Source organism: Cebus imitator, unplaced genomic scaffold (genome assembly GCF_001604975.1).
Source record: "Cebus imitator isolate Cc_AM_T3 unplaced genomic scaffold, Cebus_imitator-1.0 Scaffold312, whole genome shotgun sequence".
In the NCBI taxonomy this organism is placed as follows: Eukaryota; Metazoa; Chordata; class Mammalia; order Primates; family Cebidae; genus Cebus; species Cebus imitator.
In genome coordinates this window covers 1,232,430-1,289,204 of record NW_016107627.1, presented here as the reverse complement: position 1 = coordinate 1,289,204, position 56,775 = coordinate 1,232,430, and the positions used below count along the sequence as shown (strand labels likewise).

General features: G+C 50.0%; 2 protein-coding genes across 3 annotated transcripts; one reads left to right on the top strand and one right to left on the bottom strand.

Moving 5' to 3' along the window:
- Window positions 1–16,131: 16,131 nt before the first annotated feature.
- Window positions 16,132–21,105, bottom strand: ZIC2 (Zic family member 2). 2 transcript variants are annotated; one of them, XM_017503567.2, is made up of 3 exons: window positions 19,719–21,105; window positions 17,777–17,940; window positions 16,132–17,573 (listed from the first exon to the last, which is right to left on the bottom strand). In XM_017503567.2, the coding sequence occupies exons 1-3, from the start codon at window positions 20,791–20,793 to the stop codon at window positions 17,220–17,222; spliced, it is 1,593 nt and encodes a 530-aa protein (XP_017359056.1). In that variant the 5' UTR covers window positions 20,794–21,105; the 3' UTR covers window positions 16,132–17,219. The 2 variants fall into 2 exon arrangements, with proteins under 2 accessions (XP_017359056.1, XP_017359057.1); XM_017503568.2 differs by having other exon boundaries at window positions 17,480–17,610.
- A 9,907-nt stretch (window positions 21,106–31,012) lies between these two features.
- Window positions 31,013–37,866, top strand: ZIC5 (Zic family member 5). Its single transcript, XM_017503566.2, has 2 exons — window positions 31,013–32,786; window positions 37,082–37,866. Exons 1-2 carry the CDS (start codon window positions 31,256–31,258, stop codon window positions 37,522–37,524), a joined length of 1,974 nt encoding a protein of 657 aa, XP_017359055.1. The 5' UTR covers window positions 31,013–31,255; the 3' UTR covers window positions 37,525–37,866.
- Window positions 37,867–56,775: the final 18,909 nt, after the last annotated feature.

Sequence of the window (56,775 nt, the reverse complement as noted above, 5' to 3'; positions counted from 1 at the left end):
GACATTTTCCTCCTATACATCCTATACCTCTTGTAATAATTATTAAAGGTCTGTAAGTGGTAAAGTCCTACTTTTGAAATCTGTAAAAGTGGGAATTTACCACTGTAAAATCTGTAATAATTATCAAAATTCTGTAAGTGGTAAATTCCCACTTTCTGAAATCTGGTTTTTGTTTAGCTGTCATTTTTGAATAATAGTTTAGCTGGGTATGGTATCTCGGTTACAGTTATTCTTTTCTTAGCCCTTTCAAAAGAGCTTTGTCTTCAGACCTGTCTTGTTAATGTTGAGAAGTATGCTGCCAGCCTAAATGTTGCTTCTTTGTATGATGATATTGCTGTAGTTTCTGATGTTATCTTGTCTGCCTTTGATTATCCAATAAAAATTTATTGACATTTCTTCTTTCTTTCTCTTTTGAGATAAAGTCTCACTCTCACTCTGTCATCTAGGCTTGAGTGCAATGGCATGATCACAGCTCACTGCAGCCATGGCTTCCTGGGCTTAAGCACCTCTGAGTCGCTGGGACTAGACGTGCAGGCCACCCCACCATGCCTAGCTAAGTTTTTGATTTTTTGTAGAGATGAGGTCTCGTCACATTGCCCAAACTGGTCTCAAACTCCTGGGCTTAAGCAATCCTCCTACTTCAGTCTCTTAAAGTGTTGAGATTACATGCATGAGCTACTGTGCCTGGCCTGATATTTCTTTAAGGCACTTACTATATTTTGTATTAGCCACTTTCCATCCTTTAACATTATTTACCTTGTATTATTTAGTTGTTTTCCATACTTGCCTTAACCCCACCAGTAGAGAACAAGCTACCTGACACTATACGAAGTATTATACATCTTTTCCTATAAAGAGGCACCATATTCTTTCATGGACTGGGGAGTGGTACGTAAAGAAGAAAGACCAAAATGCTGAATGTGAGTTTAGCAACAGTCTCGTCTCAAAGACTGCCTAGATATGGCTAATGTTTAAGAAAAAATAAATAAGTGATGTACGCATTGACTCTTCTGTTCACAAATTATTGTTTGGCTTTCAGCAGATGGCTAGCATTCTTAGAAACTGTTTACATATCAAAAAGGTATTTGTTAAGCTCAGCAAAGTTTTCATCTGCCAATTTAGGAATTTATCAATGTGTACACACATCTGTGTCTTCGTGAGTGTCCTGGGAAGAGAAATAGTCCCAACTACTCCCCAACTATAAAATCTAAGTTGTTTTCTTTGCTAGCGTTCATATATATCTCAGCAATTCTGAAAGCATGGGAAGAAAATCACCTAAAATGTACTCGTGTGAGAGACTGAAAAGCCTCCTGGGTGTAAACGTATCTTAAAGAGAAGATCAAGTTGCTTGATTTAAAACAAAGTTTTGGTGCTTAGAGGAGTAATTTTGAAAGTACCATAGTGCCTGATACTGGAAATTACCTCTACCACAACTACTTTGGATTCAAATTTGGGTTATAAGGAAAGAAAGGGCTGTAGATAAAAATGAAAATATCTGTTTATATTAAAACCAGTAACAGAATACATTGAAAACCATTTTGGAACCCACTGAGATGCTACAGCACAGATAACCAACAATGCCTCAGAGCTCTGGCATCTCTATATCACCCATACAGTCAACACCAGCTATATCCAGAAAAAGCAGCAACAATGCACACAGAAGAGATGCCTGACAAGAGGGGAAACATCCAGCAGACCTATCATCAGTGCATGCAGGCCGTGAACAGTGGCTTACACCTGTAATCCTAGCACTTTGGGAGACCGAAGCGAGTAGATCACCTGAGGTCAGGAGTTCGAGACCAGCCTGGCCAACATGGTAAAACCTCATCTCTACTAAAATACAAAAATTAGCCAGGTGTTGTAATCCCCGCTACTAGGGACGCTAAGGCAGGAGAATTGCTTGAGCCTGGGAGTCAAGAGGGCAGTAAGCCAAGTCACACCACTGCACTCCAACCTGGGTGACTGAGTGAAACTCCATCTCCAAAAAGAAAAAAACAGTGCATGCAAACACCAGCGTGGCAAAATCACCAGAAGAAGGCAAATAGTTGAAGATGAGGTTTAGGGTTTTTTGTTTTTGTATTTTTTTTGAGATGGAGTTTCACTCTTGTTGACCAGGCTGGAGTGCAATGGCGCCATCTTAGCTCATTGCAACCTCTGCCTCAGGTTCAAATGATTCTCCTGCCTCAGCCTACTAAGTAGCTGAGATCACAGGCATGTGCCACCATGCCCAGCTAATTTTGTATTTTTAGTAGAGATGGGTTTTACCATGTTGGTCAAGCTGGTCTCAAACTTCTGACATCAGGAGATCCACCTGCCTCTGCCTCCCAAAGTGCTGGGATTACAGGTATGAGCCACCGTGCCTAGGCCAAGAAGAGATTTAAAGTGCAATATATTATATACTACTAAGTCTGGTAGTCTAACAGACTTGTTACTGAAAATACCTAAAATGGCCAGGCTCAGTGGTTCACGTCTGTAATTCCAGCACTTTGGGTGGCTGAGGCAAGTGGATCACTTGAGGCCAGGAGTTTGAGTCCAGACTGGCCAACATGGTGAAACCCTGTCTCTACGAAAAATACAAAAATTAGCTGGAAATTGCATGAACCCAGGAAGTGGAGGTTACAGTGACCCGAGATCATGCCACTGCACTCTAGCCTGGGCAAGAGAGGTAGACTCCAGCTCAAAAAAGAAAAAAAAATACCTAAGACATCTCTTCCATCCTAGAAATCTCCAGATGGAGTTTCACTAAAGTCTGGGGTATCGTTTTAAAAAATAGGGCACGAGCATTGCTAATGCATACAGCAAAACAATCAGGCTTAATTTAACAGTTGGTCAATGTGCGGCCGTGTGTGGTGGCTCACGCCTCTAATCCCAGTACTTTGGGAGGCCAAGGCAGGTAGATCACGAAGTCAGGAGATCGAGGCCATCCTGGTCAACATGGTGAAATCCCGTCTCTACTAAAAATATAAAACTTAACTGGGCATAGTAGCTCATGCCTGTAATCTCAGCTACTTGGGAGGGAAGGCAGGAGAATCACTTGAATCACAGAGTCAGAGGTTGCAGTGAACTGAGATTGCGTCACTGCACTCCAGCCTGGCAACAGAGCGAGACTCCATTAAAAAAAAAAAAATGTTGGGGGAATACTATTAGGAAGTGAATTTGTAACCTGCTCCTCAAATGCACAATGCAGTCAATTTTTGTTAGTATATTGAAGATAATTACACTCACTATGAGTATGATGTTTTAAAATCAAGATAGCGCTGACTTTATAAAAGCATTTGGTTATTTTAATAATTGAAAACTCCTACGTTTCTCTCTAGTTTAGACATTTTTAAACAACTAGAAACAAAATAGCCAGAGAAATCTTTTGCATAATGACAACCAGTATGAAAAATATCATCCAAGGAACTAAAGCAGAGAGTACTGCTGAAATCTAATTTCCACACAGTATATGCCATTTTTCTAGTAAATAATACTTTGTACTTACCGTCCTCAGAAGAAAACCTCCTCATTAGTATTATTTTAGCTCTCTAGGTATGAGAATGAATACAAACGGTTTCGTGGCCCAGATCTCAAATTAAAGCCCAGACCTCAACCCTCTTACTGTCTTTTTTTGCCAGAAGCAGTACTAACCCTCATTCTAACAAGGAGGGAGGATGTCATAGCAATGTCACAGCAGCAGACACTTTGAGGGAGAAAGACCAGAAAGGAAAAGTGGAGAAAGGATAGGTGGCTGAGATGAAAAGACAGAAAAGCAACTCCAGGGCTGGGCAGGGTGGCTCATGCCTGTAATCCCAGCATTTTGGGAGGCCGAAGTGGGTGAATCACCTGAGGTCAGGAGTTCGAGACCAGCTTGGCCAACATGTTGAAACCCCGTCTCTACTGCAAAGTTAGCCAGGTGTAGTGTTGGGTGCCTGTAGTTCCATCTACTCAGGAGGCTGAGGCAGGAGAATCGCTTGAATCCGGGAGACAGAGGTTGCACTGAGCCCAGATGGCACCACTGCACTCCAGCCTGGGTGACAGAGCAAGACTCCATCTCAAAAAATAAAAATAAAAAATAAAGAAAAGAAAAGCAACTCCAAAATACCGAGTTGAGTATTGAGGCTCTCATATAGAAGCTGCAGGCACTGGACCGTCTCTCATTCATTGGCCAAAGGCTCTTCCTGGGCTTTCCTAGACAGGGGTGGGGACAGTCAGGGGCCACAAGGCTAGGCGCTGTCAGCGCGGTTTCCCGACCACCTGTCCCCGGCCCACAACCTCACAGCAAATGTGGCCATTCCAAGTCCTTCAGGTATCAGTTAAATTTCCTCCTCATCGATCGAGAGCATCCTGGTCAACATGGTGAAACCCCGTCTCTACTTCAAATACAAAAAATTAGCTGCGCATGGTGGTGCGTGCCTGTAATCCCAGCTACTCAGGAGGCTGAGGCAGGAGAATTGCCTGAACCCAGGAGGCGGAGGTTGCGGTGAGCCGAGATCGTGCCATTGCACTCTAGCCTGGGTAACAAGAGTGAAACTCCGTCTAAAAAAAAAAAAAAATTTCCTCCTCGTCTTTATGAATTTGTATTATTTATAAGACACTTGACACACGTTTAAACACTTACATAGCTCCTGCGACTCAGGAAATAGGGCTTGTTCAGCTGAGGGAAAAAAAGCATGTAATGAGGGAGTTAACAAGGGCTGATATTTTTTTACAACATTCTTTAAAAACTGAAAAACCTCTTTAAACACCAGGAACAGCTTAAATAATTCACCGTGGGCTTGAGGGGGCCGTGTGGACGTTTCCCTCGCGGGTCCCTTTCTGGCCTCGGCCTCCCCTGGTGCCATCGCCACTGTGGGCGGAGGGCCACGGGCTCCAGGCCTCGGTCCCAGCGGTTCCGGGCTTCCAGGGCCCACAAGGGCCCGGGGCAGGGCGGGGACCGGCCGGACCTGGGGAGCCTGGACCCCGGAAGTTGGTCGAGGCGGGCCGCGCCCTTTGAACCCGGGGTGCGCTGGACGTCGGAAGCAGGCGGAAGTGCGGCCCTCGAGGCGGTGGCGGCCTGTCAGGGCTTGGAGCGAGTGGCTCAAAGGCCTCAGCCTCAGCCTGGGCCTGGGCCGCAGCCCTGGGAGGCGGACGATGCCTGAGGCGCTCTGTCCTCGGCCCACCCTGGGGACTTGTTTGGCCGCAGGAAAGGATCAGGGGAGGCGGCTGCCCTTCTCCTACCGGCCCTAGGCTCCCGCGGCAGGCCGATGTGGGGAAGAGCAAGGGGCCCGTGCCGAGGCTCCAGGGGCGGCTCCTAGGCCGGGTCCTCGGTCTTCAGGCCCTCCTGGCGGTGGTTTTGCGGGAGCGAGTTGAGGGAGCTGCGTTCCACATGCCCGAGGGCCCGGGAATCGTGAAGCAGGACCTGCGGGCGCGGTGGGAGGAAGGAGTGCGAAGCGCGGCCGCCGTGCTCGCTGGGCGCCGGGTTAGGACTGGCGGTGGGGATGGCGCCGGCGGAGGTCGCCGCGGCGGAGGGAAGCACCTGCCCCCGCCCACCTTGACCCAGGGGCCGCCGCCCTCCTGCCCCGCGCGGAGTCCCCGCACCCCTCCTGGGCCATCCACGCGGGGGTCTCAGGATGGCGAAACCCGGGACCTCGCGGCCCTCGAGTGCTCCCCTGCCAGGAGGCGACCTAGGTACCCTTTATCGAGCCCCACCGCCCAGGGCAGAGAGAGTTCGACGTTCCCGAGGAGGGAGTCTCCATGGAGGAATTCGTCCTGCTTCACTTCCAGAGTTGAAAGCCCGGAGGCCGTCGGTTCTGCAAAGAGGAGCAGTCGGGCGCGGGCTAGCAAGCAGCTGATGAAAATAATTGTCCTCGAACACACAGCCTTGCGCCCAGGGGCGCGTGCACACACACACACGCACAACTTGCCTTCTCTAGCCGCTCAACCTTAGTATTCCGGGCATGCAGTTTTCAACAACTTGCTTGACACAATAACAAAGACATTTAAATGCCAGGACGCAGACTTCACTTTTTAACCTGCTGTGAGGAGCTACTTTCAAAGCTTCCCCACCGCGAATAAACTGACAAAAAATATGGGGTGCACTTATAAATTAAACACCTTACCCTCAAAGCAACATGCGTTAATCAGGTTTCTAAGGCAATAGCCATCTCTGTCTTTTCCTATTCACCCAAATAATGCCCTAAGAAGGAACCCCTTTACACAAGAGAGAGCTGGGGAAAAAAAATGAATTATACCCATTGCTAATAAAAAATCATCTTAAATCAATAGAGCACCACTTGAACTTGAGTTTCTATTGTTTCACTGAATCATCAATGTTTTTAATTAAACAGAGCTACCCTTTCTGTTAAAACATTACATAAAAGGGTTAGGTTTCTACTTTTGTTGAGGCAGCTGGCGTTTGTTGGCTGTTGTGTTTGAGCAACAGACTGTTCAATAGAAGCGAGAAATAGCTCAACGCGCTCTTAATAGACCTGTTTCAACAATGTACCTTGAAAAGGAATACATTGTGTTATTGTGTTAGTTTGCTACAAACCTATTAAAAGAAAAATAGCATCCATCAGGTCTAACAAAACGCATTTGTATTATACGTACTTATCTGCTTCAAATACACTTCTTGGCACAATGTCTAGAATTCAACTAGATCATCAAGAGCTGGACAGAAGAACACGTACCAGTTAGGTAATGATACACGGGCTAAAAATAATAATAAAGGAAGGTCTAAGCAGACGGTAATTGCTACTTTTTTATTTGTGTATCATGAGAAATGCAGGCAATCCTACTTCAATTAGAAATATATTGCAAAAGTGTGGACTCCTACGACAAAAACAATTTTTAAAATATTTGTAGCATGGGAATATTGATCCAAATCCCATATTTGAAACGAATCTGATACACGTTCGATAGGAATTTGTTTCAGAGAAAGATTCAGGGCAGAAGCGACGCATTTTTAAAGCAAAATTAAACGGCGCAAAGAGCCCAGCTCTTTAGGGAAATGCGTGAAACAAACAAATCGAAAGCAAGCGTTCCAGCCAAGAGGTTGGGGAGCAGCGTTGTCTGGCAGTAGGAAAGGAAGTGCTTCTTGAAAGTGCTTACTTAAAAATGATTTTCTAAACTTATTTTGTTGCATTTTAAACACAAAGTGAAACTTGAAGCAAAGAAATAGGAGACATTCCCGCTACCCAGCAGAACCTATGGTCCATTGCAGAAAGGACTGCCACTTGGACCACAGACCTTTAGAAAAAGCAGAGAGGCAAATGATTAGGCTAATTTAACGCTGAGATCTGCTTAGCAGGAAAGACACCCAAAGTAGCATCTGTCAGAAGAAAACATCTTTTGCTTCCACACAAGGCACTCGATTTGGTTTCCAACCTTGAGTTCCCAACGTTCAACTTTCAAGTGCAAGAATGTTGGGGGCACAAGAGAATAGTAGATTGTCTACAAGTGAACACAATTGTACAAAAAAGAGACAACATAAGTTACAATGACACTCTATGTGAGATAATCTACTTTAACAAATAAGTAGAACAATATTTTGCCCAATAAAGTCAATCATTTGTTACGTTTTTAAATAAGTAAATTATCATATGAAGTTTAGAAAAATGTTACCCTGAAACTTTAAACGATAGTAGCTATATTCCAAAATAGCTATTTTAAACTTTTGTAGAAGGCATTTGAAGTCAAATGGCTACAACTGTTCTCCTTAGCTGAAACATTTTTTTTTCTTCTCCAGAAGGATGTGTGTGAATGATGTGTGTGCATTTTGGAAGGTAGTTGAGATGCATTTGATTAATACTTAAGACTTTTCACTAAGGTCTCCCCCTAGTCCAAATTTACTTTTCAAATTAATTCACTTGGATTTAAAGAGTAGAAATGAGATAATAAACCCCAAATTACAGATTATAAAATTAGTTTCTCAAATTTATAAGTTTTTTGGAAAAAGTCTACATTTTCAAGGTGAGATTTTTTGATGTACCTGATAATCTACCAAATATGAGAGGAATGTCACAATAAAATTGGTTTTGCCATGATATGAAATGTTGTTATTGAAGCTTTACAAAGTCTTTCATTTCCATTTAGAACTTTTAGAAAAATCTGTGTGTCTGAAGTTGAACAATCTAGACAGAAATATTCTATGCATTTTAATTTCAGGAGATTCTTCAAATAAACAAAGGTTCACCAAAGATATCATTTGAAAACCCAGCAAATGAAGAAGTGTGTTTTAGAAGAAGACTGTAATCTGATTCTTTGTTTTGTTTTTGGTCTTGAAAATCCTTGATTCTCTACTTTTGCAAAGAATTTTCAATAGTATATTGAAGCCAAATATTTTTATTTATTTCTCTAAAGTTAAAAAAATAGTACACGTAGTATGTACTATAATTTGTCTCGCTTTAAACAATAGGAAGAAGAGTATTAGATTATTAGATTACTTTCTCTATTCCTCCCAAATTTTTCCTAGAAAGAAACTCCTGATCTGTTAATTTATCTTCACTAATATCTAGAAAAGTCTTAACCAATCAATTCATAAAAATGTTTTTACTACTAACGATCTTAAGCAGCATCTAATTTGAAAGATTTTACAGAGTACATTTTCAAAGCATCAAGCATCTTTACAGTTTGTTGGTCTGCCTTTAGTAGGTAAATGAGTATCATTTCAGATTTCCTTTCAGCTTCTTTTGCCTTTTAACTCACAAGTATGAGAAATTAGAGAGGTTAATGTTTTTAAACATTTCTGCCACACGCGATTATTTCAGTGGCATTCTCTGGTGTTGTGTCTGAAAAAACGGGTGGCCAAGCCTGCTGCCCGCAGCGCCAGACATTCAGCCGGATCCACCCCTGGGCACAGTCATCAGAGGGAAGAGATTCAGCTTCCAAACTTGATTAAAAACAGCCCAACAATTTCTGCCCCGTTAAAGAACTGTGTGATTGGAGAAGCTGAGTAAATTGCCTCAGAGAGGAGGTGGCTGAGGTCTATGTCTCTTTCAAGTGGGAGCACGGAGAAGCTGAAATAGGCAGTTAGACAGTGTGCTGCGGAAGGGCAGCTTGTCCACCAAAATCTGCAGTTAAAGTCCACTTTACAAGATTTAGGCGCTGAGAAGGAGTGATTCTTCCTTATAAATTTTCACCTTAATTTGATAGGAGAAAGAAAACACATACACATGCCAAATACCTACAGAGATGCTTAGGAATTGTAAACTTATTTATGAGTTACTGAGACCTTTTGTTTTCTATTTAGAAAATATTTCAAAATATGCTTCTCCTCTGAAAGTTACAATCTGAAAGATATAATTTTAAGAAAAACACTAAGAGGGGAAAAATGAAGTAGGAATGAAGAGTGTGTAGGTTGGTGAATAAAATAGATATCTGTCAACATCTTTTTAATAATACATTGTTGTTCTTGTTGTTTGGTTTGTCATATTTTTATAGTAAAAACAAGCCATCAAAACAGGAATCCAAATATAAATGAAAGTGGGAGGTTTTCTGGTGTATTTCAATGCTAAAATGAACACTATGTCTGTATGTGCCTGTGTGTTCTCCTTCAATTCAAATTTTTATTCCAGAAAGTGGTGCAATTTGTTACTTTTTTTTTTGTGGGCACAGGAGGAGGAAAATATGATACATTTGGGGATTTTTCAGTAGAGCTGTGTTTAGTTTTAATTTTCCTGTATTTTAAAATAAACACTTTGACCAAAGCATGTTTGATCTTTGCAAGAAGGAAGTATACATTGTGAAGGAATGTGCAGCGGTTGGGTATGAAAATGGGGTTGTGACTCACAGCTGCAGGCAGAAAAAAAAGGCGTCGTGGTGTCAGCCAGAGGTGTTCAGTCTAATAATTCAAGCTGTAAACTGTATCCCCTAAAATTACCTACATAATAAATCATTGTGCAAAGAAAAAAAAAGTTTGGACTGAAAAGTGTAAGTGAAACAGAATCCTCAGGAGACTTCAGTACTGGGACCTATTGGCAATGAAGTGAAATACAGGCTTATTTTGTCCAAAACTTTAAGGATCAGAATAATATTGGAAATTATTCTAGCACAGCTGATTTTTTTTTTTTCTGGCTTGGGTTTCAACACATTTCTACATTGTCACAAAAATAGGTTTATATTTTTTTTCTCTCCTGATCACACAGTTGAAACTACTTTATAGGATTTACAGTCGACTTATGCAGTTTCAAGAAAAAAGTCAATTCAGGAATGGGTTTATTTTAATAAAAATGATTATAGGTAAGTTATCAAATGCATATCAAGAATGGAGGCAGAAATCTTTCTGACAATTCTTTTAGATTGCTGTCTCATATTACTCTGCTGCTTATAGGTACCAGAGAAACCACAAAATTTATGTTACGTGGTAAATTAGCTTGCCTAAGAATTCACTGCTAGGTCGAAATACTTAGACACTGTGGTTGGCAAAGCCAGTGCCAAGTCCTGGAGACTGAGAAACGTGAACGTCTGGGGACAGAGTGCACGGTTTGGAGTAGAAAGCCTCCGTGGCGGGAGAAAAGATGCAATTGTCAAGAGGAAGTTTAAAGGCCAAGGACACACGAAGTCTTTGAAACAATAAGGGTGAAGAAGTCAAGAAGCAGACTCGCCAAAGCCACACTGAAACAATTTATTTTATAGGAGCCCTATATTTCCCTAATTAGTAAACAGAGCCACACTGGAAACACGGGCTGTGGGCTCTCGAGCTCACACGGGCATCTCGAGGAGGACAAAGTCAAGTTGACACAGGTCTCTTTCGCCTGGGCATTTCACAGGAAAATATGAGGAGGAGGAGGCTGGAGAAAGCTGACTCCAGCGAAGTTTGCAATAAGGATTAACTGGAAAAAGGAAGTCCACAGCAATTAAAACCCCTATCCTGGCTCATTAGTATTCATGACTGAATGTCCAGCTTTTCTGTTTATCTTTCTCCCAGGATCAATATCCGAGCAGCATGGGCCTGGGAGGAGCCCAAGTTGGGCCCGGCGTGCGCCTGACCTTTCGCGCCCTCCCTCCAGGTCAGCGCATCTTCAGAACCGCCGGCCAACGCCGCATAGGCGCTCATTAAATCCACCATTTACCGGCGGGCGGGCAGAGGCCGGGAGACAGGCCCGGGGGTGGAGACCCGGCCAGGGGCACGCAGACCCAGCAGACGCCAGAGAGTGTCGGGAAACCACACTCGGCCACCCTGACCACTGTGGGCCCGGTGGGCCAAGAGAAAGAAAAGAACAAGAAGCAGCCTGGCTGCAGCGGGAGGCTCCGGCGGGGCTCCTGGCAGGCCCTTGCTGGCTCGGCCTGGTTCCAGACCCGAAGTTTAGGGGGCTTTGGCGAGGGGCGGGGGCAACATAAGAGTCCCCGTGAACAGGGGACCCCAAGCCCACCTCCAGCTCTGCCAGTCAGGAGCCTCTGTAGGTCTCCGCCGGCCTCCGCCGAGCAGCCCAGTCGCTGAACTTTAACTGCGATGGTTATCTCTGACATTATTAACATTATTATTATTTCTACCCCCCACCTTCTCTAGCAGCTCTGAGCTCCTTTCTGCTCCCCGGGGCCACTGGCTTGGCCTCTAGGACAGACAGAAACCTGGCTCCGGGAGGTTGGGAAAGGCAGAGGTTGAGACCAGGTTTTGGGGACGCGGGGGCCAGGCAGCTCTTCCCTCACTCCAGATTTCCTGGGAGGTGAGGGGGCGCCCCACTCCCTACACCCGAAGGCCTGCAGGGCACGCGGGCAGGTGGGGCCGCCTGGCCTCTCGAAGCCCCTGGGAGTGGGCCTGGGAGACTTGACTGCTGGGAGCCCGGCTCAGCCCAGTCCCACACCAGTGGCTCCGGTGCGGGCCTGGGGAGTGCCGCCCGGGCGGAGGACCCTCCAAGGCCGAACTGGGTTGAGAGCGCAGGGCAGGTCCTGCCGCCTCCAAGGCAACGCTAGAAAGGGCTGGGGGAGGTAGGAATGGGTGGGCGGAGAGATGCGGGGAGCGTCTCCTGCTGCCCACATTCACCCCCATTTCTGCAGCCTCAGGTCCTTCCCACTCACGCGAGCCCGTGGCTAGGAGGTGCGGAAGCCGTAGGAGGTGAGGATGTGTGAGCATATGGTGTGAGTGTGTCGGTGTGTGTGTGCGCGCGCGCACACACGCAAACAGGGGAACCCCCGCCCCCGTCACTCTGGCAGACAGCTGTGCTGAGCCTCGTCTCGCTTCGTGGGGCAGGAGGGATGCCGGACGAGGGCAGGGCCTAGAGCAGGAGAAGGCGAAGCAAGGTGTCACCTTTTCAAAAGCTCGTTGGTCCCTGGGAACAAAAGAGAAACTTGGGAGAGCGACGAGGTGGCCCCAGGACCAAGAATTCTCGGACCGTTGGGGCGGGGCAGGAGTGGGAGGACCCTGGTCTCGAGTTCCCCGCCGGGGATCTTGGCTGTGGCAGCTCGGGGGAGGGGCGAGGCCTGGACTCGCTGGACCTAGTCAACCACAGCCTTGACCGTGAACTCAGACCCTCTGGCTGCACTGGTCATGGCTTACAGAGTTCTCATTTGCAACACCCGATTCAAATGGCCATAGAGGCCTTTTCGTGCTCAGGCACCCCACCAGACTAGCCTGTTGGTTTTTGCCCAACCACTGTATCCAGTCTGGAAAGACCTTCGTTTTTTTTCCCCCTAAAATAAAAGCCCAGCAATGATCTGGGGTCCGGAAGGGGGAAGTGGAGGGGAACTTCTTCCTGCCCTGTTCTCAGTTGCCAGTTAAAAATAGAAACGGTTCATTTCGGTCTGCTGGGGGTGACAGTGGGCCAAGGAGCTCCAAGTTTTTGTGGAACCAGAGTGATATCAGACTATAACCATCAATCCACAAATCATTATTGAACCCTTGCTTTGGGTTTCAAGGACCTCTTTCCGGGACACGTGCCTGCTAAAGTGAAAAAAACCTACCCAAAGGTCCAACCAAGTCTTGACGGAGTGTGATTTTGAGGCCTTGATCGCTCAGCCGTTGGAAGCAGGCCTAGTGCGCCCTTCCGATCAGTTCGGTGGAGTAGTGTGGGAGAGGGTAGGACCCGAGTGTCCCTGGTGGGCGCCTGGTGGGTTTCCATGGGTCCCTGATGCCACGGGTGAGCTCACCAGGGACCTACCAGGACACACATACCCCCAACCCCCCCAGTCCCCCACCCCCAGCCTGCGGACCTGGAGACCCGTCACCTCTCCGGCCCAGGCCTTCCTTCCCAGCCAACCCTGGGATGCAGAATAGCACGGAGTCCAGGGAAACCCGAGCCTCCGGTACAGTCTGTGATCTGCCCTTGATCTCAGGGTTTTGTGCGGAAAATAAAACCACTTGAGACTGAAAACATCCGTCTGAAAAAGAGACAAAGGGGCTAGGGGGTTGGGAAGAGGAAGAGCGAAGGTGCCGGCCTAGGGAAGAGCGCCAGGCAGCTTGGGATGGGCCTGTGGGGCCTAGAATGAGTTTCTTCCCCCGCGTGCAGCCCGGCCTTGGCCCCAGCAGCCTCCCCTTGCCTACGCCCCGAGGAAAATCGACGCGGCCTCTGATCCTGAAGTAACTGTCTCCCCGCCCCGAATTTCGTGGGATATCACTGAACCAGGGAAAGCTGATACCGATGCTAGTTATCATCGTGGGCATTAATAATGCAGTGAGGATCACGATAATTAATAATAATAATGACGGACCTCCCGAGGGGCCTCCAGCTGCCTCCAGATAAAGCGACCCTCGCGCTGAGGAGAGTTCTTAGGTGGTGGATGGAGCGGAGGGCAAAGGAAGCCGCTCTGAGCGCACTGAAGTTCAAGTTGAAGGCGGCGGCTGGCAGAAACCGTGCTGCGGCCACTGCAAGTTGGGCCTCCCTGCGGGCAGCGACCCGCAGCGCAGCGCAGTGCAGTGCAGGGTCCCAGCGAGCAGAGAGGGCTGGCTTCAGTTTTGTGTCTCTGGAGTCAAGGCAAGAGCAGGTTAGCGTTCAGGTCCGGGGTGGGGTTGGGGGAGGACGCCCGTCCCCCCCACCCCCACCCCCACCCCCAGGCCCAGGCCCAGGCCCAGGCGCCTGAATGCAGTGCAGGCTGTGGGGCCGCGAGCCCTGCGTGCGTTCTCAGTTGAGCAATTTTCACATCTTGACACTTCTACACTACTGCCATCTCCCCTCCCCTTCATCCAGTCCTTGGGATTAGAAGGGCAGAAGAGAAAGGCGAAAGGGAGAGAGACTGGACCACCTTGTTGGATCCGTGACTTGTTTGGACAAAGCCTTGTGAAGCGAGGGACCGGGAACTGGGAGCCCTTTCGAGGGAAGGCGGCTCCCGCCTGCTCCGCAAGTCCTAGGGTGGACTCGGAGACCACTCCCGGGCTGGGATCTGCCTGCTTCATATTTTACTTTTCTGCTGAAAACTAGGATCAGCGCCCCCGGACCCGAAGGGGCCTCGGGCGGCTCTCGGACTTTGAGTTGAGGGAAGCAATCGAACCAACTAAATGCTGTGAGCTCGGCCACGTCTTTCTTGCCGTTTTCCTTCTTCCCCAGATGGGAAGAAAAGCCTCAAGCCCCGTGGTAAAGTTGCCCTCCTCACTCCCATCTTGTCCTTCTCCTTAGATTTGGGACTTCTCTCAAAACGAATTTCCACCAAAAAAAAAAAAAAAAAAAAAAATTAAAGTTGAAACATTTCCAATAGGCCTTTTTATTATTGCACAAGTTATGACAAATATTTCATTTGACTCCTTCATCCTCCTATGGGGGAGAGGGGGCTTTGGAAAACCCTAAACGATTTTCATCACAGCTTATAATGTGCTCAATGAACTCTCCCAAGGATCAGTAACATATGCCAATTATTTTAATAATTTCGCCTAATATATTAGGGGTTATAAATTTGATTTTAATAGGGGTCTGATTGCTTCAGGAGATGGCGCTTGGGCAGTTCGAAGAGCCACTGGGGAAGGCAAGCCCGGCATCTGTCACCCTCTGGTGGCACCCCCACCCCACCCCCAGGCTGGCCGCCTTTCCTCCTCATTGAACAGGTAGTGTGACCTCTAGGAGGTCAGGGCTGCCCGCTCTCCCCAAGCGCCCCTCAGGCCTGGCCAGCCTGGCCCGGAGGCTCATTCCAGGCAGGAGGGAAAGGAGAGCCGGGCAGCCGCAGCGGCAGCCACCGCAGCCACCCGCGCTCTCCGTCTCTGTGGCGGTGCTGGGCGACCCTCTGGAGGTGTCGCTGCTGCCACCCAAGTCTTTTCCCCGCTGGTGGGGGGGGGCTGGAGGGGGGAGCTCCACCACTGCCCAAGGCCTCTTGGAGCTACTGGGAGATGGAGGTATTTTGATGGCTTAGAAATTTAAAAATAATCTTCCCCATCCCTACTCTTTGGTTATTAAAATTATTTTTGCCTTCTTCCTTTGAGTATCTTGTTTGAAAACTCTTAACAGCTCCTGCGGGGGAGGTAGCAAGGCTATAAACCTAGGAGAAAAGCTGGTGGCTGGGGCTCTGGCTCCCTCACTTCCACCTAGCAATTTTATGTTGATACCTTATTCTATTTTATTTTTACTGAATTCTTCAAGAGGTTCTCTTTTTTGGGGGGGCTAATGGTTTGTTCCTTTGCTATCTATTCTCCTCCCCCAAGAAGATCAAAATGTGGCCTATTTATCACCTTGCCTGGACCATCCTGCTTGTTGGCACACAGCCGCTTTGCTTCAGCAGGATTTCTCTGCTTAAAATTTCAAGCAACTTTTGGTACACACGGGCTCTTAAACTATAATCATTAGGCCAAGTTCAAAAAGAAAGTACTCTGCTCAGTTTTAAATGTGTAATTAAAAATAACTGTACCTCAGCTTTTCAGAGGGAGGGAGAGGAAAGGGGGCAGGAAAGGGGGCAAACAAAGAATAAGGAAATGTTTAGTGCTCTTAAATCCAGCCCAAATAGCTGAAAGAAAGAAAGGCATTCCCTCAGATAATGGAGCCATTAGAAGCTCTGAAGGTTCCTGCCGCCATTCCTCACAGGGGCTTTCCAAAAATTTAATTCACTCTCAGCTATTAAACAAAGGACAAAGAAAATAATTTTGAGACCTTCTGCCAAAGGGGCGCTTTGGCTTGTTTTCTATGCAGAAACACACCTTCCTCCCCAGAATGCATGTGCCACCCGCCCATTCAGGCTCGCTACTGCTACCCAAGTCAATCCTCAGCTGCCTCTTTCCCCATTTTCTTTAATAACTTTGCTAGAAAAAATAGTATGTTCATGCAGTTTCAACACATTTTATTATATTTCTGTATGCATTACTCTCAAAACATCACAAGAAATGATCAAACCACTTAAAACCTTCAAATAAAAAATCTTGAAACAGTTTATGCCCACAATTGTACATATTTATAGTTAAGAAACATTCTTTATAAATATTGTTTCCTCTGTAGCAAGTTAATACCATAATTTAATTACAAATGGATAAATATGGTAACGGGTATTTACAGAAGGAAGGGTGTTATTACGGAAAAAGCTAACGGCACGACGTTTATTTCCCCCCCACAATCTTTCATACAAGAACTAACAAATTGAACTTGCAAAAGCACTACAACATCACATGTAAACCCAGCTAACAGAAAAATACATTCACAAGCGTTGGTGGTGGTGGTGGTGTGTATGTGTGTGCTATGGGTCAGTGTGTTGAAGAAACAGAAGGGCGACTTTGGCACGGCTCGGTTTTTTTCCAGTCTATAGTTACATGAAGTTTACAATCAGGTTGCCTCATAAAAAGGAACACAATATTCAATACCACAATACAAAATAAACCATTTTCTTCCACATTACTTAAAAAGAAACCGGGTAAACTAAAAAAGAGAAGAGAAAGCCCATCACTTTGGGGAAGGGAAGGGGAGGAAGGCGGGGAGGAAGGCAATCCGGAGTTTTACAAATGGACAAACTTCTATACACCAAAAAGCCATTAAAACCACCTCGGAGAAGAAAGGAGGAGTCCGCTATGTACACAGTTTGTCAGAAGACTGGGAACAGGGTGGGAAAGAACGTGGGCATGGAGGTTAGCAGGGAGGTTTGGGTCAATATTTTTGTGGGTTTTTATTTTTTTATTTTTTATTTGTTTTATATTTTCAGCTTCAAAGACTCCGGAAGGGATATTTTTGCTCTTCATGCCTAGATTATTATTTTTTTAAAAAAAAGTTTTAAAAATCCTTCTGCTGGTAAAATTTTCATCATCATAAAAATCAGATTCGTAATTTTAACAACATGATCACAAGGTGCCCTCGCTGCTAGCTGCGGGGAGGGTCGCTGCGCTGGGGTGGGAACAGGGAGTGGGAGAGAGGCCCGATCCCTCACACGTACCATTCATTGAAGTTGGAGGAGAGGCCGCTGTGGCCCCCAGCTGTCCCGCTGCCCCCGCCAGAGCTGCCGCCGCCCCCACCGCCTGCCCCGCCGCCGCCCCCGCCGCTGCCGCCACCCGAGCCGCCTCCCGTGCCGCCACTGCCCGAACCTCCGCCCCGGTGTACCGCGGACACCGCGGCTGCCGCCGCTGCAGCCGCCGCCGCTGCTGCTGCCGCCGCTGGGGACAGATTGGAGCTGCTCTGGGGCTCGGAGCTGGGGGACACCAGCCCCGGGGGCGTCGACGACTCGTAGCCAGAGCTGGCAGCCGGGGAGGATTCAGAGCCCTGCGGGGAGGACTCATGGACCTGCAAGACAAAAGCCGGGAGGGGGGACCAGAGGGGACTGGGTGTGAGTGCAGCTGCTGTGGGGCCGGGCCCCTGGGGGAAAGCACCCCCACAAAGGTCCTCATCGCCGCCCCGACCCCTGGGGACCCTCCCAGGCCCGCTGAGGTGGTCCAGACCAGTGCTGCCCCGGTGCCTCGCCCTCCTCCCGGCCGCCGCGGTGGTACCTTCATGTGCTTCCGCAGCGAGCTAGGGTGCGTGTAGGACTTGTCACACATCTTGCAAAGATAGGGCTTATCGGAGGTGTGGACGTGCATGTGCTTCTTCCTGTCGCTGCTGTTGGCGAAGCGCCGGTCGCAGCCCTCAAACTCACACTGGAACGGCTTCTCTCCTGTGGAAGGCAAACACCGGCGCTGGCTGCAGACACCCAGAGCCTGCTGAGCCCTGGGCCGCGGGCGGCTGGGCCGCGGCGAGGGAGAAGGGCCTGAGGGGGCTGAGTCCCTTAAACCAATCCAATCCCCTCTGTGGCAGAACCGAGATCAAATTAACCGCCTTCTCGCCCGACAGCCCTGCTCATTTATTTAATATTTTACTTTCTCCCAGGCTGACGCCCATCTCCTCAAATTTCTCAGGAATGTGGGTAGTTCCTGGCCCTGCCTGCCTTTCTAGAGGGCTTCTTGGATTTGCGGCTTCTAACAAGTTGGTCTCGCCACAGAGAAGCTGTTATTATGACAAAATATTTGGGGCATTATCAAAATCACACAGGCTGCTGGGCTGCTGTCGGTTTCGCGCCAGGGCCAGTAAGCAATTACATTTGGAGTTGCTACGTGTTGTTTAGGGGCCGGGCTGTGGAGAGTGACTGAGCCAGTATTTTCCATCCAAAATTCTGCAGATGGAATTAACCACAATTCTAGTCTCACCTCCAGTCTTTAAAGAATAAGTTGAATGAAAGGTAAATACTAGAGATAAGGCAGCATCTAGTGATTGCGGAGAGGCACAAGCTGGTAAGTGAGGGTTGGGGAAGTCAGAAAAGCCTTTCAAAACCTCCTCGTTTAATTTTCTGGCGGTCCCTGCATCCGGTTGCCAGAATTCCAAATGCTTGGAGTCATTTAGAGGTGTGAGAACTCAAACCTCGTTCCACTTGGAAAGGGGATCATTTAACGTTAAATTCCATTAGCACCTAAATTGTTTCTTAAAGACATCCGCTCAGACACAGGACTCAAAAGCAAGCATTTCATGCAAATAAATTTCTCAAATTTTAAACCTTGTTAAAAGCTTGTCTAGCACCTCTGCTCCCTCCCTCCCCGGAAGAGAACAATAGGCCGCTGGCGCATCCCCACTTCGGAGTAAATATTGACGAGGGAAGTTGCTAAAACATTTGGCTTTCTTTTAGGAAATCGTCTGGCACGATTTTGGCTGAGACCTGGTCATAGATGAATAATCTATGAGGCAGGAGGCGCGTTCTTTTTCAGCTCTCTTCTCACGCGATCCCCCTGCGGGGCCGCGCTGCCTGGGGCTCTAGCTGACCTGGGTCCAAGTTGGGAATCGCAAACCCTCTGGTGCCCATTAGAGAATTTCACAAATTGCTGCGAAACCACCGTAAAGTCCCTGCGACCCACCCGGAACGGGCTTTAAAAACACTTTAAAAATGAGAAATGCATTACAGCTTCGGCTCACACCAGTCTCATTTAATGGGAAACAGTCCCGGGAAGGGCGTTTGGACCACGAGTGAAAGAAGTGGGAAAACACACAAACCACTCAAACAGACAGCACTCTGAGCAGAAAAGCACATTCAGACAAGCTGGCAAAATCCTCTCTAGGCTCGCTTCCCGGGCACCGAATTAGAGAGCAGTTTTATTTTGTGCTTTCTACTTAGAACGGAAATTATTAACCGGGGCTGAGCAAACCAAGCAACTGCATGACCGAAGCATACATTTGATGTGAGGCTGATCATTTAAAACTCGATTTCCGCACATGGAAAAATCCAGCCTGATAATATTCTGTCATCCTCCAACAAAAACAAGCGGCTGGCTCTCTCGTAGATGCAAAAAAAACACCTCCCATCCCAGGGCCCCCGCTGGCGGTCTGCACCCAACGTCGGCACCCACAGCCCCTCTGCCTGTGCGTGTCTCCCCTCCGCACCTGGTCCCTGTCCCAGACCGCGGTTACCTGTGTGGGTCCTTTTGTGGATCTTGAGGTTCTCGGAGCGCGCGAAGACCTTGCCGCAGCCGGGGAAGGGGCAGGGGAAGGGTTTCTCGCCTGTGTGCACGCGGATGTGGTTGACCAGTTTGTATTTGGCCTTGAAGGGCTTGCCCTCTCGCGGACACTCCTCCCAGAAGCAGACGTGGTTGCTCTGCTCCGGGCCGCCGACGTGCTCCACGGAGACGTGGGTCACCAGCTCGTGCATGGTGCTGAAAGTTTTGTTGCAGCTCTTCTTGGGGTTGCTCAGCTGCTCGGGGTCGATCCATTTGCAGATGAGCTCCTGCTTGATGCACTGCTGCCGCATGTAGCGGAAAAAGGCACCGGGGTGGTGGTGATGATGGTGGTGGTGGTGGGCCGCCGCTGCTGCCATGTTCATACCCATGTTCATATTCATGGGGCCGTACTGGTTGTGGAGTTGCGCCGCCGAGTAGGGGTCGGTCCGCGGGCTGGCCACCTGGCGGTATTGCTCCGAGCGCCCGAACACCTCTCCAGGCAGCCCGAGGCGCATCTGCCCGTTGAGCACATTCTGCGAGCTGTGCGGCCCGTGCTGCTCTGGCAGGCCGGGGAAGAGGAGGTGGCCCTGCGCGTCCGAGTGCGCATGGTGTAGGCCGCCCGCGCCCGGTCCGAACAGCCCATGCTGCCCGCCACCTGGCGCCGAGTCCCCGAAGCCGCGGCTGCGGAACAGGAAATCCCGGGTGGAGTTGAAGGGCGGCCCAGAGTAGGAGCCAACGTGCGCAGCGTGGGGCCCGAGCGCTGCGGCCGCAGCAGCAGCTGCAGCGGAGCCGGGGTAGGCGCCGGGGCCCTGCGACGTGAACGCCGAGCTCTGGCCCGGGGACAGCTCGTGCGCGCCCGGGTTGAGCTTGAAGGCTCCCATGTGAGCAGCGGCCGAGTCAACGAAGCCGTTCTGTGCCGCCGCCAGGCTCAGTTCACGATCCTGCATCTCGGCGGCCGCCGCCGCCGCCGCGGCGGCGGAGTGGTGATGGTGGCGCGCGAAGCTGCCCACCCCGATGGCCGGGAACTGGGGACCCGCGTCCAGGAGCATGGCCAGAGCGCCCGCCCGCCCAGGCGAGCCCCGCGCCTCCGCGCTGCCTAGACTCCCGCTCCCGATCCGCGCGGTGCGTCCGGCGGCCACCGGGCTCCAGGCGCAGGCGGCGGTGGTGGCGGCTGCTTCAGTCCTGGGAGCAGCTCTCCGGCGCCCGCCGCCTCCGCCGCCGCCTGGATCTGCCTCGGGCGGCCGGGAGCCGAGCGAAGGCGCAGAGAGGAAGAGGAGGAGGCGGCGGCGGCGGAGGAGGCGCGGGAGGAGGAGGAGGAGGTGGAGGAGGAGAAGAGTCCAAAGCCAGGAGGAGAACCAAAGTGTATTAAAGGAGCTGCGGCGGGGGCGGGTGAGCAGGGCAGGGGAGGGCGGGCGGGAGGAGGGAGCCGGAGGGAGGTGTGGGGAGCCGAGAGGAGAGGGGGGCTACCGGGGGCGAGCACCGCGCAGCGGCCCCCACCCCTGCGCGCACCCGTGCGCGCACGCACACACTCACTCACTCGCACGCCCCACGGACCCGGAGTCCGGCCGCGCCGAGCAGCGCCGGCAGAATGCAGTCACAGCCGCGGCGGGACCACGGTGCCTTAGCGCCGCGGCCGTGGGCACACCAGGCAGGCGGGCGAGGAGAGGACCGAGGCGAACTCCGCGCTTGGCGCCCGGAGCCAGCGCACCAGCGTCTCCACCTGACCGCGGCGGGAGTGCCGGGGCGGCAGGCGGAGTCCACGCGTCCTCCACGGCGCGCTCCGGCTACAGCTCCCTCCCCCACGGCCCTGCTCGCGCCGCCCCGCGCGCGGCGGGTATTGTTCGGCGCGGCGGCCGCAGTGTTTAGCCCTCCTCGGCCTCGGCGCTTGGCATTGGCTGCGCCTCGCGTAGTAAACTTGCAGTGGCTACGAATTCCCCCAGATGAAGGCAGCAGCCCCGACGCTCCCCCTTTCTTTAAGTTGTGCCGGAGGAGGAGGCGGGGGAGTAGGGGGAGGGGGATGTGGGAGGGGAGAACGCAAGCAGGGGGAGGGGAGGAGGGGGAGGCTGGGCTGAAAAACAATAACAACAATAAAAAAAGTGATCTCTCGCTCCCTCTCTCCCTCCCACCGCTCGGCCCTGGGCGCTGAGCCGGGAACTAGCGGCCGCGCCGCGTGGACCGAGCGCAGTCCGCGGCCAGAGCGAGTGTGAGGCCCAGGCGGGATCCCTGGGCTCGGCTGCGGTGGGCTGCGTTGCCACCTCCTCTGTTGATTTCTGTGGGCGCCGCCGACGCCGCAGCAGCAGCCTTTTATTTTGTATTTTTTGTCTCCTCCTTTTCCTCTCCCCTCCCCCCGCGCCCCCTAGTCTCCCGCCCCGGCCTCCCTCGCTCCCACCCACCCACCCTCCAGCTCGAGGCCGGGTCCCCCGGTCAAACCGCCCCTTTAACGGCGGCTCCCGCCCCGCCCGCCGTCCCAGGGCCGCGATTGGCCACCGCGGCCTCGTCAATCCCGCGCCCCCGCCCCGCGGCCGGCCCGCCTCTCTGTCCCCGCGCCCCCTGAGCTGCTCGCGGCCCGGGCAGCAGCCGAACGTGCCCGCTGGCCCGGCCTGCCATCCTGCTGAGCTTCACCCGAGTGCTCGGCGCGGCGGCTTCTAGTCCCGGCCGACCGCGGCGCTCCCGGGAGCCGGGCGTCCAGCGTGGCGTGGACGTGGGCCCAGGCCGCGAGGTCTAGGCGTCCTCGGCCGGGTCAGGAATGGGACGCAGCCCAGCGCTGCAGTCCTTCCGCGTAGGCCACCGACTCCCTGGGGACCCGAGCAGCTCCCAGCGGACACCAAACACCTCGGGGGCGCCTGGCCCGAGCACTCCTGGCTGCTCCAGACGTGGCTAGCAGCTGGGTCGCCCGGCAGGAGGCTCTGCGCACCGGGACGTTTCAGGCCCGGGGCCCCGCCTGGAGCGCGCCACGAGGAGAGGCGGGGGGCTGGTGTGCTGCCCACCCTCCCTTCTCTCCCCCCTGCCTTTGTAAACTTGCTCTGTGGCTTGGAAACCACAGGTGCAGGACGGTGGGCACAGAGAAAGCCAGGCAGTCCCCTTCTTCCCACCCTCCGGACGCCCACCCAGACACCGCCTTCCCCGCCCCCCGCGGCGGCTCCGTCCGCCCCTCGACGCGCTGAGCTCCCCCCCGCCGCTTGCGTCCTGCTCCGATTACAGCAGTAAACACTGGGCTGCGACCCCCGCGTGGAAGGGGGTTGTTTGGAAGTCGTTTAAAGACAGTGTCACCCTCAGGCTAAATGCCCAGAAGCCGGGCCACCGCATCCTTGGGCTAGGAAATGTGGGAACGCCCGAGACCAAGCGAGGCTCAGGCCCGAGTTTGTCTGCGGGTCAGGCTCAGGGTCTCGGGAGAAGAAGCCGCCAGACTCCTCAGGGCTTAAACCTTCTAGAAAGCATATATATCCACTCCTTCTCCAGGAGCGGGGAGTGCCACCCGGGCGGTGGTCCGGCGGCGAGGCTGCTCCCGTGCCGCGCCTGGCCAGCCCTGCGGCCCAGGCTGACCGCTGCGGACATTTCCTATCCCGCCGCCCAAGTCTCGCGTTCCCGAGGTAACCAGAGAGGGAACCGCAGACCCCGGGGCTGCAGAGGTGTGAAAAGGACAGCCTGAGGCCAGCGCTTCGAGAGTGTTCGCCGGACTGGACTGGATAACTGCTTTTATTTGTAAATCCCTAGGAGTTGAAATAAAATTAAACGAAGAGAAATAATCAATTTTCAGTATTATATGCTGAAATGAAATCAACAAAAACGCGGGAAGAATCCTCTAGCTCACTATGGCTGGCAGAGCCCGGGCTCTCTTGCGCCGGCTCAGGCAGCCTCTCCCGGCTTAAGCGAGTCTCTGCAGGTTGGCGCTGGCCGTAGCACCTAGCATAAGGGACCCAGTGCCCTGCCTCCGTCCCCGTCTTCCCTGTCATGGGGGTGGGGGTGGGGTGCAAGAAGGAGGGAGGCTATGGCATCCTGTCTGAAAGCAAGGCAGTTTGCCTGGAAGGTGGAGATTCTCACCTTTCTTGAAAGGAGGAGAAGTTCCCATTTCCACACTCCTCTCTCTGTGCATAAAAGGGGGCGGAGGGCACTAGCCAAACTGGCCCCCTAGACCTAGAGAGACCTGTGACAGGGACGCGGCCAGAAAAGAGAACTTCTCAGGCGGAAAGGCTGCCCTGCTACGCTGAATCCATTAAAAATTGCCCAGTGCAATTTTTATATTGCACACTTGTTTGTTTTATTCATCAATTTTTATGGGGATGGGAGAGGAGCGCGAGAGGAGAGTACCTGGAAAGGCTTACTCCAAAAATATTTCCGAAGGAAAGTGCTTTCTTGGAGATTGGTTGTGAGAATAGCAGACCTGCACATCCAGAGACCTCACTTCCCTTCCTTCTTTCAGGCCATCAGACTTCCAAGTCGTCCTCCTTTCCCACTGTCTTACCCCTCCCCAGTCCTCCCTCCCTCTCCTCTTTGACCCATTCTCTCGTTTCGCTTTGATTCCGCTTTTGCTGCGCCCGCGTTTGGGGATCGCGCGGCTGGACGCTCGCTCGCGCCGGATTCCGGGGGCCGTGCGCGGCCGGGCGGTGGGGCGGACGCCTTAATTCCCGCCGGAGACCCCGCGGGTTGGGCCCTCCTGACTATTCTTTCCCGGCTCCAGTTCTCCTCTCTCTGCAGGGCACAGAAGAGCTGAGCCAAGTTCAAAGTCACGTCGCCGTCCCTTCTCAGAAGTGCTTTATTTCTCTACAAACCGCAAAACCCCTTTACTTCATGACACTTTTTTTTTTAAAGGAAGGAAAGGGAAGAGAGAGCGAGAGCGAGAGCGAGAGAGAGAGAGAGAGAGAGAGAGAGAGAGAGACAAGGGAAAAAAAAAAAGCATGCAAAGGCTTTCAGAGTTACTGCCTCAAAAGTAGACTCGGGTTCCTTGGCTGAAGGAAAAAAGCGGCCAAGCGGTGTAGTGCACAGTTTGAGTGAATTCAGTTTTTCAACAGGTTTCTGGAAGGGCCCATCTGTGGCAGTGTCAGGCCCGCAGGACCCACAACTGTCTCCATCTGACAAGCATGTCTCTTCTTTGTAAGCTTCCCAAAAGTGTGCTTCCGAAATCTTACGGAGGCGGCGTGCGGCTGGGCCGCAGCCCGGGGCTTAAGCGGATCCGGCTCCAGGCCGCGCGGGCCGGTGTTCATTTCTCCGCAAGTAGAGGGAATGGCAGCGCAATGGAGAATTCAGGTTGTCTTCAAAAAACAGAAAATCCCGCCAAACACCAGAGCGCCCATCCACCAAAGCACCTCGTTGAGGTTTGTGGGCCTCTGTGAACAGTGTTGACTGAGGTTTTTGCTGGTATGGGGTGTGTTTTGTGTACCTATGCATAAATACATCATGTATGAACACTCTGTATCCTTACACACACATAGGCATGCACTGCTGGACAGGAAAAGCCAAAGAACAAGCAAATAAAATTGACCTTTACATTGAAAAGCAGAAGCTCTTGGTTGCCACACCACTCAAACTTTTAATTTTCCACTTAAGGAAGAAGGTGGAAATGGGGGTAGTGGGAAAGGGTTGAGAGAAGAAATGAGACAAACAAGTGACCCCCGCCCCCCCAAAAAAAAAGAATTTCACAGGATTCCAGCACCATCATCTGTATCACAGACTCATAAATTCAACAAGATCATCAACAGGATATTAAGTTGCAGGGCACCTTTGATTCTGCCTTCTCAGCCACTCCTGGGCTGAGTGACCCCTGACCCATGAAGGACCACATGTGTGGTGGGGGAGCCCCCTCTATAAAACCCACCTAGAACAAAAGTTCTTTGTTAGGGCTTTAGAGAAGTGTAATGTAAAAGAAGGGGAAATTGTGAAAATCTCAGCCAATGTTGTAACTTTTAAATACCATTTGTAAGAAGCAGGGGTGCTCAATGAGGTTGTGATAGGATAAGACCCTCTCCAGTTCGCTAAAAGAATGTATTTTCTTCCTACAGTTAAAATTTAATGTTCTGTAACTGGGCTTATAAAACGTCTCTATATAAAATATGTGCTCACCAGCAGTTTAGTGATAGGGATGTAATATTTGTGTATTTGTCAAAAGGGACTCAGAAAAAATAGAAGCCATCAGCCACCTTGGCCTTTACCCCTGCATTGGTGATAGTCAGTGGTTGTGGTTTTGCTAAAGGAAGAGAATTAATTGTCCTTACTTGTCTCCTCTTTTCCTGATGGTACTGTTTCCACTGCTGCAAAACAAACAAAACCAAACAACAAAAAATAGGAGGCATTAGCTTATGTGAATGTGTTTAATTATTCTGAAGACCTATCCTTTGGGCTCCCAGGCGAACTATATCCAGAGAGATTGAATACAGATGACAGGCAAGCAGCTTTCCAATAAACTGCAGTATTATTGCAATAGACTTTGTAATACAATTTATGCTGTCATTCATAAATAGCAATGCCATATGTCAACCATATTGCTTACACAAGTAAATCCATCAACGTGTCACTATTTGATTTATCTCAGCAGCTTCTTCAAATATTGAAGTATAGATATTGGAAAGGGTGTGGAGTGAGAGGAACTACCCAAGAAATTTGAGATTTTATTTTTAACTGCACAACCTCTACTTCTCCTTTATTTCCCATCCAAAAACATCCTAAAGGATAAGAAATGAAGGGGAGGAGAAGCACATCGTGGGGCCAATAGAAATAAATATTGAGTGATTATATGAACTGTGAACATGTAAGAGAGTTCTGTGGTTGTTTTGACCTTCTGGGCATATTTTGGAACAATAATGCATTTCCCAAGAAATTATCAATCCTAATGGTCAACTGTAGGTCAAAGGTCTTTCTCCAACAACCTCCATCTCTGAGGGTAAAAATGATTGCAAACCAAATGAGAGTATTTGATGACAGGCAGATTTTATTCAACTTATTCTTTAGTAGTAAGGAAGTAAAGGAAGTGATAGTTTTTCAATGGCTTTCAGCCACAAAGGTGAGGTGGACGTGGGATAGGCCAACTTCATAACTGTACAAACAACAACCAGACAAACCAAATCCCCACGGAATCCAACATATCAGTCACGGTCACACAGCCCCAGTCTTCTACCTTTTCATCCTCATGAAGTCTACATAAGTGTGATAGTGCTATTAGAAGAAGCACTTTTCTGTTTTCTGGTTACTCTTAGCTCCACACATATCTGTGGAGCCTCAGGACTCAGGGCCAGCTCAGGAGGGCGGTAACCCTCGGAGAACCCCTGAGAGGGCTGTGAATTGCGGAGTGATTCTTAGCACCCAAAGGCCCTGGGCCAGTCGCAGTTCCCACGCAAGTCAGGTGGTGAGTGGCCAAGGCTGGAGGGTGGGGATGGGGAATCCGATCCCTGCCCCGTGCAGACAGGGCAGGCGACCAGGAGAGGCTGCCCTGAAACTCCCTGCATAGCGCATGGCGAACCTGATTTGGGAAAAGCCCTTGAACCCCAAGTCCCCATCACTTAGGGCCCTGGCGCAGCTCTACTAAAATGCAGCTGTACCGGTGCCTTTGCCTACCTCGCCCTAGCTTTTAGGAAAGGTCTGAGTGGACCATCAGGCTCTTCCCAGTGTCGGCTAGCAATCCCCCTCCTGTTTAGCACCCACTGGCGCCCTTGGGCTGGGCTTCAAAGGTCCTTCGATTCCTCTAGTAATTCGGGTGCCCCATTCGCCCTTGAACCCGCCTCTGCCGTGACCCAAATGGCACTAGATGCTCCAAACCCGCCGACACCCAGCCCTTCTGCAGGGAGGCCGCCCTCACAGAAACCACGCGGGACCAGAGGGTTGTAAAGCAATTGCAGAGGCAATAAAAGGCGGTTCGGTGGGTCCCCCAGCTCCTTTCTTGTCCACCCCACCGTCCCCCCCCCCAGTTTCCCCTCCCTCTGCCTGCAGAAACAATCAAACAAAGGCTCAAAAGCCAGGAAATGTCTAATTCACTTCCCTTAGAGTTTATTAATTGCCCATACCCATCGCAGGAAACTTGGCTGTGTTCGGTGACACACCGAGGGCCCCGGGGAGCGGTGGAGCCTCAGTCCCCCGTCCGCGCAGCGGGGAGCCGAAAGCGCCAGCCCGAGCATCCCCAGAGATCGGGTCCAGGGGGCTCCAGGCAGCTGAGCGCGGTTAGCTCAGCTAACCTGGGTTCCAGTTAGCTGGCCATTTACTAGGCCTCTCACCTCCTCAGCCTCCTCACACCTTTGTCTGGGGCTGGAAGGAGGTTGGGGTTGGGGGTGCAACCTAGAGGTCTGGAAATAGGTGCCCCGCAATAGCCCTTGCTAACTCCAGAAAGGATGTTTCCATGTTTCCATGGCTTGCCACTTTGCTGCCTCCACACAGGCATCTCCACTGTAAAACGCAGAAAGGGGCATGGGTTTGAGGATTGGCCCTGACGACCAGCACCACCGTCGAAACATACGGGCCAAACCCACAGAAGGAGAATGGACATAACGCCTTCCACAGCCACCTGCTTTTAAAACTAGTATTATTATTCCCTTCAGCGCCCTGGAAATTGTTGGTGTTTATTTAGGAAGTGTGACACAGTTATTGGGTCTTTAGAAACTTGGGATGTTAAGGGGGTTTGATTTGGTTCCCAAATAGCTTGAAAAAGAAACAGCGCACCTGGGGTCAGGCGGGTCATCACAATAACAAAAAGGGTTTCTACAAAATAAAAAGCTCTTTTATAAAGAAAGGCAATCCCGGAAATCCACTGCAAGCCTTCCTGATGACCATCTAGCTAGGCCTATTCTCAGGTTTAATTGGCAGGCGGTTTATTGGCGCCTTATTGGTGTTGATTGAAATTTTGCTCCCAGTCTTTTATTTTAAGAATTAGCATCTCAAGTCGATTTACCTGAGTCAATTATCTTTTTAGGGTCCAGGTTTGGTCATAAATTTGCAAATATTCATTAAACTCACTTTGTAAATATCCCTCTTTCCTATCGCTCCCCAAATCTCTATTATTTCCTAAGAAGTCTTTTCTTTTTTAAGGCTTCCATAAAAAGAAATTGATCAGGGAGCTATATTTGAATTAAGACATATTAAATCGATGACAGATACATATCATGCTGTGTTTAACAAGAGTTGTACAAGGAGGCGGGTTCCAGATTCCGCACGGCTCTGCTGCACCATTATTCACATTTTTACAGCCTTTCCTTCATGCCTTCACCCATTAAACCATTAAATTTCAGCAATTCAATAAAACAAAGCAGTTATAATTTTGACGAAAAGCTATTTTGAAGGGGGTGGAGGTACCCATTTTATTGCACAATAAAAATGCTCAACAGTCCATATTAAAGGCTAGGTTGTGTTTATTTTCTTCTTTCTTTATTTATTCTTTTTGTTTTTATTTTTACTTATAACCTGCAGGATTGAACCCAAAGCTGCCATTACTGCAAGAATTAATGCTTATTGCCAAGAAATTCAAATAAAGGAAAGGCATCGTAAATGTTCTGAGAGGAAATCAAGACGGTGATGATAATTCCAAATATAATGCTTTCTTCATAAACCATCTATAAAGATGGCACAGTTCTCGATCGACCTTCGCCTGGTTGGCTTGAAATGTTTTAAGTGTTTGACACAAAAAATTGTGAAAGGACTCGTCCTCTCCAAATAGAGATGAGGATTTTGTTACTGCTGTTTATTAAATTTTTTTCGTTGTGTTTCCACACACACCTTTAATTCCCCATATTTGAACTTCATTGAAGCTTAAAGAAAAAGTCCATTTGGAATTTGATGGTAGCATTGTCTTTGTTTGCTTGTCAGTTTTATACAAGAAATGACATTCCTAAGTCTCATACCGAAGCCCCCTGTTAAACATTGTTCATACCAATGTAAATGGTGCTATCTAATCGACTCTTTTGAGAATATTTCTGATTACTTCCCAGGATCATCGCCCCGATAATGGCTTTGTGCAGTCTACTTTTACTTGGACTGCAAACGAATTAAGTTGGAAACATGTTTTATTGTATCTCCAAAGGAAAAAAAAATCACATTCTAATCATTATCACTTTTTTTACAAGTAATGTTACGGATGGCAGCAAAATAAAAAATTAAAAACCCTGGACTTTAATATACAAGCATTTTGAAACATCACAAATTTCAAAAAATGCTTTCTTTTAAAATCTGAAAAGGACGCTTTGGGGCACTACAACCCCTAACTTGGGGGGAGGGGCCCCACATTTCTCTGTCTGCCAAAAAGTTATGCAGGAAATTTCTATTTTAAAAAAATCGATTTGTTACCAAACCACTGGAAAGGGATGGGATTCGCTTTTTAGAAAGCCAGTTTTTATGGTTTTCAAATAAGACATCTTAGGCTGGTTTATTGAAAACGATAAGGTGAAATATTATTAGCAAATAAAAAGCAGATATATTTATTGATTTCAAAATAATATTTTATTGGATCAATTCTAATTGTGGACCGGTCAAAGAAACTGAGGCATACATGTGGACTGTGACCTGGACTGGAAGGAGAACTTCTGCTTAAAGGACGGTGCTTATTTAGCGGCTTGTCTCTGAAGAGATGCTGTTTGGCCTGCCCTGCCACTGTATACCCGAAAGGCAAAAGTTAGAATCGCTGCCCGATCTCCTCTCCCCCGCCCATACTGTAGATCTAATTGAAAGTGGCAGATCTAGAACCGATGAGTAGTGAGATTACACTTCGAGCCAACTCCTTTGAACCATGTTGAAAAGGACTCCATGAGCTAAAAAGTCGAGGTAAAACGGTTCCTCTGGGGAAATACTTATTTTGACTTCACCTGGTGTTTCGCGGAGCCAAATCATTGAAGTTGTCTTGCAAGCAATAGACTTTATCTTCTTCACTCCGTCTACTGTCTGTGCGCCCTAGTTCAGCGCTAGGCGGGTTGGGTGTCCAAATAAGAAGTTTCTAGCATCACCACTACAGGTAGGACGGGCTGTTCACCCTCCTCCCCGAAAGAGCAGCCTAGGGCTCTTCCACCCCGCAAGGGAGGTGGAGGTAGAAAGTACTTGGGTGCCAGAAGGCACACAGCGAGAAGTGAGGTCGAGGTTTTTGAAACTGGAACTTTGCTCCTAGGGGGACCCCAGCCCCTCACCACCCCGCGCCCTCTGCCCGGGTGCCGGCGCTCGCTCCGCGAGGTGCGTCTGGGGGAACGCCGGGGGCTGCGCGCGCAGGCCAGGCTCAAACTTTCTGCAAGTGCAACTTGGGCATCCCTGGGGAGGCGGGGATGCGGGGCTCCAGCAGAGGAGGGGCGCTTGGGGAAAGCGCAGGCGGCCGCGAGCACGGGGGCGGATCCCCGCTGGGCCCAGGGCCTGAACAGGAGCCAATCGGGCAGCCGAGGCTACTGCCAATCACGCGGCTCCCTCCAATCCCACCCGTGCCATTTCCAAAATCTCGGTCCCACTGTGCAGCTCAAATGTGGTGTTCACTCTGCCAATCGCTGGAGGATAGAGTGGGAACAGGAATAAGCAGAGTTAGGAGGCCAGGACAAAAGAAGTTAAAGAGCGCCTAGTATATACATGTTTTTGAAGGCGGGCAGAGGGAAAAAAGTCCCCCCGGTGAGGGTCTATGGGCCTGATTGTGTAGTTCTGATGGAGCCCCCTTTGAGCAAGAGGAACCCGCCAGAGCTGAGATTAGCGGATTTGGCAACGGCTCAGGTCCAGCCGCTTCAGAATATGACAGGCTTCCCGGCGCTGGCCGGCCCGCCCGCCCACTCCCAACTCCGCGCCGCCGTCGCGCACCTCCGCCCGCGGGACCTGGGCACTGACCCCGGCGTGGCCACCACTCCGCTCGGACCCGAGCACATGGCCCAGGCAAGCGCGCTGGGCCTCAGCCCTCCCTCCCAGGCGCTCCTGGCACACCCCGAGGCTCCGGCGGCCGCCGCCCTTGCTGCAGCCTCGGTCGCGCACCCTGGCGCCGGCAGCTACCCCTGTGGCGGGGGCAACAGTGGCGCGCAGCCCTCTGCGCCCCCGCCCCCAGCCCCTCCTCTTCCTCCCTCCCCTTCACCCCCTCCCCCTCCCCCGCCTCCTCCTCCTCCTCCTGCCCTCTCGGGCTACTCCACCACCAACAGTGGCGGCGGCGGCAGCAGCGGCAAAGGCCACAGCAGGGACTTCGTCCTCCGGAGGGACCTTTCCGCCACGGCCCCCGCAGCGGCCATGCACGGGGCCCCGCTCGGAGGGGAGCAACGGTCGGGCACCGGCTCCCCCCAGCACCCGGCCCCGCCTCCCCACTCGGCCGGCATGTTCATCTCAGCCAGCGGCACCTACGCTGGCCCGGACGGCGGCGGCGGCCCGGCGCTCTTCACCGCGCTGCACGACACGCCAGGAGCCCCCGGCGGCCACCCGCACCCGCTCAACGGCCAGATGCGCCTGGGGTTGGCGGCGGCGGCGGCAGCCGCGGCGGCCGAGCTGTACGGCCGCGCCGAACCGCCCTTCGCGCCGCGCTCGGGGGACGCGCACTACGGGGCGGTGGCTGCCGCTGCGGCCGCCGCCCTGCACGGCTACGGAGCCGTGAACTTAAACCTGAACCTGGCGGCTGCGGCGGCGGCCGCAGCGGCCGGGCCCGGGCCCCACCTGCAGCACCACGCGCCGCCCCCGGCGCCGCCGCCGCCGGCGCCCGCGCAGCACCCGCACCAGCACCACCCCCACCTCCCAGGGGCGGCCGGGGCCTTCCTGCGCTACATGCGGCAGCCAATCAAGCAGGAGCTCATCTGCAAGTGGATCGACCCCGACGAGCTGGCCGGACTGCAGCCGCCGCCACCGCCACCGCCCCCGGCCGGCGGCGCCAAGCCCTGCTCCAAAACTTTCGGCACCATGCACGAGCTGGTGAATCACGTCACGGTGGAGCACGTGGGCGGCCCCGAGCAGAGCAGCCACGTCTGCTTCTGGGAGGACTGTCCGCGCGAGGGCAAGCCCTTCAAGGCCAAATACAAGCTCATCAACCACATCCGTGTGCACACCGGCGAGAAGCCCTTCCCCTGCCCCTTCCCGGGCTGCGGCAAGGTCTTCGCGCGCTCCGAGAACCTCAAGATCCACAAGCGCACTCATACAGGTGGGTGTCTGTCCCCGGCCGCGCCGCGGCCGCCACCAACTCCTGCGCCGCCGCCGCTTCCGCCGCTGCTTCTCCTCCTCCTCCTCCTGCTCGCCTTAATTTTTTCCTCCTTCTGCTGCTTCTCTTCGCATACGTATAACCCGGACATGTGACTTCTTTTTTTTTCTCTCCCCCTCTTTTTTTCTATGAATAAGTAATTCGATAGCACACACAGGCCCCGCGTTGGGTTGCCACACGGCGGAGTCTCCAGCGCGCCCGCAGCCCCTCAGCCGGGACAGGCAACGCGCGCCAGCCGCCGCCACCACCACCTTGGAGCAGATGCTGCAGCAGCTGGAGCAGGAAGGCGCCCAGGACCGTCGGCAGCCCCCACCCGTCCGGCCCCGGGAAGTCGGGGAGGGCGATGGGAAAAGAGGCCGGAGCCGCCCCGGCAAGCGCCTCGCTTCCCACTGGGTCGTAGGCCCCGCGCGGTCGCCGAGCTCCGAGGACCGAGCGTGGGATTTGCTGCGGGATTTAGGCCGCTGGAGACAGCCCCTCCGGGAGGGGAAGGGAACCCTCTGCGAAGACACGAATGCGCTTTCGGGCCCCCAGAGACCACTCGCACTCGCACTCGCCCACCGTCGCACACCCCTTACGTACACCTTCGCTTGCATGCGTCTCCCACAATTTTACACTCATGTCCTCCCGTGCGTGCACCTCATTCCCGCGACACCGACACCTGTGTGTCCTCACACTCACACCATTTACGCGCCCCACGCGCTCTCTCGCACGCAGTATCATACTCGCCATGGAGGGTGCTGGAGTTAACATATGTCCTAGGGAAGGTTCTAGTTGAAGGAGGACCGAGCCTCCCGCCATCGGTGAGGCCTACCCTGTCGTGGAATTCGGGGGACGCCTTCGGCGTCGTAGGGACCCTCCCACCCCCCCTCAAGCCCTGCCTCTGGGGGTCCCTCTGAGGAGGGCGACTGCAGCTCGGGGCGGTGGGATGGCTCCTGTGGGTCGTGTGCCCCCTTTGAGCGGACAAGCGCGTCGGGCGGAAGCGCTGGTGAGCGTGAGCGCAGTCGGGATTTATAGGGACAAACACGATTACCCCTCGGAGGACACTTAAGTAACAGGAGTTTACGTTCAGTAATCACTTGGCTGATTTATCGGCGCTGCCGCGGCCAGGAGGCAGCGGTCAGGGCTGGGGGCGCTCGGGGCTCTGCAGGGGCAGCCGAGTCGGGGTGGCCCGAGGCAGGAGCCTCGGCCTGGCTCCAGCTTGCCTTCGTGTCCTAGACCTCCCCTGCAGGCCTCCTGATGGCCGGCGGGGAGCACGTTTTCCCTGGAGCCCTGTTTCTTTCTAATCGGGATCAGTCCGCCTTAATGATTTTTCCAGAAGGAAACTTCCCAGGAGGCTCTCGTAAAAACGCCCTGGCCAGCTAAGCCGGCTGCTCGCTCCTGTGCCCAGCACTTCTCGGCCGGGCCAGGTCCAGGGACCGTGAAGCTGCTCCCCACCTCGGCCCCCAAAAGGAGCCCCCAAGCGCGGTGCCGTGCGGGGACTCGAGCCCTTCTCGCCAGCCTAGGCCTGGCCAGGGAAGCTGACTTCCCTTCGCAGGTACCTGGAGCTGTGAGCGTGGAAGCCGATCCGGACCCCGGCGAAACGGTCCGTGCCCCCGCCTCCTGTCCCGGATGGCTTCCCGGGCCGCCCGCGCGTGCGTAGGGTCGGGGCGGGGGGCGCAGGGGACCCTGGGTGCCGAGGGGACCCGTGGCCATTGGGTTTTTGGCTCCGCGTCTCGTGGACGGTTGCATTTTCTGTCCCCTCCCGGCGGCCGCGTGGGCCCCACCCGGTGGAGCTTGGGGGTTCTTCCGGGAGGGATGCGGGCGCCTTGGGTTCAGAGTCCAACCATATCGCGGTGTTTCTGGGGGTCCCTGGGCCTCTCAGCCATCCGTCGTTGTGTCCTGAGAGGGCCCATCCGGACTTACTTCCCTCCCTGCCACGCCGCTCTCCTTTTTGGGGGTTATCCGGGATCCCGGAACGGATTGATCAAAGGGACTAATCCCCGAGCCACTCCCGAAGGCCCCTTTCCTGACCCACGTGCCCCCAATTCCGTTTATAACCGTCCTGCGGGCCCGACTCGCGTGCTCTCTCGGGAGAGGGAGCTGCTAGGAGCTGGCGGTGCCCGCACGTAGTTCCTTACTTTCCCATAGGCTCCAGGCTCTCAAACTCTGTAAATAGTTAAATTCTGACGTGACCCGTCTGTCGGAATCTTAAAAGTAAACACTGAAGTCTCTCAGCCTTTCCAGTTAGGTAGAATTTGCTCATTCCCTTAGGTCCCCTGAGCACACGGGCCGTGGCCGTTCCATTGCCCTGGCCTGGTTCTCTGCTGTTTCTCCGAGCACCTCTTCCTTTATTTACCTCTAATGTTCCACCTTGCCTTCCAATCCCTCCCTTTCCTGAATCTAGTTGTTTGCCTTTTTCATGTGCAGTGGAGGAGTTAGCAGTGTTCAAAGCGTTTATTCACAATCCGGGATATGTAGGTTGAACAGAAACATGACCATGCTGAAAGCAGCATTGCATTTTTCGTAGGGTGGGTAAGTAAACCCACTTACGCCTCCACATTAAAGAAAGGCTGATTTTAATTTTTTAAAAAGAATGTGATGTTAACTTGGTCTTATCTATGACTTAAAGGGTAATATAGAAATCAGGACAAATCACTGTTTTGATAAAAAGGAATTTGCTTTGTTTTTGGTGAAACTCATCCACAGAGAATTTTAGAGGTTGTGATTATCATGGAATTGTGTTGTTTCTCTCTTTATATATCACTGTAGGAGGCATATTTGAATAATGTCTAATTCTATTTTAAAACAGTATTTCCATATAGGGAAAGTTAAATTCCAGGCATCCATCTGAATACTCTCAGATGTGCTAGCAGACTCTGCCACTGAGGCAGTTATCGTTGGCAAAACTCACTGCAGTAAAATACACTTGCAGTTGCAAGAAAATTCACCACAGAAATGTGTGTACACTAAGCTGAGGCTTCATAGTTTCTTTTTGAAAATAAGTTATCCAAAACAAGGGAAAACGTCCTACCTAGTATGTCACCAGAGGAGCTGCTGAAATGGGAGCAATTCACCTTTATTTTTAAATTATTTACATAAAAGAGGAAAATATTATGAATACAATAATATGTATAAAATGATTTGTTCAATTCTGGACTCAACTATATCAAGTTCAGGGATGCCAAGGGGAGAGGGAAAATGCAGTTAGACTGTTGCTTGCTGTCTTCCTTTTCTTGCTATTTAACACCAAAATGTAGTGTGGCTGAATTTCTCTAGTTGTCTTATTAAGTATTTCCATTTCCTGGACTGGAGGCCTTGTGTTTAAAGGCATTGTGTTCTCGGGGTGGTTAGGTCAGCTTCAGGAGGTGTCAGGCCAAAAGACCCTTGCCTTTTTCAGAAAATCTTTTTGACTATTAAGCAATGTAGTCAAATGTACCATATTTATGGTATAAGGTAAAGGTAGGTTCTGCTAAGGTTTGTGGTCTTTATTAATGTTTGTTATGGCTCTGTACTGCTGTGCTCTTAACCACCCTGCAAGTAGTGAGGAGAGCTGTAGAATGCAGAGGCCAACAGCCTATTCTCTGCCCAGCTAGCCCTGTAAAAACTGAGTGCTGGGAGTGTGTTTCACAGGTGCCTCTGTTTCTAAAGAAAGGCATTGTTTTGTTTTACCTCCTTCCCTTTCCCAGCTCCACATTCTCTCCTGCTGCCCCTCTCCATCAATGAAATGCTGGGGAACACTGAAAGGAAATGCCATTATTATAATTTTACTGTATCCCCAGTTTACTTTTAATTTAGTGTATGTGTTTGTTTTTTTTCTTTCTTATATGCTTACTTCTGCCTGTGGCTTTGGAAGTATCATTTGTGTTTATTTTGACAGTAGGATCTCCTGCTTGTGTCTTTGAGTGTACAGACCCTGAGGGGAGTATGTCTGTTGGGGAAGGGGGTCTGCGGGTCCCAGGTGGGCTTCAGTGTTATATACTGCTCTTAGTTCAGCACTGGGGATCTCACCCTGACCCCTCTGGGACTGCAGGGGCTGACAGCCTCTTAGGAGCCCAGGTCCAAGCAAAGCCACCAGGCCAGTGGACTCCAGGCCCATCCTTGAAATATCCCTTCCCTTTTATGAATTAGGAAGAAGAATTAGGCTGGGAGGTGGTCTTTGGGAGAATAGGAAAAACACATCCTTGGTTCTGCTCCAAGGCTTCTCTCAAGTGAGGGGTCTCTGGAAAGCCATTGTTGACTCTTCCTGTGTTTTGTTGCAGGGGAAAAGCCTTTCAAATGTGAATTTGATGGCTGTGACAGGAAGTTTGCTAATAGTAGTGATCGGAAGAAACATTCCCATGTCCACACCAGTGACAAGCCCTACTACTGCAAGATCCGAGGCTGTGACAAATCCTACACTCACCCAAGCTCCCTGAGGAAGCACATGAAGATTCATTGCAAGTCCCCTCCACCTTCTCCAGGACCCCTTGGCTACTCATCAGTGGGGACCCCAGTGGGTGCCCCCTTGTCCCCCGTGCTGGACCCAGCCAGGAGTCGCTCCAGCACTCTGTCCCCTCAGGTGACCAACCTCAATGAGTGGTACGTTTGCCAGGCCAGTGGGGCCCCCAGCCACCTCCACACCCCTTCCAGCAATGGAACCACCTCCGAGTCTGAAGATGAGGAAATTTACGGGAATCCCGAAGTTGTGCGGACGATACATTAGAATTTATGATTAATAATAATAAGTGAAATAATAAGTGGGAGTCCTTGGACCACTTCCTAACCTGAGACAATGCTGAGCCTGAGACAAACCCGTGACTCAGACTTGCCACCGGGTCTAATTAGCCCTATTTATTCAGTATGAAACCCTATGGTGTTTGTACATTTAATTAATTTAATTAAGATATTTGGGCTTTTTTTTTTTTTTTTCTCTTAAAAAAAACAAACAAAAAACAACCAAGCTGGACTTGTACATTGCAGGAGGACAGGGCTGGGGGCAAATTGTACCAAGAAAAATGGAGAGATTAGTTAGTCGAGATACAGACTGCTGATGCAACGTATATATATATATATATACATATATATATATATATATATACATATATATATATATATGTATGTATTTTTTTTTTAAGGGGGGAGAAAAAGAGCATTAAGTCAGAACTTAACACAGCAACAAGGCCCTCTGCATTTCCTGGAGTGCCTCTCAAATGCCTTTAACACCATACTGTAGGCTGCTTTTGAGCCTCCTTGCTGGACTCTAATTCTGCCAAGGCCTCTTGATTGTAAACTACACACCTGCTGCATTGCCAACAGATCCTGGACTGTACCTGTGTCCAAAAATATTTGTAAAAACCCTTTGAGTTTATTATTTGTAATTTTTAATTTTCTGATCTCACCTTAACACAATATTTTTATACAGGATTATTTCTTCAGTATTCTACTGTGTGATTAAAAAAAAAAAAGATGCAGCAACCTTAATATATCTCCATATCTTGTGCTACTGTGATTGCTCAAGCGAAAGTGGAGGGAAGAAAAGCTGCTGCAATAAGACAACTGTGAAACTGTGATATTTTATAAAATAGAAGAAATTCAAGTGCTTTCTTTTTCCTCTATGGTGTTGTTGTTTTTTTTTTAAATCTGAATTCTCAGATGCTGCCTCCTAACTGTCCAAACTTATTGTGTAATAAAGAGATTCTGTTTTCGATCCTATGTTCTTTGGGATGCCAACATTCACAGTCAAGTCTTGTGGAGGTGTGATGATGGCATCATGCCTATTTTTTTGGAAAGCTGTTGTTTTTGATAAACAGGCCAACCCCTCTTTTATACTGTTGTATCAACCTTTTAAAAAGTCTATTTTTCAATGCCTGAAGCTGCATTTTAATGCATTTTCTTCCACCTGAGCACTGAGCACACCAAACTGGAATCCATTTGAAAATGACAGTGTGTGAAGTATATGATTTACATTAAAAGAGGGGAGGGAGTTGCCATACATATTAAAATTTTTAAAAGGTTTATAGTTACCACCAAACACTGATGAATGTGCGACCTTTGCCAGAGCTGTCAAGCTAGGATAAAAAAGGTCAAGGACCTAGGACAATAACTCTTAGTCAATTTATTTTCGGTTGGTACAACACATCTCCCGTGCAAAATGTAGTCCATCAGAAACATCATACAGATATACTAAAGAGCACTAATTTATCCTTAGAGACCCTGAAGACACCCCCTCCCCAGGGTTTGTAGAAATTTGTTTTGTGTGCTGTGAGTGGTTGATGTAGTCTTGTCATTGTTAATAACTTGTATGTGAACACTATTATTTGTACAGTTGAATTAATTTATTTTCAGACATCATCCTTTTTTTTTTTTTTCCTGGAAGAGTTCAAAGCACACCAAAGAATTATATTATACATTTTGGTGAAAGATTGTCATTTATGATCCATGGTTTATTTAATTAAAAAAAAAAGGAAAGAAAATGGAAAAATATATTTTTAAGCTTACTTGAATGAACAATGTAATGTGAAAACCAAGACTCTTCCTGCATGTCTTTTTTGCATTGTGTTGATGAGATTATATATAGTTTATAGATATATTATATGACTAGTACAGTGCATGGTGCTGTCACTTGGAAAGCCTTTCAATGTTGTCTTCAGATTGTTATGGTGAATATGAAACATGCAGACCCTCCTTTATAAAGAAAAAGACCGTAAAACTTGAATATGAGATAATTTTACATTTTAAAAGTTTATTTGATTTTCATATTATTCACTTTCAAAGCCCTTTCAAACAGAAAAGATAAGTTATGAACTTTTGGGGGGATAATTTATGTATCGTAAACTTATTAGAACAAAATATTCCTGATGTATAATGAGTTGTTTTATTTATACAACTTTTTCAATGGTAGTTTGCACTATTCTTTATTATGCTACAGGTTTATTTATTATGAAACAAAGGAATATGTATTTTATGTATTTTGCCATACATAGGTTAACTCTTTGCCACAGATTTATTTGTTCTTGATACACCTAAAATAAAAACTTAAAATGTGTACCTCCAATAGAGAGCAAGCAAGAATGATTATGAAGTAACAAATTTAATAAAGGTATTCTTCTTATTATTGCTGATGTTTTACCTATTGGCGTATCTCTCATTCTCTTACAAACAGAACAGGTTGTGCTAATTTGAGTCAATGTCTTCCCTTGATCTCTTGATTTCTTAGCCTCTCCCCAAGCAATGTAATATTTTTGTTGCCTGGTTTAACTTCCAGCTTACAAGCTTACCTAGGAGCCATGAGATTTTTATGAAGACTAAGCCTTGCAGGCGATACCTAAAGTAGCGTAAATCTTTTGGGTGATTGTATTTATTTGTTAAAATAAGTAATATCCTGAGTGATTCTAATCAGTGAAAAGCTGAAAAGTGAATTTTAGCATTTCTTTGGTGCCTAGCCTCCAAAAGGGAAAAAAAAAAAAAAAAAAAGAATGAAGAAAACTTGGAGGGAGGGACAGTGAGGCTTCTAGACACAAAGAAGGTGGAAGCCAAATCCGTCAGGGGCTGAGATGGGTATTGAATCACACTGAGTAGTGGACATGGAATGCCTCTTACAGCATGGGAGATCAAGATGCAGTTTTACCATAGTTTGGCCTGGAAGCTGAGTGGCTATTGGTAATGTAAGCTCAGCATTTTGGGGCAGGTGCGTAGAACAATTAGATTCTTGCATGACAGCAAAATATTCAGGTGGCTTAAATGAAGGTATTTGGCTATGCACAGGTTTACTAGGCTGGATGTTTGCTTGCGTTTTTGTTAGCAGATACAAAACTGATAAAGGCAAATAGTTAAAAGCAGTTGCTAGTAATGTCAATAAGCATTTCTCTGAAAGGTTATAGTGGCTTTTGAGAGTCAGGTTTGTTAAATGCAGTAAAGGTGAAACAGGTTGCAAAGAGTTGTTTTAAGTCAGATGACAATAACCAGCACACGAAGGAGAAAAACACTCATAAATGAGGGCCCCAATCAATGGGAAAACTTATAGCTCTCTAATGAAGTTTCTTGTGAAAAGAAGGGTGACACAAAGCCACCAAGACATGAATCATTCATGGGAAATATAAAAGATAAAAGATATCTGACAATGAGCAGAACCTTGTATAGAGTGTATAAAACAAGTTTCCCCTTCTTATTATCTGCTTTAAAACGCACAATCTCCCACTCCCAGTGTTCTCTGTCCAGTCTATAGAGTTAAAATTGACCACTGCTCGTCCTGCGCCACTTCAAAGTAATTTAGTCCAGAACGGAAGGCTTGGCGCTTGGACAATCTTCATGGTGTGTTAAGATTTCTATGGCAATTGGCAAGCAAGACGTTCCCATCTGAATATGTCTCAAAGAAAGCCACTTATTGACACTAAGTTGGCTATCATCAAAGACTTCATCTTTCCTAGGCAAAACGGTGGCCCTTGCAAATACTGTTTAAATCATCTACCTTTGTTTTCCAGGCTAGGAGAATCTTCAAACGCACAACTATTTGAAGCTTATGTATATATTTTTTCCCATTCAGGATGATCTTTGGTAAAGCTAATGGTCCTAAAATCTAAACTCCATAGAGTTTGAGGGTGGGAATTATATTCTCTTAAGATGGCCACACAAGCATCATAGCACTAGGGACAGGAAAAAAGAAGGCCCCACTCTCCGAAAACAGTTTGCACTCTCTTATAAGTGATCTCTTTCACTTTGGGGAAGGTTTTGGAGACCATTGTGCTTTTATCCACCGAGCAATCTTTCATCTATCATCTCTCTGTCTACAAAATGGGACAAGAGGTGCTGGCCACTAGTATTTTTAAATCCCAGTTTGGTTAGGAAATACAGCTCCTGGGGAGGGGGCAGGGGAGACATCTGGTTTCTCAAGTGATCACCATAAGCCAGCAGAAAAGAAGGCTGATCACAAGGCAAACAAAACAACCCAACCGCTGATTATTAACCGTACTTCCATCCCCTGACATCACTGCTGGCCTGCCAGTCCACCCACAGTGTAGCAAAACAGGGCGCCCAGCCACGGAAGACTTCCAGGTCTGGAGGTACAGGGAGGCCGGCAGGAGACCCGGGGTGAAACTGCCCTGGGGCCCCCAGCACACTTGCCCTCGGTGGACAAAACTCAGCCCCATGCCCACGCACTCCCTGAGCACACACTAACATACACGCAAGTGCCTAATCAGGCAGAAAGAAGTTCAAAGGTATGTTTTTTTTTTTTTTTTTTTTTTGAAATTCAAACTACTGCTTCTATGGTCCATCCACGCGGAGCGTCAGGATCGCTATGGCAGTGGGCAGGGCCAGGGGAGTCGCAAGCAGAGGGGCCACTGCGATTCGAGACAGTCGACGAGTCACAGCTGGAGTGACCTTTACGTTCATGCCAAGTTAGTTCAGTACATTTGCACCTCATCAGAAATGCATCTCTCTCTCTCTCTCCCCCTCTCTTCAGTGTTGGTTAAGATTCACCCATAGAACCTCCTAGCTGGAGAGAAAGAATGAAGAAAGGAGGATAGGAGCAGAGGAGAGTCGGGGTGGGGAGTGGGTGATGTTAGAAAGGTGGGGGAGAGGGGCAGGGGCGCCAGAGCCCCAGTTCCTCTTCCTTCTCTCCCCACCTAAGTACTTTTATTTGCAGAGCGATTGTTCTTTGTTTATTTAATACAAGTACTGTGTGAATGGTGAAAAATAAACACGATGAAAAATAACCAAACAGATGATTCCTCCGAGTGAAAAAGCCCGGACTTAATAAAAGTGCGAAGCAGTCACCGCTGAATGAGAAACCCTTTGAAGTGGAACTTATTATAGGAGGAATACTTTGGGGTTGCCTTAACGACGCCGCTGAATCGAAAGCGCTCGCCTTTGTCAGCGATTTGTTCTCCTTTGCTGGGGTGCCCGGAGAAATTACTTACATGGGCTGCCTTAACATGCAGCCTGCAAATCAGTAACTTTGCAGCTCAGACTCGCAGACGCCACTCGGGTGCGGACAAAAAGAGTCAGTGGGGAAACGCACCAACCTTTCACGCCGAGGCTCTGGGGCTGGGGGCGCACGGGCGTGTTGGGGGCGGCAGATAAGAAGTTGTATTACAACGGCCCCGCTCGCCCAGGCTTCCCTCTTCTTCCCCCCGCCCCCCCCCCACCCCGCTAGTCCTGGCTGGGGCTCTGCGGGCCCAGACCCCACTCCGTGGCAGGGGAGGCCCGACTCTTCCAGGGCCCTCCAGCGAGGGGCGCTCTAGGGCGCCCGGGCAGGGCGCGAGACTTTCCCAGCGGCCCGGGCCATATTTAATAAGGGTCGTTCATCACTGAGGCGCTTTGAAGGGTCGCCTCCAGCCCTGTGCCCATTAGAAAGGCGGAGGTGACATTTAAACTCCGTTTTCAAGGATCGCGGGGGGATTTCATTGAAAAGGCAACTCGTTTGTCTTATGAGCCTGGAAACAACCCCCTTCTCGCTCCTTTTGACCACATGGCATAACTCAAAAACAATAGTTCAAAAGTGAAATAGCATCGTGGTGTTCATTCGGAGACAGGCCCCCATCTAGCACCAGAGAAAAGGGGTAGTCCGCAAGACAATGTGCTTTTTGTGTCCGACTCTGTCACAAGGACTGTGTTGTTTGCTTTGGAGGCTGCGCCTGTTATACTTTCCTGAAAGTGCTTGTGTTAAACAAGAGTTATAAGTCATCCAAAACAACAAACATTTTGATTTTCTTTGCCTAAAGGGCTTTCCCTGGCTATGGGCACCGTGAAAAAATAATGTCGTTGCTGAGAAAGGAACACCAGTAGTAGCATTACAAGCGAGAGCATTAAATATTGAATGACACGGGAAAAAGAGCTTGTCGAGGGGCACTCAGCCTTAAAGTCTTTCTTCAACTTTGTCTTCGGTGGCCGCTGGACTATTTAAGATGGTATTAATTAAGGCAGCTTCGGATGCTGCCGAGCCAGCCGGCCCCTCGGCCGCGCTCGGTCAATGGGCCTGTGCCCCGGCTCTCTGCTCACGCGTTGGCTGAGCCGAGTGCAAATGTCACTTCTCATTTGGAGGCTGAAGAGAAGTGCCCATCCTGCATTAAGGACAGCAGGAATGCAGTCAGCAGCAGGCGTTAAAGGAATACGAGGGACTGGGGTGAGGGGGGAAGAGGCGGGAACAAAATGGGAACAGCTGCCCGGGGCGGGGTCGAGAGTGCGCCCAGCGCACCGCTTTTGGCACATTTTGGAGAGCGCCGCTGGCAAACTCCGGCCACGCGGGACTCACTGTGTTGCAAGCCCCCCTCTCTTTCGTCGTTCCTGCGTGGGGAAAATGAAAATTCCAGCCCTGCACAAATCCATTAGGCAGGCTGGCAGGGCGTTATTTTACAAAGGGACTCGCTTCTACAAAGAAAGACAAAAGCTTGGTGCAAACAGGGGTCTTGACTGACTTCCACCTCCCCCTTACGGTCCCCTTCACAGATCACAAACAAATAAAGCCCAAAGGACCTCAGCTAAGGATCTCCAGATCCAATTTTACAGATGGCGAAACTGAGGCCTCAAGCAAGACTCAAAATGATTTTTGTCAATATTCTGCGAAGTCAGAGGTTGAGACCCTCATGGAGACCGAAGATCCAGGCGGGAGTGGAGTTCTCTTTAAAGTCGCCAACAACCACGCCAAAATGTCCCTTCCCCCTGCCACCCATTGCAAGTGTTTGATTCCAAATCAAATGAAAATTGGTTTCAGCAGTTGAAAATTCCTAACATAAAAAAGGAATGAAGCTTACTGCCAACTGAGTGTGGCATAAATGAAATGCATGCTCTGAGAAACTCGGTTAACTATCAGTTCTTGATGAAGAGAGACAAGATTTGGCTGGGCAGAGGGGGCAGGGCATGCAGAGGACTGATTTTTTTTTTTCAGCCAGAAACCCAACAGGCTCCCCCGTCCTCCGTTTCCCTAAGTGGCCTTTCACCTGGATGTGAGCCTTCTCTTTTACCACACAGCCCTTGTAGGTGGGGGGAGATGCAGTAAAATGTCCTCCCTACCCCCACCCCCACCCGTGTGTGTGTGTGTGTGTGTGCGTGTGTGTGTGTCGTGTGTTTGTGGTTTAGCACCCTTAGCTTTTAATTCATTTGCAATGTCTGATTCTCCATCTTAAAGTGTGTCCACTCAGGGGTCCCTCTGGCCTTTTGGATAAGGGGCGGGTCATGTTTCCACCAAGAGCTGTGCTGCAGGAGAACTAGTCCCTACCCTTCCTGCAGAGACTGGAATCTGAGCGCGATGGGTGGCCGGGGAGCTCGCATTCAGACAGCCCTGAGATGCGGGCCTGGGGCCTTACGCCCCATTGGCAGCTGGAGGCGTCGGTCTGGGGCCAAGGAACGCCTGGCCGGGTCAGAACGCGGGCAGAGGTGGGCGGAGGGGCAGCGAGAGAGGGCCGCGCCAGAGCAGCCCACTCCCGCACAGCCTAGGACTGGAGTTCCCAGGCCCAACTGTCCACCTGAGTGATCCATTTTGCACATCTTTCCTCATTCCCCTTCTCTGCTCTCCCTACATCCTTCACTTTTTTTGCATGAACAGGGCCCAGGCCACGATAACTGATGCAGAAAGATGGCCTTTTGGCCCGGAACGCACGCTCTCGCGAGCGCATACACCACCTCCCGACCCCCACCCCCCACACACTTACACACACTCACGCACAATTCAACCCCCCAGCCCCGCCCTAGCCAGTGCACTGGGCACACACTCGGGATCCAGGCACCTTGCCAAGAGCGCGCGAACACCCTGCGTGGCACACTGGTTGGAGTTCCTGCACGAAGTGGCGGGGGTGGAGTGAGGAGGGAGGGGTGGGCGGCGGTACATGCAGCCGACTGCTGGCGGTGCTCACAAGTTCAGTGCTCAACTTCCCGCTCTTAACGAGACCCGGGATCCCTTTGGAGAGGCCCTCGGGAGCTGGCGACGGGGCTGGGAGTGGCGTGGGTAAGCTGGCCGGCGCGGGGCGCGGGTGGCGGGGCACAAAGGCGCGACAGGAAGAGGGCGCGAGGGTGCCCGCGGCCGGCCGGGCGCTCCAAGAAGTCAGCGCGAGCAGCTGTGACTTCACCTATTAGCCCCGATGTCTTTCCGAGGAGCCTGGTGGAGTTAAACAGCCCACAATGGGCGCTCTGGGGCGCCTCCAGCCTGACCTCCACCCGGGTTTAATAGTTTCATAGGAACTTCATTAAATCAATTACTTAGTGAGCACATCATCATTTATTTGTAATTAGCAGCGAGGAGCGCGTTCTCTCCCCCAGCCCGCGGCCCGGGTCCCAGCGGGGTTGACGAGTTGTGCAAGCACTTTTGTTTGCTCGAGTGTTGACTCCCGGCATTACTCGGCCCGGGTAATCTTTATGTCTCAATCTAGTATTCAGGGGGCGAAAGGAAAACAAACAGGGCGCAGGCCCGAGGCCAGCCCTTTGGTCCCAGCCGCCCCAGAACTCGGCTCTCGCTGGGCGTGCAGGGCGCACCTCCGCGGCCCCCAGCTCCTGCGGGGAGGAATAGGCTAGCGCCACCGGGGCAGAGGGGCAGAAGCCAGGCCGGCAGGTCCAGAATGCAAGTGGCGAAGGAAGAGGAAAGCAGGGAGCGAAAGGAGAAAAGCAGGAGCAGGAGCTCCGGGCCTGCAAAAAGAGCACAAAAGGGAAACGTCCAGGCTCCCGCACGTGTGAGAGCGGCCTTGGAGGGGGAATGCACGTTGTACATATGTGCAAATGTATGTCTATGCACATGTGTGTGTGCGCACGCAGGAAGTGCGTGAATCACATCCATTTCAGCTGCCCAGGGCTGGGCGGAGAGACAGAAGCGGGAGCAGGAGGTGCTGGCCTGGCGTGCACGGAGGCAGCTCACTGAGTGTTTGGGCTGCAAAAGTGCTTTAATTGGGGGGGCTGCAGCCCCGGGCGCAGTTCCACTGCGGCCCACAAATTACGTGCGAGTGGTTAGCGAGGAGGGGGGAGTTGCTGAAAGCTGGGCCAGAACCTGCGCGTGCGGAGCGGCACGAGTAATGGCTCCGCGAGGAGTCGTGATTCCCTTCGAGGGTAATCATCTTTCCCCACACGCTGCAGCTCTGGCCAAATCTCATTCACATCCAAGGAGTTGCAGCTCGCCCGGCCAGAAACGTGGGCGACACGCCCCTGCATCCTTGCCCCGGCCCCGATTTCCGCTCCAAGCTGGAAGTCCTTCCAGCACAGGAAACGCTCAACCTCTAGGGCTATCCCAGCTCAGGAAACGGAGCGGGGCGGGGAGGCGAGGGGTCATTGATGACCCGGCCTGAGTTTCCCCAGGAGCAGGCGAATGTGAACAACTATGAGGTGACCAAAGGCCGAGGGGGCAAACGCCCCACAAGCGGGCTTTCAGAAGAAACAGTGGCCCCTGGGGATCCTTGAGGTCAGTCTTTTCGACTCCCTGGGGCTGCGAGGTTTTGAGGACCGGGTCCTGAATTTCTCCCCTGGTTCCGACGGCCAGGCCTAGCTGATCTGGGTTAATACTTGCAGGCAGGGAATATGTGAAGGCGGTGGTTGCCTTATGGATTTTCTGGCCAGTGGTTTCAGTACAGATCGAATCAGTGTCTGGAGTGTTTGTACTCTGGTGGGCCTGAAGAGGGTTCTGTGGCCCTGTGGCGAGACAGGGTCCGTCCTGGAGCGGGGGTGGGGAGGCAGGGGGCTGGGTGTGGCCCCCTGGCCTCTCTGGACAGCCCCATACCCAGAGTCCGCCAGCTATGGCTGTGTCTGGGCGCACACGTGCGCGAGGGTGGTTGTACTCTCAGGAGTGGGAGCTTAGCTTGCTGGGGAGCCTGGTGCCGGCTCTCCTGAGGCCTCTAGTCTGGGGAGCCAACGCCCCCCACAGTGCTTTGGGTTCTCAGGAGGGTGTCCTAAGCCTGTAACTTTCTCACTCCCCCAGTCTTCTTGCGTCTGTCTTTCCTCAGGTCTCACCATCAGACACCCATTCTGTTCCTCCCTTTATCCTCCTTTTCTGCAAAGTTGACTCCCAGGTCACTTGGCCTCTACCCCAGGGTCCTAGGTATCCTTTGCCTACGGGACACAAAGATGAGAGAGGCAGGAGCAGCTAAGATCCTGTTTGAAATAGGCTTTCTTGGCTGGGCATGGTAGCTCATGCCTGTAATCCCAGCACTTTGCGACGCCAAGGCGGGAGGATTGCTTGAGGTCGGGACCAGCATGGGCAACATGGTGAAACCCCATCTCTACAAACTATAAAAAAATTAGCTGGGCCTGGTGGTGTGCACCTGTAATTCTTGTTACTTGGGAGGCTAAGGCAGAAGAATCGTTTGAGCTGGGGAGGCAGAGGTTGCAGTGAGCTGAAATGGTGCTACTGCACTCCAAGCCCGGGAGATAGGGTGAGACGCAGTCCAAAAAAAAAAAAAAAAAAAGGGAGCTTCCCTCCAGCCCCCTACCCCAGCATTGCAGAGCTCCCAGAGCTACCCAGCTGCTGCTCACTCCTCCCCACCATGGTCTGACAGTTTGGGTCAGCCTGAAAAATAGGAAATAGATTCAGATAGGGACCATCAACCAGCCGGTCAACAATCTGGGAGAAGTACCTTTTAAAATATAAAAAGCAGTTTGTAAATTTGCATACTCCTCTGCCCCCATCCCCAGTGAATCTGTGCTGAAGAAGTTACAATGGGCAGGCTTCCAGAAGATTACCAGGAAAAGGAAATCTTAAAGCATAAGGCCAAATGTGATTTTCTTAAAAATATCTGGGAGCCTAACATGATAAATACAAATGCTTCTTTGAGTCTGCTGTGCACATTTCTGCTCCAGTGTATAGAATACCTACACGTGTTAAATATATAATTTATCAGACAGGTGCACACACATGCACACACACAATTATACCACATCTGAATCCCACCTTGCAAATTATCAGAAATAGCCAAATTTACGATGTTGAAGGGAGCAAGACTGAGAAAGACTACATTTAAAATAAAAGTGCAATGTTCACCCATGACTTCTGTCTCTACTCTTCCCCCTCGCTCCCACCTCCTACACCATTTAATAAAATAGCATCATTTAGAGAAAGGAAGGCAAGTCAGGGGACATTTTATGAGCTGGCAGGGAATTTGTTCAAGTGGTTGATTTAGAAAATCTGAAAACTGACTTCGAAGCTCTCTTAGTGATATTCATATTATATGTCTTTCTCTCCCCAATCCAAGTCCTAACAGCTTTTCTGCCATTATCTGGCTGGTTCTGTTCATGAATCAGGCTCTGTTCTGATTCTGCCTTTACTGGGCTGCATGCCCCATGGCTGTCCCATCTGCGGCCCTCCTTGGATCAGTGGGAGCCCTGTGCTGTGCTCCCCGAGCCCTTTCAGGAGAGCTACCCTTGCAGGGCATATGGGACCCTTCCAGGGTCCTTGCCACTGGACCTATCAGTCTGAAGACTAACAGGATTATGCCCACAGACTGTCCTCTCTCTGGGAGGGCCTTTCTAGTCACCAGTCATGAGTTTCATCCTCCTGACCTGGCGCAAAGAAGGACATCTGGCACTGGCATAGAAACCCATGCAGGGGGAGCCCGGAGTGTGTAGCAGCCTGGTTTCGGATAATGACATGTATGGGACATTTCAGGGAGGACCCAGGGGAGCCTTGGAATGGGAGGAACTATGCCAATGTTTGTCCCCTTTTAGGGGTGAGGGCAAAGGTTTGATTGCTCTGGCCATTTCTTAAGTAAACTGACCCGAAAGAGCAAGCATTAGAACAAACTGGCCTAGGGCAAGTGTCTTTTGTGTTCCTGACAGAACCTTCTGGCCACTTGCTGCTGGGCCACCACTCTGCGTTCTCAGAACCGGCAGTACTGGTGGATCCCTGTGCATAGCTGCGAGGGACAGAATCGGGAAGTGATTCCAGGTAACTCTACTCAGGGAGGAAGAACACCAAGAGACGCATAGGCGAGTCCAGGAAAACCACTGCCCGTTAGCCAGCACCACCCCTCCCTGGCCAGTCCTCCTGCGATTTCCAGCCTCCAATGCCCAGATCCTTCAGATCCACTCAGTAAAGCAAAGGGCGGGAATGGTCAGGGGACAAAAATATGTCTGCCAAGAACTTAAGTGTCTTTGGCCCCTGGCAAGATTGGAGAATTTACTGTTCTCCAACTTCTCCAATTGGAGTAGTGCCTATTAAGAAGGAAGCAGAGGCTGGGCACAGTGGCTCACGCCTAAAATCCCAACACTTTTCGAGGCTGAGGCCGAGGCCGGCGGATCGCTTTTTGTCAGGAGTTCAAGACCAGCCTGGGCAACATGACAAAACCACATCTTTGCTAAAAATACAAAAATTAGCCAGGTGTGGTGGCGCAAGCCTATAGTCCCAGCTACTCGAGAGGCTGAGGCATGAGAATTGCTTGCACCCAAGAAGTGGAGACTGCAGTGAGCCAAGGTTGTGTCACTGCACTTCAGCTTGGGTGACAGAATGAGACTCGATCTCAAAAAAAAAAAAAAAAAAAAAAAACAAAAAAAAAAAAAAAAAAACAAAAAAAAAAAAAAAAAAAAAAAAAAAAAAGAGGAAGCGGAGAAACTGCATTATGAAAAAGTATAATATCCTGCTTGGCTCCTTAAGTTTCTTTTGAGATTGGAATGAAGTTTTAATAGGAATGTTTCCTTGGCCCCATGACTGTCTGCAGAACGGCAGACACAAAACTTCTTGGACTCAGACCTGTAATCCTAGCACATTGGGAGGCCGAAGCAGGCAGATCGCTTGAGGCCAGGAGTTTGAGACCAGCTTGGCCAACTGAGTAACAGTTTCCCTTAAAGCTGGGTGTTCTGAGGCCCTAGAGGCAGAGCTGTGGACCCTATTTTGGGGCACAGTAGGAGGGGACACAGGAAATTGCAGAGAAGCCTAATATCCATTGCCCACATGTTTCCCCTACCATTTAAAAAAATTATGGTAAGGCCAGGCATGGTGGCTCACACCTGTAATCCCAGCACATTGGGAGGCCAAGACAGGCAGATCACTTGAGGCCAGGAGTTTTAGACCAGCTTGGCCAACATGAGGAAAACCTGTCTCTACTGAAAATAAAAAACATTAGCCAGGTGTGGTGGTATGTGCCTGTAGCTACTCAGGAGGCTGAGGCACAAGAATCACTTGAACCTGGGAGGTGGAGGTTGCAGTGAGCTGAGATTGTGCCACTGCATTCCAGCCTGGGCAAAAGAGTGAGACTCTGTCTCAAAAAAGAAAGAAAACAAAACTGTGACAAAATGTATATAATGTAAAGTTTATCATTTCAACCATTTTTAAGAGATGGGTCTCGCCGGGCGTGGTGGCTTATGCCTGTAATCCCAGCACTTTGGGAGGCCGAGACAGGTGGATCACGAGGTCAAGAGATCGAGACCATCCTGGTCAACATGGTGAAACCCCGTCTCTACCAAAAATACAAAACATTAGCTGGGCATGGTGGCGTGTGCCTGTAATCCCAGCTACTCAGGAGGTTGAGGCAGGAGAATTGCCTGAACCCAGGAGGCGGAGGTTGCGGTGAGCCGAGATCNAAAAAAAAAAAAAAAAAAAGAGATGGGTCTCACTGTGTTGCACAGGCTGGACTCAAACTCCTGGCCTCAAGCAATCCTCCTGCCTCAGCCTCCCAGGTAGCTGGGACTGCAGGTATGAGCCACCACACCTGGCTTCAACCATTTTTAAGCGTACGATTCGGTGGTATTGTGTATTCACATTCTCATGCTGTCATCACAGCAGTCATCTCCAGAATGCTTTTGTCTTCTCAAAACGAATCTTTGTACTCTTGCAATAATAGTTCCGAGTTTCTTCTCCCCTAGCTTCTGGAATCTCATCTAAGCGGGATCATTCACTACTTGTCCTTTTGTGTCTGGCTTATTTCTCTCAGCATAATGTCCTCAAGGTTCATCCATGCTGTCGTATGCATCAGGACGTCATTCTTCATTACGGCTGAGTAATATTCCACTGTGTGGATAGACCACATTTTGTAGATTCTTCCTTCTGTTGATGGACACAGGTTGTTTCCACCTTTTGGCCACTGTGAATAATGGTGCTGTGAACACTGATTGCTTACATGCTTTTATACATGCATATGTACCTATATAATATACTTTTATGAACCAATTTAAAATACTTTAAAGGGGGAGCTCCAGCTGAGGATTTAGAGTATCAGCTTTCTCACTTGGCTCTGGTCAGCAAAGTGCTGCTAGCATCCAAGGGAGAACCAAATCATTGTCTTCCAGTTCCATGGCCTTCCCATGGTGTGTGTGTGTGTGTGTGTGTGTGTGTGTGTGTGTGTGTGTGTGTGTTCAGACCTACCCAGTGCTCCTGCTTCAGAGGAACTATTAACACATTGATATTATCAATAGCAGGCAGTGCCTGAGCCATTAGGGATTTATGAAAACATCTGAAGCAAGTCGTTTCAAAGCACTGATTTGTTTTATAGTCAGTATTACATTTTATGACAGGCTCTTTTGCCAGCAAAATGAGCGCATAAGCATCATACACAGCTCGGGAGGCGGAAACCGGTGCCCTGTGCTGCCCTGCAAATTTGTGCTCCAGATCCCTTGGGAAGCTTCTGCAATTCACAGACAACTCCTGACCCTTTGTGGAAGGGTCGACCCTGAACTAGAGAGGGCGTATGCCCCCACTTGCATTTGTGGCAGTAGAAAAGTGACCCACAACCCCTTTCCCTTTTCTGTCATTTTTCTCAAACCGAGAACACAGTAACAGCACCAGTCAATACCCAGTAGACCAAGGTCAAACATTTCCTGGCCAATTCTGCTGCTTTTTTTTGTTCTGATTTTTTTTTTTCCTGATTTTCCATAGTTTCACAGGGGCAAATTCCGAGTTTTGGATAATCTCAAACCTCCTGGGAACAGTGGCGCCTAAGGAAAGGGACAAACAGGCCACTTGGGGGAGATGAGTGTATGATTCTCAGCAAGCCAGTGACTGTCCTTCTCATTCAAACATCCCCCCCATCCCCCCACCCAAAAGAGCAGGGAGTGGAACCGCTGTGCTGTACAGGATTGGGGCAGGGAGGCAGGCACTCTTCCTGGATGGGAGATAGACGTTCCTTCTCAATGTTCCCAGGGAGCAGGGTTTGTAATATTTTACAGCAGCTGTTTCACATTTCCCTGCCTAGTTATTAGACACGAAAGGGAGTAAATTAAAATAGCAAAGTAAAATGAAATAAAAGGCGTCTTTTCTTTCTGTAAAGAGACAACACCTAATTAAGGAATATTTGACTCCCACAAAAATGCAGACTCTCATGGGTGACATAAAACTTCTTTTAAACCAGGAACAAAACCCAGAAAATTAGGGACAGGCCCAAGAGGTAGTCCTTTAAAACAAAATGCTCCCTCCTCTGGAGACTTTTGACTTTTTTCTCCCTTCCTTTTTTCCTCTTCCACAGTCCTGGGGGAGTATTAAACTCAAACGACTCCTTTGAGTTCAAGTTTTCTGGGCTGTAGCCAGCCAAGCGCACAGCCAGCCTCCCGCCTCCTGCCAACAGCGGCGCTTGCCACAGCCCACAGCCTGTTTTCTTATTCCCCAGCGCCCCCTCCCCAGTGGGATCTTTTCTGAGAGCACCATCATTCTTCTCTTTTGTCCCCTCTGGACTTCACTTTTTCCCCAACACTTTCTCTAGCTCAGGCTAGCTGTCACCCGCTCTATCTTCCACTTTCCCTACCCCACAGAGCTGAGACAGTGGGGTCTTCCTTCTTTTTCTCCTGGGCTCTTAATCCCGTTTTTGACCAGAAGCTACCAGAAGCTTTGGCCTTCTTCAGCTTGATTCCACCTTGGGTTCCAAATTCAGTCCCTCCCAGTCCTTGCTCTGCCCTTCCTCCCCTGGGTGTGGTCTCCTTATACCTGGGAGGCCGCTTTAGGCGTTGGTGCTCAGCCATTGTTAACCTTGACCTTTACATGGGAACTCTCTCCTGGGGCACCTGGGAGGAGCAAACTTTTCAGCGTACAATTCAGTGGTGTTGAGTACATTCACATTCCTGCGCAGTCATCACACCATCCATCTCTGGGATGTTTTCTTCTTCCCAAATGGAATCTTTGTACTCATGAAACGATAGTTCCTCATTTCTTCTCCCCTAGCCGCTGGCAATCTGCGTTCAGTTTTCTGTCTGAATGTGACTACTCTAGGGGTTTCATCTAAGTGGAATCATACACTGTTTGTCCCTTTGTGTCTGGCTTATTTCATTCAGCGTAATGTCCTCAGGGTTCATCCACGCTGCTGTGTGCATCAGAACTTCATTCCTTGTTGTGGCTGAGTAATATTCCACTGTGTGGATAATTAATCAATACATAGAAGGGGCGTGAAACCCCATGGAGATGAGAGGGGTTGACTTTTCAGGAAGGACATGGGCCTGCTGCCTCATTTCCGCTTCAGGGACCATACAAGGCTTAGGACAGTGGTTTTCCTGTGATAGTCGCTCAGTCCATTCAGAATCCCTTTAATTATTGTTTCCAGGAGAGTAACATTCTTCTGCTTAGTCTTATAATTGGGAGGAAAGAAAAGAAAGTTGGGATGAGGCTAAGAAAATATGGAATGACATACCTAGAAATAGCCACAAATTAAATAAATTCTTAGTGACAGCTCGCCCCAATTTTGGCTCTCTGGGATTTTTTTTTTTCCCCTTGGCTTTTGATGGCTTGAAAGTCCTGCAGAAATTTTCCCAACATCACAATGCAGAGGATGGAGCCAGAGGATTCCAGATTCCTGCTTATTAGACTAAACAGTAAAAGGAAATCATTTTTTTCCTTTCAATAAGTGAGGAGAGGCTGTTTTGTTGGCATTTCCTTTTAGGGATGGACCCTGCCTCTGGCTCTGCCTTTTTTACTTTTTTTTTTTTTTTTTTTTTTTTTTTTTTTTTTTTTTTTTTTTTTTTTTTTTTTTTTTTTTGAGACAAAGTCTTGCTCTTTTGCCCAGGCTGGAGTGCAGTGGCATGCTCATGGCTCACTGTAGCCTCAACCTCCTGGGCTCAAGTGATCCTCCTGCCTCAGCCTCCTAAGTAGCGGGACCACAGGTGCACACCACCATGCCTGGCTAATGTTTAAAATGGTTTCTGTAGAGACGATGTCTCACTATATTGTCTAGGCTAAGGTCTGATCTCCTCTGACCTGCTGCAGAAAGAGATGTGTGGCTGGCTCTGCCCAGGGCCAGGACCCAGCCCTCACCCACACTCCTGCCTTCTCTTCTCTGAAACATGTGGGTGAAAAAATAAGTTTAAAACTTCCCTAATTCCTTTCACCTATATTAAAAGGCATATCATATTTCTGAGTAAAGGCTTGGGTGTGAATTTTAGAAAAATGATTGCAGTAATAATAATAATATCTTACTTTGATGTGAGACCGTCCTAACTTTAAGGCAGGATTTCTGCTCCCTTAAAGGATGTTTAGCAGCATCCCTTTCCCCTACTGACTACATGCCAGCAACAGCTTCCTCCTTTTCAAACTGTGACAGTCAAAAATGTCTCCAGGCTGGGCATGGTGGCTTATGCCTGCAATCCCTTGGGAAGGCAAGGTGGGAGGATGGCTTCAGCCCAGTAGCTTGAGACCAGCCTAGGCAACATTGCAAGACCCTATCTCTGCAAAAAAAAAAATTTTTTTTAATTAGCTGAGTGTAGTGGCATGTGCCTGTAGTTTCAGCTCCTTGGGAGGCTGAGGCAGGAGGCTGGCTTGAGCCCAGGAGGTAGAGGCTGCAGTGAGCTGTGATCACGCCACTGCACTCTAGCCTGGGTGGTAGAATGAGATTCTTCTGTCTCAACAAAAAAAAAAGAAAAGAAAAAATAATTTCTCCAGACATTGCCAGATGTCTTCTGTGAGGCAAAATCACCTCTGATTGGAAACCACTGAGTGTGGGGACCAGAGGGATGGCCCCTATGGCCAGAGTACAGGGAACAGGAGTGTGGGTCAAGATGAGGCTGAGCGCTGGAGGCTGGACTCAGACCACATTGGGAGATGAGATGTTATTTTAGAGCCAGGAAAAGCTGCTGGAGTGGTTTAAGCTGGGGCATGAAATCATGTTATTTAATATTTGAGGGTGGAGTCTGGCTGTCATGTGGGATGAGAGTCGGGGCTGGATGTCTTGGGAGCAAGCCATTGCAGCAGTCCAGATGATGGGGAATGGGGACGGAGAACAGTGCACAGGTCTGGGCCACGTTTTAGATGAGCAGGTGGCAGCACTTGCCGAATCCACAGAGAGAGGATGAAGGAAAGGACCCCAATCTAACTCCAGCACCTGGTGTCGGGAACCGTGCCGTGAGTAGGGGCAGGAGCTGATTTGGGACAGAAAGTTATTTGTGTGGAGGTGCTGGGTAGATGGGAGGATATAAAATTCTGGAGACCCAAGGAGAGGTGAGGGCTGGAGGTGAAGGTTTGGAAGCTTTGGGGCATATTGGTTTTTACTGATATTTAAAACCACAAGTATTTAAACTCACATTACCTGGGGATATTGTGTGAGCCCACAAGAGAAGAAGCCCAGCAGGGTTCTGGAGGCATTTTATCAGGGAGTGGAGGGAACAGAGAGAGGTCCAGAGGAGCCGTCTGTGAGGCAGGAGATAAAGTAGGAAAGGATGAGGTCATGGAAGTACAAAGTGTGTCTGGAAGGCTGAGAGCTTGCTTGATCGGGGTACACAGAGCTTTCTGATGACACTGGTATACATAGTTTGTGGACAGGTGAGGGTGGAAGGCTGATTGGGTAAAACCTGGACACCTCCCAGAGGGCTGGGAAGGGGCAGAGCCCAAGTGGGAGCCCATGAGGAAGCAGGTTGCCAGAGTTGTTACCGCAAGAGATGTGGGGCATGTTTGTATGCTGGGCTGGTCCCAGTGGTCTTGAAGGGGCAGGGGGAGGCAGAGAGAAATGGAGAGGCTGATGGTGCTGGGGCAAAAGAGAGCTGTGCAGGAATCAAGTCCTTGAGCACGGCAGGATCAGAGCCCAAGTTAAGGGGCTAGGGTTAATTTCTTTTTTTTTGGTGGTAAAATATATGTAACATGAAATTTGCATTTGAATTCTTTTTT

Bases quoted from the DNA above. Each gene is read 5' to 3' on its own strand.
- ZIC2 (XM_017503567.2), bottom strand. From the start codon at position 20,793: ATGCTCCTGGACGCGGGTCCCCAGTTCCCGGCCATCGGGGTGGGCAGC. The intron at 17,941-19,718 runs GTAACCGCGGTC...TGCCTTCCACAG, and splicing joins CCACAAAAGGACCCACACAG to GAGAGAAGCCGTTCCAGTGT. The intron at 17,574-17,776 runs GTACCACCGCGG...TTTGTCTTGCAG, and splicing joins CGCTGCGGAAGCACATGAAG to GTCCATGAGTCCTCCCCGCA.
- ZIC5 (XM_017503566.2), top strand. From the start codon at position 31,256: ATGTTTTTGAAGGCGGGCAGAGGGAAAAAAGTCCCCCCGGTGAGGGTC. The intron at 32,787-37,081 runs GTGGGTGTCTGT...GTTTTGTTGCAG, and splicing joins CCACAAGCGCACTCATACAG to GGGAAAAGCCTTTCAAATGT.